This window comes from Artemia sp. Qi Xiang Cuo, chromosome 19, assembly GCF_049724085.1.
Source record: "Artemia sp. Qi Xiang Cuo chromosome 19, ASM4972408v1, whole genome shotgun sequence".
NCBI lineage: Eukaryota > Metazoa > Arthropoda > Branchiopoda > Anostraca > Artemiidae > Artemia > Artemia sp. Qi Xiang Cuo.
The window spans coordinates 26746553-26818641 of NC_142812.1; the positions used below are offsets into that span (position 1 = coordinate 26746553).

The following is a 72089-nucleotide window of genomic DNA, read 5'->3' on the forward strand; positions in this document are numbered from 1 at the left end:
AGTTTTTATTGAAAGCGTTGTCGTAGGGCTCAAAAGGGCTCATTCAATAGGAAATTGAAAGGGCTAGTGCCTATTTTAATAGTTGAAAGTGATTGGATAGCGACTAACGCCCCTCTCACGCCCACCATTTTCCAAAACACATCCAAGCAAAATTTTGAGATATCCATTTTGTTCAACGTAGTTGAACGTTCTGGAAATTAGGTATAATAGGATAATAACCCCCTCAGAGCCCTCGGTGCAAGGTTGTAGGTAATGAACTGGGGGCATATAAGGTTTATATAGAAAGTTGTTGCATACATCATAGGCAGCACGATCGCGCTGCCTAAGTAAAGAGGAGGACACTCCCCCACAACCCTCAGGGCAAGGGTTTTAAGTTATGCCCTGGGGGCACATAAGAACGATGTTGGAACAATGTATTATTTATAAATTTTTTCCTTTAGAGCAGGGCACTTCGTATCGAAGAAGTTGTCGTAGAAACTTTAAAAAGCGCTCATTCAATTGGAAATTGGAGTGGCTTGCGCCCTATTTAATAGTCGAAAGTGATTGGAAGGCGACTAACACCCCTCTCACGCCTACCATTTCCCAAACACATCCAATCAAAATGTTGAGATAGCCATGTTGTTTAACGTAGTTGAAAGTTCTGGAAATTCAGTCATAAAGGATGACAACCACCCTAACAGACCTTAGGGAAAGGGTTGTAATTTATGCCCTGGGGGCATATAAGGTGTTTATAGAAAGCGTTGTCGTTTCCAAAAGGGCTCATTCAATTGGAAATCGAAAGGCCTAGTGCCGTTTTTAATAGTAGAAAGTGATTGGAAGGTTTGACATTTTTATAGTAAAAATCGAAGTGGGTATAATGTATTATTTTTTGTCGTTGTTGTTGTTTAGACCAGGGCACTTGGTATCAAAGGAGTTGTCGTGGGAACTTTGAAAAGGGCTCATTCGATTGAAAATAGAAAGGGCTGATGCCCTTTTTAATAGTCGAAAGTGATTTGAGTGCAACTAATCCCCCTTCCACTCCCACTCTCCCACGACCACCCTTCCACGCCAAACCTCACATTTCAGCTCTTAAAATTTAACCAAATCAAAATAGCGTAAGTGTATCCAAGCTATCAAAGAAACAGATTATTTTGCGAATGGTATCAAGTTTTCCATTTCAGGTCTCAACTACAGGAGGAGGTAAGAAACTAAATTAAACACTACTATTTGTGTCCAGATTTTTAGAAGGGTGTATGTCGTTAAAATTGCTAAAAAGTTTTCTCCAGCATACAAATAGCAGGCCAAACTATAAAGTCTCAAAAACGAAAAGATTTAAAATATTATTTTCTTTTTCCCTGAAAAGACTATCTCAATATAAAACGAACAGAAATTAATTAAAAAAAACTTTTTCCACAAAATAAGTTTTTCAAAGAAAAGTAAAGAACGCCATTAAACAAAAAATGAGCAAAAATAAAATCACATAATCTACCAAGCGTGAAACTACCCAAATCAGCATCGATAAATTAATTAAACCCAAAACGAACAGAAATTACAATAATTAATCGAGTCAACTCAAAACGAGCAGAAATTAACATAAGTTGGGCGCAAAACCCCTATGCCTTCCCAAGGCCAGAACAAAATTTGCACTGTACTGAAAAAATACAAATGAATGTGCATTGTCAGTTTAATATACATATCCTGATATTTAGTAATCAAAATGTTAATATTATTTGATTTATTAAAGTTATAAAAGTAAAAACATTTATGTTTTTTCAGTAAAGTGCAAATTTTGTTCTGACCTTGGGAAGGCATAGGGGTTTTGGCTAACTCAAAATTTTGATTGGGTGTGTTTGGGGAAATAGTGGGCGTGAGAGGGGCGGTAGTCGCTCTCCAATCGCTTTCAACTATTAAAAATAGCTTTAGCCCTTTCAATTTCCAATCAATGAGCCCTTTTGAAGTTTCTACGACAAAACTTTCAATAAAAATCTTATATGCCCCAGGGAATAACTTAAAACCATTGCCCTGAGTGCTGGGGGGGGGGTTCATTCTCAAAGACCTAATTTCCAGAACTTTCTACTACGTTGAACAAAATGGCTATCTGAAAAATTATTGGATGTGTTTGGAGGAATCGTGGGCGTGAGAGGGGGAGAGGGGGGTTAGTTACCCTCCAATCACTTTCGACCATTACAAAGGGCACTAGCCCTCTCAATATTCAATTGAATGAGCCCCTTTTGAAGTTTTACAACAACTCTATCTATAAAAACCTTATATGCCCCCAGGGCAGAACTTACAACCTTTGCCCGTGGGGCTCTGGGGGGTTTGTCATCCTTAAATACATAATATCCAGAACTTTCAACTACGTTGAACAAAATGGATATCTCTAAACTTTGATTGACTGTTTTTGGAGAAATGGTGGGTGTAAGATGGGGGTTAATTCTCTCCACTCATTTTCGACTATTAAAAAGGGCAATTTCAATTTCCAATCAAATGAGCCCTTTTTGAAATTTCTATAACAACTTTCGATACAAACTTTATATGCCCCCAGGGCATTACTTAGAACCCTTGCACTAAGAGTTCTGAGGGGGTTATCATCCTAAAAGACCTAATTTCAACAACTTTCAACTACGTTGAACAGAATGGATATCTCAAAATTTTCATTGGATGAGAGGGGCGTCAGTCGCTTTCCGATCACTTTCAACTATTAAAAAAGACACTAAACCTTTCAATTTCCAATTGAATGAGCCCTTTTGAGGTTTCTACGCTTTCAATAAAAACCTTACATGCCCCCAGGGCATAAGTTACAACCCTTAACCTGAGGGTTGTGGGGGGGGAGGGGGTGTCATCCTTAAATACCTAATTTCCAAAACGTTCAACTACGGTTGAATAAAATGGCTATCTAAAATATTGATTGGATGTGTTTGGGGAAAAGATGGGCGTGAGAGGGGGGTTAGTTGCCCTCAAATCACTTTCGACTATTAAAAAGGAACTAGCCCTTTGAATTTCCAATCGAAAGAGCCCTTTTTCAAGTTGCTACGACAAAAATTTCAATAAAATCTTATATGCCCCTAGGGCATAACTAATAACCCTTTCCCTGAAGACTGTGGGGGGAGTGTCCTGCTCAAAGGTATAATTTCCTGAACTTTGAACTGCGTGGAACAAAATGGCTATCTCAAAATTTTTACTGGATGTGTTTGGGGAAATGGTTGACGTGGAAGGGGTGTTAGCTGCTTTCCAATCACTTTCGAATATTAAATAGGGCACTAGCCATTTCAATTTACAATCGAATGAGCCCTTTTTGAAGTTTCTACGACAACGCGTTATATAGAAACCTAATATGCCCCTGGGCATAATTTACACTCCTTGCCCTGAGGGCTGTGGGGGGGGGGGGTTGTCATCCTCAAAGACCTAATTTCCAGAACTTAAAACTACGTTGAATAAAATGGCTATCTCAAAGTTTTGATTATATGTGTTTGGGGAAAAATGGGCGTGAGAGGCGGGTTAGTTGCCCTCTAATCACTTTCGACTATTAAAAACGGAACCAGTCCTTTGAATTTCCAATCGAATGAGCCTTTTTTGAAGTTTCTACGACAACGCCTTCTATAAAAAACCTTATATGTCCCTAGGGCATAACTTACAACCCTTGCGCTAAGGGCTATGGGGGATTGTCCTCCTCAAAAACATAATCTGGAAATCAACTACGCTGAACAAAATGGCTATCTCAAAATTTTGATTGTATGTGTTTCGGAAAATGGTGGGCGTGGAAAGGGTGTTAGTCGCCTTCCAATCACTTTCGACTGTTAAAAATGGCACAAGTCACTCCGATTTCCAATTGAATGAGCCCTTTTCGAAGTGTCTACGACAACTTCTTCGATACGAAGTGCCCTGCTCTAAAGGAAAAAATTAATAAATAATACATTGTGCCAACATTGTTCTTATATACCCCCAGGTCATAACTTAAAACCCTTGCCCTGAGGGTTGTGGGGGAGTGTCCTCCTCTTTACTTTGTCCCCGTTTTTTGTCTCGTTCCCGAATGTCCCCGGTCTTTACTTAAGCAACGCGATCGCGCTGCCTATGATTTATACAACAACTTCCTATATAAACCTTATATGCCCCAGGGCATAACTTACAACCTTTATACCTAGGGCTCTGAGGGGGTTATCATCCTAGAAGACCTAACTTCCAGAACGTTCAACTACGTTGAACAAAATGAATATCTCAAAATTTTGATTGGATGTTTTTTGGAAAATGGTGGGCGTGAGAGGGGCGTTAGTCGCTATCCAATCACTTTCAACTATTAAAAAAAGCACTAGCCCTTTCAACTTCCGATTGAATGAGCCCTTTTGAAGTTTCTACGACAACACTCTCAATAAAAACATTATATGCCCCCAGGGCATAACTTACAACCCTTGCACTGAGGGCTCTGAGGGGGTTATCATCCTATAAGATCTAATTTCCAGAATTTTTAACTACGTTGAACAAATGGATATGTCAAAATTTTGATTGGATGTGTTTTGGAAAATGGTGGGCATGAGAGGGGCATTATTTGCTATCCAATCCCTTTTAACTGTTAAAAAAAGTACTAACCCTTTCAAATTCCAATTGAATGATCCCTTTTGAAGTTTCTATGAAAACTCTTTCAATACAAACTTAATACGCCCCCAGGGAATAACTAAAAGCCCCTGTCCCGAGGGCTGTGGGGGGATGAGCTGTCATCCTTAAAGACCTAATTTCCAAAACTTTCAACTACGTTGAATAAAATGGTTATCTAAACATTTTGATTGGATTTGTTAGGGGAGAAGGTGGGCGTGAGAGGGGGGTTAGTTGCCCTCAAATCACTTTTGACTATTAAAAAGGGTACTAGCCCTTTGAATTTCAAATTGAATGAGCTCTTTTTCAGGTTTCTACGACAAAGATTTCAATAAAACCTCATATGATTCCAAGGCATAACTTATAACCCTTGCCCTGAAGACTGTGGTTGGAGTTTCCTGCTCAAAGGTATACTTTCCTGAATTTTGAACGTCGTGGGACCAATTTGCTATCTCCAAATTTTTATTGGATGTCTTTGGGGAAATGGTGGGCGTGGAAGGGGTGTTTGTTGCCTTCCAATCACTGTTGACTATTAAACAGGGCACTAGCCATTTCAATTTCCAATTGAATGAGCCCTTTTGAGGTCTCTACGACAACGCGTTCTATAAAAACCTTACATACCCTGAGGGCCAAACTTACAATTCTTGTCCTGAGGGCATTAGGGCAGTGTCCTTCTCACAAACCTATTTTCTGTGTGGGAATTACCTATGCAGACCAAAATGGCAATATAGAAATGTTAAGGGGCGGGGCGTGGGGGAATGATGGGCGTGGGGGGGGCTAGTTGCCCTCCGATCACTTTCGACTATTAAAAAGGGCACTAGCCCATTGAATTTCCAATCGAAAGAGCCTTTTTTGAAGTTTCTACGACAACACCTTCTATAAAAACATTATTTGCCCCCAGGGCATAACTTACAACCTTGCCCTGAGGGTTGTGGGGGAGTGTCCTCCTCAAAACATATTTTCTATCTGGAAATCAACTACGCTAATGGCTCTCTCAAAATATTGATTGCATGTGTTTGGGGGAATGATGGTGGCGTGGGAAGGGGGGCTAGCTGCCCTCCAATCACTTTCGACTATTAAAAGGGCACTAGCCCTTTGAATTTTCCAATCGAATGAGCTATTTTTGAAGTTTCAACGACAACGCATTATATAAAAACTTTATATGCCCCCTGGGTATAATTTACAACCCTTGCCCTGAGGGCTGTGGGGGGGTTGTCATCCTCAAAGACATAATTTCCAGAACTTAAAACTAAGTTTAATAGAATGTCTATCTCAAAGTTTTGATTAGATGTGTTTGGGGAAAAGGTGGGCGTGAGTGGCGGGTTAGTCGCCTTCCAATCACTTTCGACTATTGAAAAGGGCACAAGCCACTCCAATTTCCAATTGAATGAGCCCTTTTCGAAGTTTCTACGACAACTTCTTTGATACGAAGTGCCCTGCTCTAGAGGAAAAAATTAATAAGTAATACATAGTGCCAACATTGTTCTTACATGCCCCCAGGGCATAACTTGAAACCCTTGCCCTGAGGGTTGTGGGGGAGTGTCCTCCTCTTTACTTTGTCACCGTTTTTTGTCTCGTTCCCGAATGTCCCCGGTCTTTACTTAAGCAGCTTGATCGCGCTGCCTATGATTTATACAACAACTTCCTATATAAACCTTATATGCCCCCAGGGCATAACTTACAACCTTTATACCTAGAGCTCTGAGGGGGTTATCATCCTAAAAGTCCTAACTTCCAGAACGTTCAACTACGTTGAACAAAATGAATATCTCAAAATTTTGATTGGATGTTTTTTGGAAAATTGTGGGCGTGAGAGGGGCGTTAGTCGCTATCCAATCACTTTCAACTATTAAAAAAGGCACTAGCCCTTTCAATTTCCGATGGAATGAGCCCTTTTGAAGTTTCTACAACAACACTTTCAATAAAAACATTATATGGCCCCAGGGCATAACTTACAACCCTTGCACTGAGGGCTCTGAGGGGGTTATCATCCTATAAGATCTAATTTCCAGAATTTTTAACTACGTTGAACAAATGGATATGTCAAAATTTTGATTGGATGTGTTTAGGAAAATAGTGGGCGTGAGAGGGGCGTTAGTCGCTATCCAATCACTTTCAACTATTAAAAAAGGCACTAGCCCTTTCAATTTCTAATTAAATGAGCCCTTTGAAGTTTCTATGAAAACACTTTCAATAAAAACTTTATATACCCCCAGGGCATAACTTACAACCCTTGCTCTAAGGGCTGTGGGGGGAGGGTTTGTCATCTTTAAAGACCTAATTTCCAAAATTTTCAAATACGTTGAATAAAATGGCTATATAAAAATTTTGATTGGATGAGTTAGGGGAGAAGGTGGGCGTGAGAGGGGGGTTAGTTGCCCTCAAATCACTTTTGACTATTAAAAAGGGTACTAGCCCTTTGAATTTCAAATTGAATGAGCTCTTTTTCAGGTTTCTACGACAAAGATTTCAATAAAACCTCATATGATTCCAAGGCATAACTTATAACCCTTGCCCTGAAGACTGTGGTTGGAGTTTCCTGCTCAAAGGTATACTTTCCTGAACTTTGAACGTCGTGGGACAAATTCGCTATCTCAAAATTTTTTATTGGATGTGTTTGGGGAAATGGTGGGTGTGGTAGGGGTGTTAGTTGCCTTCCAATCATTTTTGACTATTAAAAAGGGCAATAGCCATTCTAATTTACAATCGAATGAGCCCTTTTTGAAATTTCTACGACAACGCGTTCTATAAAAACCTTATATGCCCTCAGTGCATACCTTAAAACCCTTGCCCCGAGGGTCGTGGGGGAGTATCCTCCTCAAAAACATTTTTTCTATCTGTAAATCAACTACGCTGAACAAAATTGCCATTTCAAGATTTTGATTTGATGTGTTTGGGGGAATGATGGGCGGGGGGGGGCTAGTTGCCCTCCAATCACTTTCGACTATTAAAAAGGACACTAGCCCATTGAATTTCCAATCGAAAGAGCCTTTTTTGAAGTTTCTATGACAACACCTTCTATAAAAACCTTATTTGCCCCCAGGGCATAACTTACAACCTTGCCCTGAGGGTTGTGGGGGAGTGTCCTCCTCAAAACATATTTTCTATCTGGAAATCAACTACGCAAATGGCTCTCTCAAAATATTGATTGCATGTGTTTGGGGGAATGATGGTGGCGTGGGAAGGGGGGCTAGCTGCCCTCCAATCACTTTCGACTATTAAAAGGGCACTAGCCCTTTGAATTTTCCAATCGAATGAGCTATTTTTGAAGTTTCAACGACAACGCATTATATAAAAACTTTATATGCCCCCTGGGCATAATTTACAACCCTTGCCCTGAGGGCTGTGGGGGGGTTGTCATCCTCAAAGACCTAATTTCCAGAACTTAAAACTAAGTTGAATAGAATGTCTATCTCAAAGTTTTGATTAGATGTGTTTGGGGAAAAGGTGGGCGTGAGAGGCGGGTTAGTTGCCCTCCAATCACTTTCGACTATTGAAAAGGGCACAAGCCACTCCAATTTCCAATTGAATGAGCCCTTTTCGAAGTTTCTACGACAACTTCTTTGATACGAAGTGCCCTGCTCTAGAGGAAAAAATTAATAAGTAATACATAGTGCCAACATTGTTCTTACATGCCCCCAGGGCATAACTTGAAACCCTTGCCCTGAGGGTTGTGGGGGAGTGTCCTCCTCTTTACTTTGTCACCGTTTCTTGTCTCGTTCTCGAGTGTCCCCGGTCTTTACTTAAGCAGCTTGATAGCGCTGCCTATGATTTATACAACAACTTCCTATATAAACCTTATATGCCCCCAGGGCATAACTTACAACCTTTATACCTAGGGCTCTGAGGGGGTTATCATCCTAAAAGTCCTAACTTCCAGAACGTTCAACTACGTTGAACAAAATGAATATCTCAAAATTTTGATTGGATGTGTTTTGGAAAATGGTGGGCGTGAGAGGGGCGTTAGTGGCTATCCAATCACTTTCAACTATTAAAAAAGGCACTAGCCCTTTCAATTTCCAATTGAATGAGCCCTTTTGAAGTTTCTACGACAACACTATCAATAAAAACATTATATGGCCCCAGGGCATAACTTACAACCCTTGCACTGAGGGCTCTGAGGGGGTTATCATCCTAAAAGATCTAATTTCCAGAAATTTTTAACTATGTTGAACAAAATGGATATCTCAAAATTTTGATTGGATGTATTTGGGAAAATAGTGGGCATGAGGGGCGTTAGTTGCTATCCAATCACTTTCAACTATTAAAAAAGGCACTAGCCCTTTCAATTTCCAATTGAATGAGCCCTTTTGAAGTTTCTATGACAACACTTTCGATAAAAACTTTATATACCCCCAGGGCATAACTTACAACCCTTGCCCTGATGGCTGTGGGGGGAGGGGTTGTCATCCTTAAAGACCTAATTTCCAAAACTTTCAACTACGTTGAATAAAATGGTTATCTAAACATTTTTATTGGATGTGTTTGGGGATAGGGTGGGCGTGAGAGGGGGGTTAGTTGCCTTCAAATCACTTTTGACTATTAAAAAGGGTACTAGCCCTTTGAATTTCAAATTGAATGAGCCCTTTTTCAAGTTTCTACGACAAAGATTTCAATTAAAACCTTATATGACCCCAAGGCATAACTTATAACCCTTGCCCTGAAGACTTTGGGTGGAGTTTCCTGCTCAAAGGTATACTTTCCTGAACTTTGAACGTCGTGGGACAAATTCGCTATCTCAAAATTTTTATTGGATGTGTTTGGGGAAATGGTGGGTGTGGAAGGGGTGTTTGTTGCCTTCCAATCACTTTCGACTATTAAAAACGGCAATAGCCATTTCAATTTCCGATCTAATGATCCGTTTTTAAAGTTTCTACGACAACACCTTCTATAAAAACCTTATATGCCCCCATGGCATAACTTACAAGCCTTGCCCCGAGGGTTGTGGGGGAGTATCCTCCTCAAAAACATATTTTCTATCTGGAAATCAACTACGCTGATCAAAATGGCTATCTCAAAATTTTGATTGGATGTGTTTGGGAGAATGATGGGCTTGTGGGGGCTAATTGCCTTCCAATCACTTTCAACTATTGAAAAGGGCACTAGCCCATTGAATTTCCAATCGAAAGAGCCTTTTTTGAAGTTTCTACGACAACACCTTCTATAAAAATCTTATTTGCCCCCAGGGCATAACTTACAACCTTGCCCTGAGGGTTGTGGGGGAGTGTCCTCCTCAAAACATATTTTCTATCTGGAAATCAACTACGCAAATGGCTCTCTCAAAATATTGATTGCATGTGTTTGGGGGAATGATGGTGGCGTGGGAAGGGGGGCGAGCTGCCCTCCAATCACTTTCGACTATTAAAAGGGCACTAGCCCTTTGAATTTTCCAATCGAATGAGCCATTTTTGAAGTTTCTACGACAACGCGTTATATAAAAACTTTATATGCCCCCTGGGTATAATTTACAACCCTTGCCCTGAGGGCTGTGGGGGGGTTGTCATCCTCAAAGACCTAATTTCCAGAACTTAAAACTATGTTGAATAAAATGGCTATCTCAAAGTTTTGATTAGATGTGTTTGGGGAAAAGGTGGGCGTGAGATTCGGGTTAGTCGCCTTCCAATCACTTTCGACTATTGAAAAGGACACAAGCCACTCCAATTTCCAATTGAATGAGCCCTTTTCGAAGTTTCTACGACAACTTCTTTGATACGAAGTGCCCTGCTCTAGAGGAAAAAATTAATAAGTAATACATTGTGCCAACATTGTTCTTACATGCCCCCAGGGCATAACTTGAAACCCTTGCCCTGAGGGTTGTGGGGGAGTGTCCTCCTCTTTACTTTGTCCCCGTTTCTTGTCTCGTTCTCGAGTGTCCAAGGTCTTTACTTAAGCAGCTTGATCGCGCTGCCTATGATTTATACAACAACTTCCTATATAAACCTTATATGCCCCCAGGGCATAACTTACAACCTTTATACCTAGGGCTCTGAGGGGGTTATCATCCTAAAAGTCCTAACTTCCAGAACGTTCAACTACGTTGAACAAAATGAATATCTCAAAATTTTGATTGGATGTTTTTTGGAAAATTGTGGGCGTGAGAGGGGCCTTAGTCGCTATCCAATCACTTTCAACTATTAAAAAAGGCACTAGCCCTTTCAATTTCCGATTGAATGAGCCCTTTTGAAGTGTCTACGACAACACTCTCAATAAAAACATTATATGCCCCCAGGGCATAACTTACAACCCTTGCAATGAGGCCTCTGAGGGGGTTATCATCCTAAAAGATCTAATTTCCAGAACTTTTAACTACGTTGAACAAAATGGATATCTCAAAATTTTGATTGGATGTGTTTGGGGAAATAGTGGGCGTGAGAGGGGCGTTAGTTGCTATCCAATCACTTTCAACTATTAAAAAAGGCACTAGCCCTTTCAATATCTAATTGAATGAGCCCTTTTGAAGTTTCTATGAAAACACTTTCAATAAAACTTTATATGCCCCTAGGACTTAACTTACAACCCTTGCCCTGATGGCTGTGGGGGGAGGGGTTGTCATCCTTAAAGACCTAATGTCCAAAACTTTCAACTACGTTGAATAAAATGGTTATCTCAACATTTTTGATTGGATGTGTTAGGGGATAAGGTGGGCGTGAGAGGGGGGTTAGTTGACCTCAAATCACTTTTGACTATTAAAAAGGGTACTAGCCATTTGAATTTCAAATTGAATGAGCCCTTTTTCAAGTTTCTACGACAAAGATTTCAATAAAAACCTTATATGCCCCCATGGCATAACTTATAACCCTTGCCCTGAAGACTTTGGGGTGGAGTTTCCTGCTCAAAGGTATAATTTCCTGAACCTTGAAGGTCGTGGGACAAAGTGGCTATCACAAAATTTGTATTGGATGTGTTTGGGGAAATTGTGGGCGTGAAAAGGGTGTTGCCCTCCAATCCCTGTTGAGTATTATACAGAGCGCTAGCTAATTCAATTTCTAGTTGAAAGAGCCCCTTTTGGAGTCCCTACAACACCTCCTTCTATAAGAAAATTATTTGCCCCCAGGGCGTAACTTGTAACCCTTGGCCTGAGGTCAGTGGGAGAGTGTCCTCCTCAAAAACATATTTCCTATCCGGAAATTAACTACGCTGAACAAAATCGCTACCTCAAACTTTTGATTGGACGAGTTTGGGGGGATGATGGGCGTGGGGGGGCTAGTTGCCCTCCAATCACTTTCGACTATTAAATAGGGCACTAGCCCATTGAATTTCCAATCGAATGAGCCTTTTTTGAAGTTTCTACGACAACACCTTCTATAAAAATATTATATGCCCCCAGGGCTAACTTACAACCCTTGCCCCGAGGGTTTATGGGGAGTGTCCTCCTCAAAAACATATTTTCTATATGGAAATCAACTACGCTGAACAAAATGGCTCTCTCAAAATATTGATTGGATGTGTTTGGTAGAATGATGGGCGTGGGAGGGGGGGGGGGCGAGCTGCCCTCCAATCACTTTCGACTATTAAAAGGGCACTAGCCATTTGAATTTTCCAATCGAATGAGCCATTTTTGAAGTTTCTACTACAATGCGTGATATAAAAACTTTATATGCCCCCTGGGCATAATTTACAACCCTTGCCCTGAGGGCTGTGGGGGAAGGGGGTTGTCATCCTCAAAGACCTAATTTCCAGAACTTAAAACTACGTTGAATAAAATGGCTATCTCAAAGTTTTGATTATATGTGTTTGGGGAAAAGGTGGGCGTGAGAGGCGGGTTAGTTGCCCTCTAATCACTTTCGACTATTAAAAAGAGCACTAGCCCTTTGAATTTCCAATTGAATGAGCCTGTTTTGAAGTTTTTACGACAACACCTTCTATAGAAAACCCTATATACCCCCAGGGCATAACTTAAAACCCTTGCCCTAAGGGGTGGGGGGACTGTCCTCCTCAAAAACATTATTTCTATCTGGAAATCAACTACGCTGAACAAAATGGCTATCTCAAAATTTTGATTAGATGTGTTTCTGGAAATGGTGGGCGTGGAAGGGGTGTTAGTCGCCTTCCAATCACTTTCGACTATTAAAAAGGGCACAAGCCACTCCAATTTCCAATTGAATCAGCCCTTTTTGAAGTTTCTACGACAACGTCTTTGATACGAAGTGCCCTGCTCTAAAGGAAAAAATTAATAAGTAATACATTGTGCCAACATTGTTCTTACATGCCCCCAGGGCATAACTTGAAACCCTTGCCCTGAGGGTTGTGGGGGAGTGTCCTCCTCTTTACTTAGTCCCCATTTCTTGTCTCGTTCTCGAGTGTCCCTGCTCTTTACTTAGGCAGCGCGACCGCGCTGCCTATGATTTATGCAACAACATTCTATATAAACTTTATATGCCCCCCTGGGCATAACTTACAACCCTCGCACTGAGGGCTCTGAGGGGGTTATCATCCTAAAATATCTAATTTCCAGAACGTTCAACTACGTTGAACAAAATGGATATCTAAAAATTTTGATTGGATGTGTTTTGGAAAATGGTGGGTGTGAGAGGGGCGTTAGTCGCTATCCAATCACTTTCAACTATTAAAAAAGGCACTAGCTCTTTCAATTTCCAATTAAATGAGCCCTTTCGCAGTTTCTAAGACAACGCTTTCAATAAAACTTTATTTGTCCCCAGGGCATAACTTACAACCCTAGCACTGAGTGCTCTGAGGAGTTAGGTTCTGGAAACCTAATTTCCAGAACTTCAATTCCCCCTCAGAGCCCTTGCACTGAGGGCTCTGAGGGGGTTATCATCCTAAAAGATATAATTTTCAGAACGTTCAACTACGTTGAACAAAATGGATATCTCAAAATTTTGATTGGATGTGTTTGGGAAAATGGTGGGCGTGAGAGGGGCGTTAGTCGCTATCCAATCACTTTCAACTATAAAAAAGGCACTAGCCATTTCAATTTCCAATTGAATGAGCCCTTTTGAAGTGTCTACGACAATGCTTTCAATAAAAACTGTATATGTCCCCAGGGCATAACTTACAACCCTTGCCCTGAGGGCTGTGGGGGGAGGGGTTGTCATCCTTAAAGACCTAATTTCCAAAAATTTCAACTACGTTGAATAAAATGGCTATCTAAAATTTTTGATTGGATATGTTTGGGGGAAAGGTGGGCGTGAGAGGTGGGTTAGTTGCCCTCCAAACACTTTCGACTATTAAAAAGGGTACTAGCCCTTTGAATTTCAAATCGAATGAGCCCTATTTCAAGTTTCTACGACAAAGATTTCAATAAAAACCTTATATGCCCCCAGGGCATAACTTATAACCCTTGCCCTGAAGACTGTGGAGGGAGTGTAATGCTCAAAGGTATAATTTCCTGAACTTTGAACGTCGTGGGACAATTTAGCTATCTCAATATTTTTATTGGATGTGTTTTGGGAAATGGTGGGCATGGAAGGGGTGTTAGTTGCCTTTCAGTCACTTTCGACTATTAAAAAGGGCACTAGCCATTTCAATTTTCAATCGAATGAGCCCTTTTTGAAGTTTCTACGACAACACATTCTATAAGAACCTTATATGCCCCCAGGACATAATTTACAACCCTTGCCCCGAGGGTTCTGGGGGATTGTCCTCCTCAAAAACATATTTTCTGTCTGGAAATCAACTATGCTGAACAAAATGGCTATCTCAAAATTTGATTGGATCTGTTTGGGGGAATGATGGGGGTGGGGGGGCTTGTTGCCCTCCAATCACTTTCGACTATTAAAAACGGCACTAGCCCTTTGCATTTCCAATCGAATGAGCCTTTTTTGAAGTTTCTACAACAAAACCTTCTATAAAAAAACTTATATGCCCCCAGGGCACAACTTACAACCCTTGCCCTAAGGACTGTGGGAGACTGTCCTCCTCAAAACATAATTTCTATCTGTGAAATCAACTACGCTGAACAAAATGGTTATCTCAAAATTTTGATTGGATGTGTTTTTGAATGGTGGGGGTAGGGGGGGGGGCTAGTTGCCCACCAATCACTTTTGACTATTAAAAAGGGCATTAGCCCTTTGAATTTCCAATCAAATGATTCTATTTTGAAGTTTCTACAACAACGCCTTCTATAGAAACCTTATATTCCCCCAGGGCATAACTTACAACCCTTGCCCTGAAGGCTGTGGGGGAATGTCCTCCTCAAAAACATAATTTCTATCTGGAAGTCAATTATGCTAAACAAAATGGCTATCTCAAAATTTTTATTGGATGACTTTCGGGAAATGGTGGGCATGGAAGGGGTGTTAGTTGCCTTCCAATAACTTTCGACTATTAAAAAGGTCAAAAGCCACTCCAATTTCCAATTGAATGACCTCTTTTCGACGGTTCTAGGACAACTTCTTTGATACGAAGTGCCCTGCTCTAAAGGAAAAAAATAATAAATGATACATTGTGTCAACATTGTTCCTATATGCCCTCAGGGCATAACTTAAAAGCCTTGCCCCGAGGGTTGTGGGGGAGTGTCCTCCTCAAAAACATATTTTCTATCTGGAAATCAACTACGCTGAACAAAATGGCTATCTTAAAATTTTATTAGATGTGTTTGGGGGAATGATGGGCATGGGGTGGTGCTAGTTGCCCTCCAATCACTTTCGACTATTAAAAAGGGCACTAGCCACTCAAATTTCTAATTGAATGAGCCCTTTTCGAAGTTTCTATGACAACTCCTTTGATACAAAGTGCCCGGGTATGGAGAAAGAAAAAAAAATAAATAATACATTGTGCCCACATTGTTCTTTACTTAGGCAGCGCTATCGCGCTGCCTATGACTAACTCTAAATAAGGGAACTGCAGGGTTATAACTCCTTTCTTATTCAAAAAATTGCTTCTAATGTTGGGTTTAGCTTCATTTTACTAAACTAATTTGTTTCTAATGTCATAAGATTACAAGCAATGATTTTTGAAAATTACAGGTTCTAGTGTCCATTTCACAGGCTGAAAGCTACTAGAAGACAATTAGCCTTCCTCTCGGTTTGGTTTTTGTTATCTGGTCCTCCTCTAACCAATCTTATACTGAATAAAACTTGTAAGATATTTGTTTTGTTGGAAAACTTGAAAATATCTTGTTTAAAAACTTAGAATGGTTGGTATAAACCATAGTATAAAGATAATAGCAGTAAGTTTGTCGCAGATCATTTCTGGTCTTCATTCTCGGTGCGTACAAATAGCTCCTCCCACTTCCTCTTGCATTAGCAGTTAAGTATGTATTTGTCAATCAATGAAAAATGGTTCGAAATTGTATTGTTTGTAATTGCGAAAGCAGAAAGAAACTTGGTGAGCCGGCGAAGTGGTTTACAACTGTCCCATCTCACAGGTATGAATTAATTTATATACAAATTATGACTTAATCTATTATTTATACACAGTGGACTTAACTGAATAGCCTACGTAGGATTTCTAAAAAGGGGGGCGAGGGGTTGATGAAATTTGTGAAAATAAGGACATTTCTAGTGTTAACTTCTAATTAATACTGCAACAGGGAAATAGCCAAAATTTCATAGCGGAGAGGGACCCCGAAGTGGCGGGAGTATTTGAAATTTGCCACAAAATGTTTAACCACAAAGGGGCAACCTAACAGTTTTAGCACAGATGATCTATTAGGTTTCACAATAGTCTGTGGTTTTAGATAGTAATTTTGGGCCATGGAGTGCCAAAACTTCTTCTTATTGTTTTTTTTCATTGGTAAGGAAAAATATTCCCTTTAACTTCCATTTTATTTTTTTTCCTTTTAATTTCAGTTAGTTGTCATTTAATTTTTCCTCTTTTATGCTCTTTTTTGGGCCATAGAAATGTCATTCAAAATTTGATAGAGGATCTTTGTTTTTCTTCTAATAAATGGTGGAGTAGCTGTCAGTGGCGGATCCAGGGGAGGGGCGAGGGGGGCGTGCGCCCCCCCTAACGTAGTCTAAAGAACTGTAATTTACTTAATTTATGGAAGTTTGCGTTAATTGAACTTGCTCCCAAGTTTATTGGATCAACCTATTTCCCCCCCCTTAAAACAATCCTGGATCCGCCACAGATAGCTGTGATGGTTTATCATTTTTTTTATTTTCAAGTCGTGATATTTGTTTTCTCAGATTGTAGTTTAAGTGTGACTTGAAAAAGGCTAATTACCTGTTTTGGTGGAGAGCCAAGATAAGAGCTATTTTTGGTGTGTACAAAATTTTTTGTATAAAATTCTTAGACCTTTCCTGAACTTTAAGGAATAAACACCTCTGTTTGAAAATCTTGGCACTTTGTGAATTTAGATAGCGATAAGGGTTCCTGATTGAGACCCATTTTAGGACTTGGGTTCTAATTATTGGTTGCTGTGGTAAAATTACCCTGGAACACGTATTTTGGCAGAAACTATCTTAAAATGCCTATAAAACCGACTTGAGACTTCGAACCCTACTTGTAATTCCTAAAAACATCTAATAATAACATTGCACTACTAATTACCAATTTTCATATATGTATTGGAATAAATTAATTTAAAATTAGTTTCTTTAAAATTTAGTGTTCCAACATTTCTTTTCTCCGAAAATGCTGAAGAGAATGCCACAAACATAGATCGTAGCTTTTGATTACCCTATGATAAACACAACTAATAGTGGTTCAGACACTAACTCTTTCAAATAATTTATTTGGCAAAACTAGTGGAAAACCAATAAGACAGCTATATCATTTAATCTGTTTATCACAACCTGAATAGAATAAGTTTCACGAGAACTCTCGCCACTGCCAGTAAACTTTTCTTTACGATGTCTCCAGGGACTAGGGCATAGGAAACGTCAACTAGAATTTTAAGTATCAATATGAAAGCACCTTTATAATAAAAAACGAGTATTTAGAGTATCAGCGTGAAAGAACATTTGAAATCAAAAATTAGTGGGAATAAAATAACTAAAATGAGGAAGTGCGTCCAAATTCAATTTATGTAATGATGTAACATAAATTTAAGTAAGAAAAAAAGTGAAAATAGATTGTGATTTTGCTAATGATTGCATAGGATTTAAGATAATGGAAGTTTTGGTATCAATTTTGTTTTTAGTATGATGGTTATGTATGAATATTTATTTGTCCATTGCCAAAAGTTCAAAGAAAAAATATGAAAAATATGAACGGAAATGTTAGAGCGCATTTTTGCGTCACTGGCCCAGTCACTGAAGACGTCACCAAATATTCTTGTGGGACACCAGTGAGCTCAGTGGATGTTTTTGCGTTGCTGAGTCGTTGTGTGATGTCACCAGTGAGCTTCTCAGTCACTGGGCTTCAAGAGCTCCAGTCAGAGAAATCGATGAAAAGACACGTAAAGTTAAGCAGTCACTGGCCCAGTGACTGGTTAACATAGTTACAGCTATTAACATAGTGGCGCAAAAATACACTCTTAGCTTTTCTTGCTCTTTTCTTCTTTGAATTGTAGTCAACCCTCAACTAATAAAACATAAAAATTGAATTCAGACCCACTCAAGAATTGCAAACTGCTTGGCTGATTTATCGTCTATGAGCCTACAAATTATTGCAACAACACAAAATAGTTGAACTAAACAATTGAAGGCTTCTCCACCACATTGCAGTTGAATGTCTGTCTCTTTCCTCTTCATTGCCAAGTATTTCGCACCAAAAATCACTGGGTGATCTTCGCTTATCAGTGATAAGAATAAGAATATTAAAATTTCTCACACACAGATAGAGACAAACACGTTTACGTTTTTCACCACACAGAATGATTCTTGCATCCAATAATTGCCGCTTGCGAAGTTAAGATGAAAATCTTAACTGACAGAAAAAGGATATCTATGCATATCTACATTTACAGTTTTCCTTTCGGTTTTTTGTCTGAAAAAATTGTTTTTTGTAAAATAGTACTACTTAGCAAAAAAGGGCCATTTTTGTAAAAAAAATGTCCTAATAGGGTCAGGTGTCCCAAAAAGTGCAATTTAATAAAACGGTGTCGAAAATGACACTAAAGTATCACCGGTGGCAACCCTGCCTTCTATTGGTTCAATGAAGTTTTTCTATTCAGTTAAATCACGGAGATCTACCGGGACAGGCGCATTCGGGTTGGATAGATGCCTATGCTTATTCCAGCTAAAACTGGTTCCCTCTACTCTACTTCCACGCTAATCAGGGGCGAATCTAGGGTATGGGATGTATAATATTTTTTTCTCCACATTATTGGGGGGCAACTGCCCCCCTTCCCACCTCCAAACGACGCCCCTGACGCTAATAGGGGCGTTTTTTCACTCACGAATGTGCTTAGATCTTACATCTTTTGTCAGAAAACGCTTAAAAGTGAAATCTTTGAACAAAGATCTTACACCTTTGTCTTTTTTGTGCAAATGTCTAAATGATGAGTAGATCATCAAAGTTCTCTCACCATTGTTCTATATGGCAAAACACTGGCGGTCTTCACACTTTTTGCGAACATCAGTGAGCTGTAAGATTTTAGAACAAAGATGAGTTAAAAAACGATTATCTTTGCAGAAAGATATAAGATCTTAGATGTAAGTGTTAGTGCTAAAAAACGGGCCTAATAGTTCAGAAACTAAAAGGGTTAGAAAATTTCTAGATCACTCATTCTGTAGAACCATAAATTTCCTACAAAGTTCATAAAAAAAATACACCTTGTGCAGGCAAATATTCAAGGATCTAAAGTATACCAAAAAACGAATACACTTACTTCGTCAACAACGCTGGTTTAGCTATGTCAAAAACTTAAAACTTTCGCCTCATTTTAGGTTCTCATTCTATTCTAGATTTTATTTTATATCGCTAATAAGATTCTAAAGTAGGTGCCCAAAGTAGCACTAGCATTATGGTTTCTGACAGATAAATTTGGCTCCTTATTTCACGGAAAGCTAAAAATAGCAATTAGCCTAAGGAGCTTTGCTACCTTTAAAAGGTATTGTGCTTGACTCATACTAGTTAATGAAACTAGGCTAGTTAATGCACGTGCATCCCAAATTTAGCTTTCTAAGCAAAAATCCAGGCAAATTTTCAGTTTTTTTTCCTAAAATTCTACTTTAGCTACTTTTGGCTATCTTGGAAAGGGGTTAGGTTAGGAAAATGAAACTTTCAGGGAGGGGTCTACAGGCTAAAGTATGTCCTGGGAAGGAATTTTGGAGTACCTACCTTGCCTCCTCTCTCTAGAGGGTCCTGAAATTGGCCTACATGACAGGTCTCTACCTAGCCTATTGAATTTTTACAAAACAGTATTTTACCTTAATTTTCAGTTTTCAGTTTCTTTTTCTCTGGCTTTATTTCTGAAAATGCAATTCCTATTATTTGAGTAGAATTTTAAGCCATACCAATATTTTTTTTCAAAATTTGGGAAATATCTATTTAGCCTACATAGGACTATCCTTAAAACCTTATAAATTGGGATTGAGTAAAGTTAAAAAGCCAAAAACAATTTTATTGTACTTCATTTAAGCAGAAGATCTATTTTGCAAGGTTTCACTTATATAAGACAGATTTCTAAAGGTCAACTAAGGTCAGGACCCTCTAGAGAGAGGAGTAGAGGTAGGTACTTCAAAATACCTTCCCATGACACATTTTAGCCTGTAGGCCCACCCCTGAAAGTTTCATTTTCCTAACCTAATCCCTATCCAAGATAGCCAAAAGTAACTAAAGTAGAATTTTACTGTTTTTTTTATTTTCTTGTTTTGTTAGGTAGGGGATAAACACACCACTTGGTGCACATTTTTACATTATTTTACAATAGGCCTGTTTTTTTGCACTAAGATTCTTTCCAAGTATAGGCTACTAACCACAGTAAATATTTACACATTCACAGAACTAAATCTAGGAAGAAAATGAATACATGATTTAATGCCTTTATTAATAAGGTAAGTCCCTCAGTACTTGGCCAGTGCTTAATCTTGACCGGATATTCTGATTCTGATGGTTAGGACTAAACTAGTTGGGATTGACTTAGTATGATCTTGGAAAATATCAGGTTTTCAAACATTTGAATTCAGATAATAGTTGCCTCTACACCCTAGCCTATTCAAATACAATTATTTTGTTTCACAATAGGCCTACTTTTCTCAGATTAAATTTACCCAAGGTTGACTGTGTCTTTTGATTAGAATATGTATTATAACTTGAAGATCCTGTGTCAAAGATTAGACAGTGTCATATATAGTTAAAATATTCAAGCTAATCACATACTTGTTAAGAAGATTGACACATTAAATAAATAAAACAATCCACTTTCTAGGTAGGCCTAGTATGATAGAAATTTTACAATGATTTAGCTGTTAAAGCATAGAATATCTGGCTGAGTACTGGGTATCTTACCATACTCTTTCCAAATTCAATAATTGCTTTGCAGCAAATTCAATTTTGAGCCATTAAAGGGGCTCAAAACAGCACATAGTAACCAAAATGTTAAAAATATGTCTCTTAAGCTCTCTAGTGATAAAAATGCCATTTGTAGCTGAATCAGGAATGGAAATTACTATTTTCATAGTCTTAGTAGTAAAATGTTTTTAAGAAAAAACTTGCAGGAATTCTTAAAATGTGCCCAAAACCCATAGAAAAAGATATCACAGCAAAACTAAAAATACACCATTAGAATATCTATTGGTAAAGATTCTAAATATGAAACATACAGCTGTTACAGCCCCTACCTTGAACAACAAGGAAAATTATATTTTTGCATGGGTAACACTAATACATCCTTTTTTTCTTTTTTTGTTCTTTTTTTTTCTTTTTTATAACAGGTCACCAAAACATCATAGAGAATTTTTTAAGACTGTGTTTAAAAGCTAATTTTAATATCTAATTAGTTTTTAGTTTTTTTACATTTATGTTGTACTCCTATAAACTATAGATAAGGTAGGCCTAATATAGATAATAGGGTCCCATTAAAAGCTCAAAATGGAATTTGCCCTGGAAGGAATTATTGAATTTGGAAAGACCATAAAAGAGTTATCAAATAATATATTCACTTTCTTCCTAGCTAAATTGTGTTAATATATGCAAATTTACCCTAATCACTACCATTGCAAATCCCAGTATGATCTCCAGAAGGAAATGTTATGAAACTAAAAGAATGGAATTTTTAATACTATTTTAATGCTCTTTTTTATGTTTTAAGTCAGCTTTGTAACCAATAAAACAAGCATGAAGTTACAAATTCAAAAATGCTATTCTTTTTGTTTTATAGTCTTTCCTTCCAGAAACTCTACATTTTACCAAGAGTAGTAGCCTACCATTTGATTCTCAAATTTCATGCTTTTTCTAAATATTGATTAAAAAAAACTTTTGCCACAAAATAAGTTTTTCAAAGAAAAGTAAAGAACACAATTAAACCAAAAATAAGCAAATATAGAATAAAAAAATTTACCAAGCATAAAACTACTACCCCAAATCAGCATTGATAAATAACTTAAAGTACTTGTCACAGGGATCTGGGGGGTTATGTCAACCCTGGATGCAATGTTATATGTTCTTTGGACTATTTTAAACAAAATGGCCATCACACAAATTCAGTCAGATGTGTTTGGTGAAAGGATGGCTTGTTGGGGGTGGGGGACTTGTTGACCTCCATCACTTTTACTCTTAAAAGGGAACTAAAGATTCCAATTTCAACCAAATGAGACACCTCTAAAGTTTATACAACCATCCCTTCCATAAATCTTAAATGTCCCAGAGGCATAACTTACAACCTGTGCCTTTAGGCTCTGGTGGTTTGTATCAATTATAGGGGGAGGGGGCTGTTATGCAAAAGCAATGACAATGGAAAGAGTATCAAATATGATAGGAAAGAGTAACAAATATCATTTCTTGTTCAGCTCCCGTGCTTTGAACATCTAACCAAATATATAGCATTTGCAATTGGATTATATTTGAAGTGACAAAAAGGATAATTTATTGCACAACCCAAGTATATTTCATAAGGAATGTAATTGATTGTAATTCCTGACCTAGATGCAGTGTGAGATTATCTTTTTAGATTTTGAAATCTGATTAATTCAGTGACCTTGAAATTCGACTATTAAAAAGTGGGCACTATCCCTTTGAATTTCCAATCAAATGAGCCTTTTTTGAAGTTTCTACGACAACGCCTTCTATAAAAACCTTATCTGCCCCCAGGTCATATCTTAAAACCCTTGCCCTGAAGGTTGTGGGGGAGTGTCCTCCTCAAAAACATATTTTCTATCTGGAAATCAATTACGCTGAACAAAATGGCTATCTCAAAATTTTGATTGGATGTGTTTGGGGGAATGATGGGCGTCGGGGGGGGGGGAAAGTTGCACTCCAATCACTTTGGACTATTAAAAACGGCACTAGCCCTTTAACTTCCAATCGAATGATCCGGTTTTGAAGTTTCTACGACAACTCCTTCTATAAAAACCTTATAGGCCCCCAGGGCATATCTTAAAACCCTTGCCCTGAGGGTTATGGGGGAGTGTCCTCCTCAAAAATATATTTTCTATCTGGAAATCAACTACGCTGAACAAAATGGCTATCTCAAAATTTTGATTGGATGTGTTTGGGGAAATGATCGGCGTGGGGGGGGGGGGCTAGTTGTACTCCAATCACTTTCGACTATTAAAAGAGCACTAGCCCTTTAATTTCCAATCGAATGAGCCTGTTTTGAAGTTTCTACGACAACGACTTCTATAAAAACCTTATATGCCCCCGGGGCATAACTTAAAACCCTTGCTCTGAGGGTTATGGGGGAGATTCCTCCTCAAAAATATATTTTCTATCTGGAAATCAACTATGCTGAACAAAATGGCTATCTCAAAATTTTGATTGAATGTGTTTGGGGGATTAGTGGAGGTGGGAGGGGGGGGGCTAGTTGCCCTCCAATCACTTTCGACTATCAAAAGGGCACTAGCCCTTTTAATTTCCAATCGAATGAGCCTGTTTTGAAGTTTCTATGACAACATCTTTTATGAAAAATATTCTTTTCCCCAAGGGTATGAATTAAAACCCTTGCCATGAAGATTGTGTGGGAGTTTCCCCCTCAATGTTCTATTTTCTATCTGGAAATCAACCATGCTGAACAAAATGGCTATTTCAAAATTTTGATTGGATGTGTTTGGGGAAATGATGGGCGGGGGGGGGGGGGGCTAGTTACACTCCAATCACTTCCGACTATTAAAAAGGGCAGTAGCCCTTTAATTTCCAATCGATTGAGTCTGTTTTGAAGTTTCTACGACAACGCCTTCTATAAAAACCTCACATGCCCCCAGGGCATAACTTAAAATCCATGCCCTGAGGGTTGTAGGGCAGTGTCCACCTCAAAAATATATTTTCTATCTGGAAATCAACTACGCTGAACAAAATGGCTATCTCAAAATTTTGATTGGATGTGTTTCGGGAAATGATGGGCGTGGGGGGGGAGGAGTGGGGCTAGTTACACTCCAATCACTTTCGACTATTAAAAAGGGCACTAGCCCTTTAATTTCTAATCGATTGAGCCTGTTTTGAAGTTTCTACGACAAGGCCTTCTATAGAAACTTTATATGCCCCTAGGGCATAACTTGAAACCCTTGCCCTGAGGGTTGTGGGGGAGTGTCCTCCTCAAAAATATATTTTCTATCTGGAAATTAACTACGCTGAACAAAATGACTATCTCAAAATTTTGATTGGATGTGTTTGGGGGAATGATGGGCGGGGGGGGGGCTGGATGCCCTCCAATAATTTTTGACCATTAAAAAGGGCACTAGAACTCTCGATTTCCAATCGAATGACTCCCCTTTGGAGCTTCTACGACGACCCCTTCCATATGAAGTGCCTCTGGGAAAAAAAGTAAATAAATAATAATAATAATAAAACATTGGAGTCGTATGGCCTTTACTATAGGCAACGCTACAGCGTTGCCTCTGAAATGGCTCAAAGATCATATAACAACAAATTTAGTGTGTACACCCCCCCCCCCCACGGCCTGGGGGCAGGTGTTGTAAGTTGTGCCCTGGGGGTATATATGATTCTTATGGAAGGAATGCTCGTATAAACTTCAGAGAGGGCTCTTTTTATTGGAAATTGAAAGTTCTAGGTCACCATTTAAGAGTCAAAAGAGATTGGAGAGTAACCAGCCCCCCTCACCCAATACCTTTTTCCCAAAGGCATCCAATAAAAATTTTGAGATAGCCATTTCGTTAACAATAGTTCAAAGATCACATAAAAAGAAAAAATCCGGGGTCAACACACCCCAGGGCCTGGGGGCAGGTGTTGTAAGTTATGTCCTGGGGGCATATATGGATCTTATGGAAGGGATGCTTGTATAAACTTCAAAGAGGGCTCATTTCATTGGAAATTGAAAGTTCTAGTTCAGTTTTTAAGAGTCAAAAGAGATAGGAGAGCAACTAGTGCCCCCCCCCTCGACGTTCTTTTTTACTCAAACCCATCTGATAAGAACTTTGAGATAGATTTTTTTAAATAGTTCAAAGATCATATAACGAAAACTCCGGGGTTGACACAACCCCACAGGGCCCTAGGGCAGGTGTTATAAGTTATGCACTGGGGAATATGGTGTTATTATGGAAGGGATGCTCATAAAAACTTCAGAGAAGGCTCACTTGATTGGAAATTGAAAGTTCTAGTTCAGTTTTTGAGAGTCAAAAGAGATTGGAGGGCAACTAGCCCCCCACCCCAGGCATTTTAAGCTTTGCCCTGAGGGCATGTATGGTTCTTATGAAAGTGATGCTTGTATAAACTTCATAGAGGGCTCATTTGATACTAAATTGAAAGTATTAGTTCATTTTTAAGAGTCAACAGATTAGAGGACAACTAGCCCCCCTCCCCACGCCCTCGTTTCCCCAAACCCATCCACCACAAATTTTGAGATAGCCATTTATTTCTAAAATAGTTCAAAACTAGATAACAACAATTTTGGTGTCAACACAAACCCCAGGGCCCGGGGGTAGGTGTTGTAAGTGTTGTTCTGGGGGCGTATATGGTTTTTATGAAAGGGATGCTTGTATAAACTCCAGAGAGGGCTCATTTTATTTGAAATTGAAAGTTCTAGTACTCTTTTTAAGAGTCAAAAGATATCCGAGGGCACTTATCCCCCCCCCGCACATACACACCTTGTTCTCCCCAAACCCATCCAATAAAATTTTGAGATAGCCATTTGTTGAAAATAGTTCAAAGGCCAGATAAGAAAAACTCTTGTGTCAACGCAACGTCCATGGCCTAGGGGCAGGCACTGTAAGTAATGCTCTGGGGGCATATATGGTTCTTATGGAAGGGATGCTCGTATAAACTTCAGAGAGGGCTCATTTGATTGTAAATTGAGAGTTCGCGTTCACTTTTTAAGAGTCAAAAGAGATCGGAGGGTAACCAGTCCCCCCTTTTCCCAAATGCATCCGATAAAAATTTTGAGATAGCCATTTTGTTAAAAATAGTTCATAGATCATATAACAAAAACTCTGGTGTTGACACAACCCCTCAGGGCCCGGGAGCAGGTGTTGTAGGCTATGAAATGGGGGCATGTATGGTTCATATGAAAGTGATGGTCGTATAAACTTCAAAGAGGGATCATTTGATTGGAAATTGAAAGTTCTAGATCACTTTTTAAGAGTCAAAAGAGATCGGAAGGCAACTAGCCCCCCATCCACTCCCTTTTTTCTTCAAACCCATCAGATATGAACTTTGAGATAACCATTTATTTTGAAAATAGTTCAAAGATCATATAATGAAAACTCCGGGGCCGTCACAACCCCCCAGGGCCTGAGGGCAGGCGTTGTAAGTTAAGCCCTGGGGGAATATATGGTTCTTATGAAAAGGATGCTCGTATGAACTTCAGAGAGGGCTCATTTGATTGGAAATTGAAAGTTCGAGTTAACTTTTTAAGATTCAAAAGAGATCCGAGGATAACTAGCCCCCCCCACCTTTACGCCTTTTTTACAAATCCATCCAATGAAAATTTTGAGATAGCCGTTTTGTCAAAAATAGTTCAAAGATTGGATAAGAAAAAGTCCCGGTACCGATATCTTTTTCCCCAAACCCATCCAATACAAATTTTAAGATAGCCATTTTTTAAAAAAATAGTTAAAAAATTAGATAACAAAAACTCCGGTGTCAGCACAATCCCTCAGGGCGCGAGGGTAGGCGTTGTAAGTGTTGTCCTGGGGGCGTATATGGTTCTTATGAAAGGGATGCTCATATAAACTCCAGAGAGGGCTCATTTCATTGGAAGCTGCAAATTCTAGTTCTCTTTTTAAGAGTCAAAAGATATTCAAGCGCAACTCCCCCCCCCACACCCTATTTTCCCCAAACCCATCGATAGAAATTTTGAGATAGCCATTTTTTAAAAAATAGTTCAAAGGTCAGGTAAGAAAAACTCCTGTGTCGACGCAACCCACCAGGGCCCGGGGGCAGACACTGTAAGCAAAAATAAAAAAACAAGTTTTTTTTAACTGAAAGTAAGGAACGACGTTAAAACTTAAAACGAACAGAAATTATTCCGTATATGAAAGGGGCTGTCCCCTCCTCAACGCCTCGCTCTTTACGCTAAAGTTTTTCATTGTTTAAAAAAATAGAGTTGTGAGAAATTCAAAGTTTAGCGTAAAGAGCGAGGTGTTGAGCAGGGGACAACCCCTTCCATATACGGAATAATTTCTGTTCGTTTTAAGTTTTAACGTCGTTCCTTACTTTCAGTTAAAAAAAACAGTTTTTTTTTATTTAATTTTTGAACGTTTTTGAATTAATGCAGGTTTTGATTTTGGCTCACCGTACATGAATAATTAAAACAAAATTTGAGTATTAATTTACTTTTATTTGGTTAAATGGCTTTCTCGAAACCTGTTGAATTTTATTTACTAACGTTTTTATTAGTAATAAATATACGTAACTTACGAATTAACTTACGTAACGAACCTCTATATTCATATATTTTTAATACGTATATTAGAGGGTTCGCCCCCTAGTCAATACCTTGCTCTCTAAGCTAAAGTTCGAATTTTGTTCCAGTTCTTTAAAAATGACCCCTTAATTACAAATGCCGTTAATTAGAATAAATAGCTCTTATGAAAGTACTAAATAATCTCTGGCTTAAAGAGCGAGGTATTGACTAGAAGGTGAACCTAATCATATACATAATGTTTTCTGTCGTTGTAAGTTTTGATGTTGCTCCTTACTTTCAGTTGAAAAACTTGTTTTTTTTATATATATATTTTCTGATCTTTTTTTTAAATAATGCTGGGAAATCCGGTGCCCCCTTCATAGCAATGTCCCTTCCCCCATGAAAACTTTCTTCATGGAAAGATCCTCCCACATAACCCCCGACCCATTCCCCACCCCCCCCCTTACCAGAAAAAATCCCCCCTGAAAACGTCTGTATACTTCCCAATAACCAATACTATATGTTAACATTGGGTAAAGTACATAATTTTCAGCCCTCCCCCCGGGGACTTCGGGGGATTAAGTCATCCTTAAAGACATAGTTATCATATTTTCGACCATGGTGAACAAAATGGCTATCTCAAAATTTTGATCGGGTGACTTTGAGATAAAAAAATGAGCGTGGGAGGGGGCCTAGTTGCCCTCCATTTTTTTGGTCACTTGAAAAGGACACTAGAACTTTTAATTTTCGTTCGAATGAGCCCTCCCACGATATTCTAGGACCACTGGGTCGATACGATGATCCCTGGAAAAAAAAACCAAATAAATACGCATCCGTGATCTTTCTTCTGGCAAAAAATGCAAAATTCCACATTTTTGTAGATATGAGCTATCAAAATTCCGTTTTCTACAGTTTCGGTTACCATTGAGCCGGGTCGCTCCTTACTTACAGTTCGTTACCACGAACTGTTTGATGCTCTGGGGGCATATATGGTTCTTATGGAAGGGATGCTGATATAAGCCTCGGAGAGGTCTCATTTGATTGTAAATTGAAAGTTCGCGTTCACTTTTTAAGAGTCAAAAGAGATCGGAAGGTAACCAGCCCCCCCTCCATGCCTTTTTTCGCCAAATGCATCCGATAAAAATGTTGAGATAGTCATTTGGTTAAAATTAGTTCAAAGATCATATAACAAACACTCTGGTGTCGACACAATCCCACAGGGCCAGGGGGCAGGCATTGTAATTTATGCCATAGGGGCATATATGGTTCTTATGGAAGGAATGCTCGTATAAACTTCATAAAGGGCTAATTTGATTGGAAATTGAAAGTTCTAGTTACTTTTTTAAGATTCAAAAGAGATTGGAGGGCAACTAGCCTCCTCCCCCCTCCACGCCCTTTTTTCCTCAAACCCATCCGATAAGAACTTTGAGATAACCTTTAAAAAAATAGTTCAAAGATCATATAACGAAAACTGTGGGGTAGTCACAACCCCTCACCCCACCAGGGCCCGAGGGCAGGCGTTGTAAGTTATGCCCTGGGGGAATATATGGTTCATATGGAAGGGATGCTTGTATAAACTCAAGAGAAGGCTTATTTTATTGGAAATTGAAAGTTCTAGTACTCTTTTTAAGAGTCAAAAGATATCTGAGGGCAACTAGCCCCCCCCCCCACCACACACACCCTGTTTTCCCCAAACCCATCCGATAAAATTTTGAGATAGCCATTTCGTCGAAAATAGTTCAAAGGCGAGATCAGAAAGACTCCTGTGTCAACGCAACCCCCAGGGATTGGGGGCAGGAACTTTAAGTAATGCTCTGGGGGCATATATGGTTCTTATGGAAGGGAGGCTCGTATAAACCTTGGAGAGGGCTCATTTGATTGTAATTTGAAAGTTCGCGTGCACTTTTTAAGAGTCAAAAGAGATTGGAGGGTAACCAGTTAGAACTTTGAGATAACCATTAAAAAAAATAGTTCAAAGATCATATAAAGAAAACTGTGGGGGGTTCACAACCCCCCCCCCCCCCCTCCCCCCAGGGCCCGAGGGCAGGCGTTGTAAGTTATGCCCTGGGGGAATATATGGTTCTTGTGGAAGGGGTGCTCGTAAAAACTTCAGAGAGGGCTTGTTTGATTGGAAATTGAAAGTTTTTGTTCAGTTTTTGAGAGTCAAAAGAGATTTGAGGGGAACTACTCCCCCCCCTTCCACGCCCTATTTTCTCAAACCCATCCAGTAAGACTTTTGAGAGAGCCATTTTGTTCAAAATGGTTCAAAGATCCTATAACGAAAACTCCAGGGTCAACACAATTCGTTCAGGGCCAGGGTTAGGCGTTATAAGTTATGCCTGGGGGGTATATATAGCTGTTATGGAAGGGATGCTCGTATAAACTTCAGAGAGGGCTCATTAAGAAAAACTCCTGTGGCCAAAAAAAAACCAGAGTCGGGGGGCAGGCATTGTAACTTATGCCCTGGGGTCATATAGCCTATGGTTCTTATGGAAGGGATTCTCGTATAAACTTCAGAGAGGGCTCATTTGATTGGAAATGAAAGGCCTAGTTATCTTTTAAAGAGTCAAAAGAGATCGGAGGGCAACTAGCCCTCCCCCCCCCCCCTTTCACGCCCTTTTTTCCTCGAACCCATCCGATAAGAACTTTGAGATAACCATTTTTTTTAAAATAGTTCTAAAATCATATAACGAAAACTCCGGGGTTGACACCCTCCCAAGGGCCCGGGGCAGGCGTTGTAAGTTATGCCCGGGGGTATATATGGTTCTTATGAAAGGGATTCTTGTATAAACTTCAGAGAGGGCTCATTCGATTGGAAATTAAAAGTTCGAGTTCACTTTTTAAGAGTCAAAAGGGATCCTAGGGCAACTAGCCCCCCCCCAACGCCTTTTTTTAGAAACCCATCCAATGAAAACTTTGAGATAGTCATTTTGTCAAAAATAATTCAAAGGTCGGATAAAAAAAACTCGATACAACTCCCCAGGACCCGGGGGCAGGCCTTCTAAGTTATGCCCTGAGGGCATGTATTGTTCTTATGAAAGGGATGCTCGTATAAACTTCATAGAGGGCTCATTTGATTGGAAATTGAAATTTCTAGTTCACTTTTAAGAGTCAAGAGATTGGAGGGCAACTACAATGCGCGTGCGCGTATAAACTTCGGAGAGGGCTCATTTGATTTGAAATCGAAAGTTCTTGTTCACTTTTTAAGAGTCACAAGAGATCAGAGGGTAAATGCCCCCCCCCTCCACGCCCTATTTTCCTCAAACCCATCTGATAAGAACTTTGAGAGAGTCATTTTTTTTCAAAATGGTTCAAAGATCATAGAACGGAAACTCCAGAGTCGACACAATTCTTCAGGTCCTGGGGTAGGCGTTGTAAGTAATGCCTGGGAGGGTATATATAGCTGTTATGGAAGGAATGCTCGTATAAACTTCAGAGAGGGCTCATTTGATTGGAAATTGAAAGTTCCAGTTCAGTTTAAGAGTCAAAAGAGATCTTGTACTACTACTAACAACTCATCGCAGCACCAAACCGCCTGAGGCCAACACAGCTACGCACGCTCCTTCTCCACCCCACTCTACTCAAAGCCTCCCTTTTTACACCCTCCCACAAAGTTCTTTTTTCCTTTAAATCTTTCTTTATGGCGTCCTCCCAACCCAGACGAGGACAACCTGCTTTCCGTTTAGCCCTAGACGGTTGGCCGAAAAGAACAATCTTCGGCAATCTGTCATCCTTCATCTGCACAACGTGCCCTAGCCACCTTAACCTTTCTTTCATTATCGCCCTAGAGAGCCGTATTGAGCCACATTTTTCGTACAGCTTATTGTTTGAAATACAGTCAGTCAACCGGGTAAAGAGTAAAAGTAAGTATGACGGCACTTGACCCTTAAGGACCAAACCGGCGGTGCTGATCTCCGTTTCTTGGCCCTTCAGCCAGGAAGTCCAATGGGGGGAGGGGGCTGGGGAACCGGGTCAACCGGGTACCTTGAACAATCCTTAAGCAATTTCTCTGGAAAACATCTAGCAAATCTTCATCTGCTTTTCCGAGCGCCCATGCTTCAGAGCCATATTTGACCGCTGTCATCACTGTAGCTTCGAATATTCTAATCTTGGTTTGCAGACTTATATTTTCCTATTCTTCCAAACTTTTTTTAACTGTGAAAAAAAACACCCTGAGCCTTGGCTACTCTACTATCAATATGTACACTGCTCCCACCGCCTTTATTAGTAATCCTATTTAGGTAAGTGAAGCTGTCCACCTGATCAATCTTTTCACCCCCCAACGTCACCTTTTCATCTTTACTTATTCTGTAGTCTTAATGACTTAGTCTTCTTAACATTAATTTTCAAACCTATTATAGCACCCTGAATTCGCAAAACCTCTAAAATTTCATTTATTTTGCTCACACTTTCATCTAGGATGCTTAAATCATCAACATCATCTAAGTCCAGGAGACCTTTTCCTCCGCATTTGATTCCGTGGTCTCCCATTGCCTTTCCTGTGCTCCTTAAGACAAAGTCCATCAAAATAATCCATATAAAGGGGGATAGAACACAACCCTGCTTAACTCCTGATTTTTTACAAAACCAGCTGCTAACCTCATTTCCTACATTAACCGCAGCAGTGTTATTCTCGTACATAGCACTTATCCCTTTAATGAATTTGTCTGGTATACCATATAAGGATAAAACCTTAACTAAAGTTCTTCTGTCAATAGAATCGAACTCTTGCTCATAATCTATAAAACTGAGGACCAAAGGTGTTTGACAACTCAGGTATTTCTCAATTATTAACCTAAGAGTGAAAATTTGGTCGACACACCCTCTACCTTTTCTAAAACCACACTCTTCTTCTCTTAAAACTTTGTCTACGGCATCTCTCAGTCTAAAAAGTATCATCAAACTAAGTAATTTGCCACCTACAGAGACCAGACTAATGCCTTGATAATCACGACACTCATTTTTATCACCTTTCTTATAAAGTGGCTTAATTAAGGTTTTCCTAAAATCGTTAGGTACTTCCCCTTTTTCAAAAATCATATTTATAATCTTCAGTAACTTGTTTCTAACCTCAGAGCCACCATTTTTGAAAAACTCATTCACCAACCTATCGGTACCTGGGGCCGTATTATTTTTTAACCCTTTTAGTAAGGCCACTAATTAATCCTAACAAAAAAATCTTTCTTCACCTCCTAGGCATCAAAAACTTTTTAATTTACCTCTAGGTCTTTTCCTGCAACTCTATCTCAGTTTAGCAAATTCTCAAAATGTTCTGCCCATCTCTCTTTAATTCTTTCCTTATCGCTAATTATGGCACCATTCCTATCTTTAACTGGGCCAACCCGGATTGACTGTTCCCTCTCAATTTATTAACATGCCAGTACAATATTTTACTATTATGCTGTCTAGCTGCATCTTCCAGATCCTCGGCAATTTTATCCATCGCCTCCACTTCACACCTCCTTAGTTCATATTTTAATGTTTTCTCCACTTTCTTAACATTCCTTTTGTTTTCACATGATCTATCACTCAGATAATTCTTGTACAAGTCCTTTCTCCTTTGTATAAAACCTAAAGCTGTTTCACTAGTATTCTTAGCTGCAGTCCTAGCTTTCTTTCCTAAGACACCTTCAGCACCTTATTTTTCTAAAATTATTCCAACCATCTTCCACATTATCAAATTTTAAACTCTCAAGTTTAGTATTCAGCTGTCCCTGGAAAGATTATCTCAAATTCTCATCCTGGAGTCTACCAACATGATAACTTCCCAGGAGGTAGTTGCCCTTCAGAAATTTCAGCTTTAAATTAACTCTTGACACTACTAGATGGCGGTCTTTACTCTTAACATCAACAACAGCACTCCTATATCTCCATTATCTTGTATTGATCCTGCCAGTCTTTGGTTTACTATAACATAATCAATAAGGTTTGCTGTCTTACCATCACGTGAATACCATGTTAACTTATGAGCCATTTTATGACCAAACACCGTATTGTTTATAACTAGATTGTTATACCTACAAAATTACAAAATCCATTACTGTTTTCTTTTCCTACGCCAAATTTACCTAGGCTAGTATACCATCTATCCCTATTTCTACCGACATGGGCGTTAAAATCTCCTAGTAAAAACATCATATTTCTACCTGGGACTCTGTCTTATTTGCTGTTGTAACTGTAAGTAAAATTCATCTGAGTCACTAGTACCTCCGTCAGCCGGTTCTACAGGGGCATATACTACTATAACTGATATCCTGAACTTTTTAGTCATAAAATGAACAATTAGTATTCTATTATTAATACCTTCCCAGCCTAAACAAGACTTAGCAGCTTCCCTATTCATCATGAGCCCTACTCCCTGTCTATGTACCCCATCCTTCCTGCCTGAGTAAACAAATTCTATATCACCTAATTTCATGCTTCCTACCCCTGGGATATGAGTTTCTGAAACTCCTAATAAATCCAGTTCAAATCGTCTGAATTCGTCAGTCAGAATGTCGATACAGTGGTCATTTTTTAATCTCGTAACATTCCAAGTTACAATTTTCATGTTCTTTAAATCATTGAAATTATGTTGGCCTCAGGAAAAGCAATGATCCGGGATACCAGTGCAGGAGGGGGATCACATATCTTCTCAAGTCTACACCGAAGTGCTTAAGCCGACTTAGAACCGGACAGCAAGAAGTCCCTGGGACCTCCATGAATGGAGGCTTTGTGCAATCCTGGGCCCTCTTGGTCCCAACATTGTAATATATTTGTAATATAATTCGTTTTCAGTGAAGCGCCAATAACGCAGCAGACTTTAGGTTATTACAGTTAAGGAAGGGGGCAGTATCCAAACTCTTGTTTGTAGTGAAACTATATTCGTCTTGAACAATTTTAGAAACAACTAATAAATTTAATTGATGTTTGATGTATAATGATATTAATTACTGAAAGCTCATCAGTTCAAAATTTTACTGTAATTTTAATGTTTATTTTCAATATTAAGTACAAAAGAAAATATTCGTTATAAAATTCATTTTCAGTGAAGCGCCAATGACGCAGTATGTTTTAGACTTTCAAAATGAGAGAAGGAGGCGATACCCAAACTCTTGTTTTTAGTGATTTTGGTTCGTTTCAAGCTTGATTTGCATATTCAATTTAAGTTTCACTCTTTTTCAGATTTATATATTCATTTACATTAGTATCTATCGTATGTTTGTTTGCATTGATTGTTTATTTAATTTCTGTTCGTTTTGGGTTTAATTCATACTTCAATAGCAAAATATGTTTTTTTCGTTTCAAGATTGAATGCAAATTAAATTTAAGCATTAATCGCTTTAAGATTTATTTATTCATTTATATTATTACTTATTGTATGTTTTTTGCTATGATTGTTTATTTAATTTCTTTTCATTTTGGGTTTCATTTATTCTTTAATAGTAATTTTTAGTGGTTTTGAGTTTGAATTTTAACAGGTATTTTTATCTGCTTATTTCAAGTTTAAAATAGCCTTTACTTTTCTTTGAAAAACTTCTTTTTCAAAAAGTTTATTGTAATTAATTTAAGTAAAAACCTATAAAAGCATATACTCTATTATATAGCATAAGCTTATATCAAGGCCTATTTTTAGGGGGGGGTCTTGGGAGCCAGGATGCAATTGCATTGGTAGCAAATATTATGTTCAAAAAGAGCGTTGAAGAGGGTATCAATTGGTGTTACTCTTTGTTGTTTTATTTAAATTGAGTAATTTCACTTTATTACTCTTTGTTGTTTTATTTAATTAAATTAGTAACTTCAGAGAAGAAATCTTTTACCAACATTGCCCTTATTTTTCATAAAATTATGAAATGTATCTTCATAAACGTGCTCAGCAGGGTGTATTGTTGTTTAATGGCTAATACTTACCTGAATAACCTAATTTCACTTCAAAGTGAACTAAGGTCAATGGTGAACCTGTTCAAACTCAAGTAGCTACCCAAAGAAACGAAAAGGTTAGCCAAAATCATACTTGGAAGACTAAGAGCTTTCAGATGATATGCAGCCAGGACTGGTTTGAATCCCAAAGGTGAGGGGGAGGTTTAACAGCATCAACTCACAAAATTTAGGGATTTGGGGGGATGGTGGTGATTTTCAAAATCTAGAGGAGGCAATTTTATAGGTTTTTTTTTCAACAAAAATAATATAAAAGGTATTTTTCAGTGAAAATACTCCAAAAAGGTATTCTCAAAATCCGGGGGGGGGGAGAAATATAGGAATGTCGATACCCCCCCCCCGCCAATTGACACGACCAGGATAATCTCCCATTTAAACAACTTTCAGGTCATATTATATGATCCATCATCATCAACTAAAAGCTTAAAGACAAATATCTTTTATTGTTTAAACTGAACTACAGAAACAGGCAAAACATAAAAATGAAATACAGGGGTAAATGCAAAGACTGACTTTGTTTTACTACATTTTTAAGAAGAATAAGGTCTTTCTTACTTATCTCGATGGACGAGAACTTAAGATACCTTTTTTATGCATCCGCGAATGATATTGTTGTTCTGGCTTTGCGAGTTTGCTTGTATCAAAATGTAGAGTTGTTTTATGAAGACGAAAGGCTTTCTATTAAATGGGAGGAAAACAATTGTTTAAGCTTTCTAAACTACGTTAGAATGACAATAAAAATGTCGCTCAGGTACTATTGTACCTACAACGTTCTAAACATTCAGATATGTGGTCTAAGGGATGGAATTTTCAGAAATGGGTACATTAGCGATTTATGCAATCTTGACCACTCCAGCTTGGATGATTTTGTGAAGGAAACTAAAGCACCCTAAAGAAAACATTAATTGCTGCTTAAATTATTATTGTCAATTGTATATGACTTAGATATAAAAAAAAAACTGCTTAATGTAGGATGATTTATTATAAAGAATAAAAAAATAGAAATGAGTTTTTTTTACAGTGTATAATGTACCATTTTTATATATGTATATATTTTTCATTTTAGCTGAAAAATGCCCACATGGAATCAGGTGCAAAGCCAATTAAGGTCATCAACTAATCCTGTTGTTTTTATGGATGTTGCAATAGGGTCAATGGTGAGATCTTCAGTTTATAATATTCTCATGATTCTATCCCTGCAATAATAACAAGAAACTCTACTGCATTAAGTCAGCGTTCTAAGAATTAAACTTAACATTATTGTTACACTAGCGAAAGAGCCTATTGGACCACAAACATAAAAAAAGAAAAAAAAGACAATAGCGTATCTCTTGAAATGTGCTCATAATATGACGTCACACATATGAATTTTTATCCAAAATTAAAGCTCTAAACGAAAAAAAAATGTTTTGCCCCATTATCTCCAACATGAAATTCGAAGAAAAGGAATCAGAAGAAGCATCCTAGTGCAGTCTAAGTAAAGAACCATTTGCCTTCAGTGTGTTATTTATTTATTTCTTCCTTCTTTTCCCCCTTTTTCACTTTGTATTGAAGGGTGGTTGTAGGAACTTGGAAGGGAGTTCATTAGAGGGAAAATCTTAGGGTCCTTTTCAAAAGTTGAAAGTGATTTAGGTTAGCCTTTCCCCTCCCGTGCATTTTTGCTGCTCAGCCTCTATAACCCTCTTTTAGTTTAGATCAGATTTCTAGATAGCAGTTTTGTTCAAAATCGTTAAAAAGTTCAAAGAATAATCCCTTGGGGGTAACATGGCCTCCATAGCCCCTAAGGAAAGGAGCTATGATGCAAACTGCCAATTGCCTACACATAGGTTTTATAAATGAAAAAGGCATGCTTGATTGATCTTGGGTGTGCGATTGGCTTGAAGCTTTCTGGGATCGTTCTCTGGGTCAAAAGCATCACACATTTTGTTGTAGAGGTAGGGGGCTGGGGTGCCCCGAAACGGGGCAATTTTTTCCCCTTATCAGTTTCAAACTTATAGCCGTAACTTCTTAGACCAAGAGGAACCCAATGTGCAAATAAAACTTTTTTTACCTATCCCCCCCCCCCAAAAAAAAGTAGGCACATAAAAAGGGCGAAAAAATGTTATCCGATCGGCTCAAAACTGACATCCGTAAGTCCATGGGCTAAGGAGGCTCTAATGCAGAAGAAATACTAGATGCTGTATTTCTTCTAGTATCTTTAATATCTAGAAGAAATACTAGATACTAAATACTGTCATTTTGTATGGAAGGGATGATTGTATAAACAAGGAAGGGGGCTCATTTGATAGGAATGGTAAAGTTCTGGTACCCTTTTTAAAGACCAAAAGTGACTTGAGGGAAACCAGCCTTCTTTCTGTGCCTATTTATGCTACACGGCCCTCCTGTAACTCCCGTAATATCGGATCAAAGTTCTGCCATTTCAGAGGCATTGCTTTGTATAGCAATTTGTAGCGTTGCCTAAAGTAAACAGCTATTAGCTGCTCATGTGTTTTTTTTTCGTGGCTACTTCGGAAGCCGTGGCTGTAGAAACTTGGGAGGGTCTCATTTGATTGGAAATACAAGCTCTAGTGTCCTTTTTAAGGATAAAATATTGGACGGTAACCAGCCGCTCTTCTGCGCTCTTTTTTTGCTACTTGGCTCCCCTGTAACCCCCATAATGTAAGATCAAAGTTTCGAGAGAGCCGTATTGTTTGAAATAGTCCAAAATTCCTTTACCTATGCCCCCAGGATAGATTTTGTCTAACTAAAGAGCCCTCCATCTTCAGTGCATTATTATCTATTTCTTTCCTCTTTTTTCTCCTGGCCGCTTCGTACGGAAGGGGTGGTTGTAGAAACTTAGAAGAGTTCATTTGATTGGAGATTTAGTGCCCAGTTGAAAGCACTCCCGTTCCCTTGTTTTGCTACTTGGCCCATCTATAAAAAATTCTATTAAATTTGATCAAAATTCTCACATAGAAATTTTGTTCAATATAGATGAAATGCCTAATAAATACGCCTCCAAGAATGACATACTCCCCACAGCCACATGAGGAAAGAGTTGTAATTTAATTTAATTTTCAGTTTTTTACAGTATAGCTTTTATAGTGGAAATAGAGGGGAGGATGATTGATCTTGGGTGTCCGATTGGTTTGAAACTTTTTGGGATTGTTCCCTAGACCAAGAGAAACACATGTTTTCCAGGGAGGTGGAGGGTGTTTAGGGGCCTGGGAATTGACTAGAAAACTTTTTATTACAGATTAGTGGGAAATTTCCTGCCATAAGTCCGTGGGCCAGGAGAAACCTAATGGACCCAAAAAAATCTTCAGAGTACAGGGCCCAAAAAAGGTAAAAAAAAACGTTTCTCTCGATCAAATCGAAACTTATATCCTTTTCCTCGGGCCATGGGGACTCCAATGCAGAAGGAAGAATAGGAAAAAAAAAGCTAAAGGTTTCGCTGAAAACAGGGCCCAAATACAGGCTAAAAAATTGGTTTTTCTGAATGGTTTGAGACTGAAAATTGTAACTCCCTGTGCGAAGGGGACCCTAATATACAAATAGTTCAACAATGATTAATCGAAAGGGACCAACATTTTAGTCAGTTTGGCTTGAAATTATTCATTTTAATTTTTGTTCGTTTTGAGTCTCATTTATTTGTTGGTAATATTTATTTGTGGGTCTCATTATCAGATGGAATTATTATATGACTTTTTTGCTTGTTTTAGGTTTTAATATGGAACTTTAGTTTTTGCTAAAAAACCTCATTTTTTTAAAACGTTTTTTTTTTAATTTCCTAGAAGCAAGAACGTAGATTCCATTCAAATTCAAAACAGTATTAGAAAATAAAGATGATTTTTATAATATGAATGATCTTGCTTTTCGTAAGAACGAAATACTGTAAAATATATCAAGAAAAGTTGAAAGGTTAATAATTGAACAAAATATACGTATACATACCAATGAAGGACTATGAAATTTCTACCTACTTAAGCACCCAGATTCCTTAAAGACTTTAAATTGTTGATGCAGCATGACTAGGAAGTGTTTGTCAGTTCAACCAGTAATTCCGGACGACACTTGAGTCTTTCCCAGAGATTTTATTGAACTTACTAATTTTGCTTTCGAAAGTGTAATGGTAAGGTAAAATTATTATTATAAGGTAAAATTTATTATTCCAGCAAAAAAAAAATTAATATAAGTAAATGTACGAACAATACTTTCTAGTAAACCAGAAATTTACTTCTAGAAGTGTACCACCCTACATTTCAAACGAAATTTTGTTCTTTAAGAGAAAGTATTTTTATTGGGTCTGCTTTCACAATTCTAGAAAAGAAAAATCGGAACTTAAATTTGAAAAACACGTTCCTTTCAAATGTATAGAAAATCTAACTTTTTAATTCTTTGTTGATCCGTCAGTTCTAGATATTGCTTCAACCAACCAAATAGGTTTCAATTTTTGAAAAACATCAGTAATGTTTGTAATGGGTTGGAGATGCAGCCAACCTCATACTTGCTGTTGTTCTTATCTATAAACCTTTATTAGCCTTGTGATATTGTTGTTGTGGATAATATGAAAAAATAAAAATAAACTCTGAAATACAAATTGTTTTCAGTAAAGTACAAATGACATATAGAATACCAATCCTGCGCTCGGTTTTCGGCTTTATACAATTCATAAGAACATGATCATCAGCAAAAGTACCAGACGAACGTATTGAAAGATATTTTTGGATGAAGGGAAGAAGAATCGACAGCATTTGTAAGGACTGGAATTTTGACGAATAGAAAAGAGGATTTAAATAAACGTAAAAAAGAACTGATCTAACAACATGCCTTTATGGAACTCTTTTGTTTTCTGTAACTTAAATATTATAACAGAGAGTTAAAGAAGTGGAAATACCAGATAAATAGCATTTAAAACACTACAATATATTAGATCTAATCTCTATGATTGAAAAATTCATAAGCTTTACACACTGCGACGGACATGCAACCACAATCAATTAATCTGGTTCATCTGTGTTCATTAGAATGGTTCTCAGATCAGTGTTTAAGTTTTAAGTGTTTAAGATCAGTGTTAAGTAAGTGTTTAATCAGTGTTCAGAACAGCCAGATCATAATTGTATTCTCGCATCAGGTTAATAAATACGCGAGAAATTTTGAAGCTTAAAAAGTCCCATGCACGGTTCTTTCTATGATTTGCCTGAACTCAGGCAGCAGGGATTTAACCGATATTTAACTTCCATTTCTTCAAGAGCCAATATTATGTGAGTCTACAATCTTGACTCTTTTATGACACTTGGAGGAAACAAGAGCCAAAGCTATATTTATCAACCGAGTAGAAGGGCCTGCCATAATTGGTAACATAAATTATAAAAGCCTATGTAAAATTAAAACCATTTCTCGTCACATTATAGATCATTATCATTATTATTAACATTATGACAGGCGGACCCACCAAACTGAGCCAAAGTTCTGGCCACAAGCGCTCAGTGCTTCAATATCCAGAAAGAAAAATAACATGTAAATAAAAAAGAAGAATGAAAAAAAAACCTAACCAGCTATTTGGGGACTAGAGGCAAATTATTTTCCCATCCTTATCATATATCCTGCCAGCTGACGGACCATCCCTCCACAAGTATTTCCTCCAGTTTAATATTTTAATTATTAAATGTCTCCAGCCGGCATCTACTCCCTGGTGGGTATTCTTTTGTTAGATGCCTTCTTGGCTCCATGGCTATATGATATTTTTGGCAAGTTGATTAATCAGCTCTTCTAATTCAAATGAGATGATTCCAAAATTTCCCAATGCCTGTATCAGCTTCAATACCCATGACATTATAGATATTCAGAATTTAAAGAATGATCATCCAGTTAAATAGTCCAGCTAACAAGAATGCACCGATGACTTTTTCCGACTTCGCCGTGTACTAGTCCGATGCAGTTCGCAAAATGTTGCAAGTCGTTTAACATTATAAACCATGTATTGTACCGGTGAACACGGTTGCCACCAGATATTGGCGTGGCAATGGTGCTGCACCACTTATTTGGTGGGAAAAGCCTCGCTAGCGCCAAATAATGTCCTAAAATTGCTCGCCGTCCCCACTACTGTACAGTAAATATGTTAATACACTATTACGGTATACCCTCCTCCAGGGTATGATAATATGATGGAACGGTCAAACAGCCAAACTCTAGGTCAAGTGTGCACCCAACCTGGGTCACCCCTAATATCTCTAGATATTTCCTTGGAGGGTAAATGGACCCCCCCCCTGTTGATATAATAAATGACGGAATGTCTCGCAAACTCTTTTTCTACCCTGTCTAGGCTCCTGGAAAATATTCTACACGGCTGTAGAAAATAGCTTACTTGTATTCTTCCAAAAAGGCACAAAACACATATATCAACTGTGAGAAAAATTCCCTAAGCGGGGTCTCAAATGCAGACTCTTAATACAGATTAAAAACAAAACCACTAGTTCTATACAACGAATTTTGAGTAGGGGTGGACCTTAAATTTGCCCCAACCAATCAGCTAAATAAAATTTCAAATTCCTGGCTTCTTTTCAATAATATTATCTTTCAATGGCCCAGAACAGGAAGACCAAAATAGAATTTAGCTTACAAGCTTACTTATTGCAAAAGAATCTAGCTTAGCAACGAGAGTTTAACTCATGATTCAAAATTATCCTATAGGCAAATGTAATTGCGGAACAGAAAACAGGTTATTTAACTGAAAAGAAAAGAAACAGGGGTGAAACTTTAACACCTCCCCCCGGAAGATAAATGCGTCACGCTGGTCTACCCATACAAACATAACCACTGAACTTAAATTTTACAGAATATATTTGTCTTCTTTCTTCCCCAGCGTCGGTGCTACTGCTTCCACCGCTTGGCCCTGGATCTGTCGGCATCCACGCGTCTCTACTGCAGAACCACCATGGTCTAGGTCGTGTGGGCGTCCGAATAAAATTTTGAAAATGGAAGTCCACCAGATTAGCAGAACATGATCGTGCTTAGCATGATTAACAAAAATTTCTCACCCTCACGAATTAAAATTTAAAAGAGCGTAGAATCGGTTTCTGGCACATTCGATGATGCTAGTCATTATGAAAAATTGGCTGAACTAGCCTATTAATTTCCATCGGTGGAAACAACACCACATTTCAATTAAGATGTAAATTGCCCCTTAGCATAATTTCAAAGAATTTAAGGCCGAAAAAACCACAGGGAAATCAGCTAAAAGTTTGAGCGAGTCATTAGTCAGTTCATTCTGGGTTCTCTCCCCTGTTATAATCAAATGAAGAATAGGCATTGATATTAACTGAAGATTAAATTTGGATACGTGTCCCACTGACTAAGGTTTGCCGGAAATAATTGTCGATTCCCATGAAGAGTAAAAACTATGAATAGGGTTACTGGACAAAGGTTTGGGTGAAATATGAAGTGACTGGGAGAGAGTATCCCCCACAGACTCCAGATCAGAGTGGTAAAATGTCGGTAATATGGTCACAACTGGCCAACAAGTTGTCCATTGAGTGAATCGTCCATCATTCATTGTTCCCCAAAGGGGCTCCCCCTCCCCCCCCCCCAAAAAAAAGAGACCATATCTCTCTTAGAGTTGATAGAACTAATCTCAGATTCCTTCCCAATCTGTTCCAATCCAACCCGACATTCAACATTTCCCAACTTTTCTCCAACCCGTTGTAGGTCGTTCAAGTCTATTTTGTGATCATCTTGTTTTACTCCCCATGGGTCTTGGACCTCTTTGTCCCCCCTATTATTTATTTTATTTATGTTACCTAGGCATGGCCCATCTAATTTTTATTTTTCGCCACTGCAGGCTGAATCCACAAATTTTGTCTCTTGTTAGCATTTATCTTTTCATTTTTACTTTTCTTAACGTTTTCAATCGTGCAAACTAAATCTTGATTAAATTTGAATTGTTCTCCAGTGTCCACCATCTTTGACTGCGTCTCTTTATTGTATTTGAATTTAATATTCCATTTCTCCCTTTTTGTTTTCTTTTCTTTTGCCATTGTTGTAAATAAATTTCTATCAAATGGGAATTGAATTCCGACACTTGTTTTTTCATATTGTACTAAAATTTCTTTAACTTTTCGAGGAAAAGCGCATACAATAGATTTCGTCTCATTTTTTTGGTACAATCAGTGCTTCATTTTGGCATATACTTGTCGGCATCTCATATTCGGTAAAATTATTCTGAAGTTTTGTATTTGTGAAAATTTTCTCGAAAAATTATTTTTGCGCGTCTTATTTTCAATATTATGTGGCTTAGCCACTTCCGCATCTCATTTTTTCGCATTATCAACATTTCGAACTGGAGTATCAAGCATTTCGTTTTTTTTTCGACAGGGTTGTTTAGCCTCCCATTTTGTTTTATGGGCCGATCCACCTCCCCGCATAGTCAACGAAGTAGCATGTTTTTCCGTCTTAGTGTAGTTTTGTAATTTTCCCACTGTTAAAGAAGTCGCTTTTAAGGATAGTAGATTTTCGATGTCCCCAAAGTCGCCTCGTACTAAAACATCAACTGCAAGAGTAGTTACTAAGCCTACTTTTATCGTTTTTCTCTAGACTGTACCGTCCTTCTTTGCAATTTCTATTCTAACGCAAGTAGACGGGCATGGGTGCTCATCTCCATAATGACATAATGTTGTAATCTTATTTTTATTGTCTCTCTCCGTTCTATTGATTAGCTCAGTTTGCACATAAGTTTGGTCACTGCAAGAATCAATTGCCATTTCAACTAATTCCCCGTCAAATTTTCCGGATATTTTATGCGACTCTGCAAACGCATATTTTTTTTTCATTATTATGGGCCATGGCCCAGGCTGTCGTTTTATGTGGTTTTGATAATATTTACTGGGCAAGTTTCTTGCAAAATGCCCTGTAGTACCACAGTTATAGCAAGTTACTTCTCTTTGCTTGTGCTGAAATGCATTTTTTTATTCTTTGTTATAGTGCCTATTTTTATTATACTTTTCATATTGAAATATCTGTGTCCTCGACTTCCTCTCTTATATCGGTCCACCTATTCGCGAGTTATGCCATTTCTTCGCTTGTTTTCGGGTTCTTTTCTTCTAAATATATTCTCAATTCCCTGTGGGTATTTTCTAAAAATAGTACAGGAATAATAACGTTTGACCAGGAACGAATTGATAAAGTAATGCTTTCTTCCCTATCCAGACCAGAAAAAATCGCTGAACAACATATCCAAAATCTCCATCTCTAACTCGTTGCGAAATTTCTTTTTTTCGCCGTTTTTGTTATTAATTTTTTTTTTTTTGAAAAAAAAGAAATATCACGAAACTGGTGTTTGATATGTCTTTCTGTATCAGATTTAAAAGATGAAACGATATCTGATGTTAGTTTCTCCGAAACGTCAAAAAATAAATCAGAAATACTCTGTTTTTGAACAAAAATGAAAATTTTATAACGTTTTAGGTAAAAAAGAAACAAGCGTTCGATAGAAGTTTCTAGATCAGTTTTGAGTTGACAAACTAGGTTTTCTGAGACACTTCCAGATCTTTTTAATACCCATCCGCCCCGCCCTTCCCAAAAACCCTTGCTCTGCGATGGCTTTTTAGAACAAAATCCATACACCTACAACACCAAAAAACACGACGGGGTAAAAATTATTTGTAATAAAACGTATGAAAATTGCACATCTCATTGATCAAAGGAATAAAAATCACAGGAAAATTAAATCACAGGCTTAAGTAAGTAACAATGGATTTATTTAAAAAAAAATATATATATATATATATCATCGATTCCCTGAAGCAATGCTTGTGCGGGAGAAAACCCACCTAATAAATCAAAAAACCAAGAAACCAAAAAAGAAAAAAAAAGAAAAAGAAAAGAAAAGATAGAAAAAAAAAAAAAAAAAAATAATAATTAGAGCTCAACTTACCGGACCCGAAAACCAACGAACCTCCAAACAACACCCAACAAAATTATAATAATTATAATCATATTCAGCTGCAACTAAACCCTCCTCAAAAACAAAACTTAAGTGGCGTGGAATAATCCATTCAAAATATACACATCAAAACAATGGTTCTTTAGCGACTTACGAAAAAAAAAAAAAGCTCATCCTCAGAAAATTCATCTTCTTGAAACTTCGCGTTGTTGCACGAAACTCCTCTACATACTCGACAAGCTATGGTGCATTCTAGGCCGTTTTTCTTGCAGGAGCATCTCTTATTGTCGCAACCATCAGCTCGGCAATAACACTTCTCTGTCTTTAGAAGATGAGGAGGAGTAGCAGGGAGATACGTCATTTTTGGCTCTAAAACTTCGTTGCCTCGAAGATTCCATCCCCAGCTTAGGGGGTCAACCGTGTTCCCTAGCCAAATCTGAACATGGCTGTAGACTCGGAACGAATGATACTTCGCTGCCATCATAGTCGGAGGCAGCTCTTGTGGATGTACGAATGAAGTGGCAGTATCGACTTTCCTCTGGAAAACTTGGCTCCTGGCAGTGTCAAGACTTGGCAGGTCCTGGCAGTTATAGAGTATCAGCAAAGCTTTCTCTCCAGCCACAGCTATCTCATCATGAGATGCAGAGTTTTTGGTAAACAGGGTACCGGCGTCTCTGAAACTTGAGCTGGATAACAATAGCTGAAGAGCTTTTCCTTTTCCGATGCCATAAAGGTGCAATGTTGTGTCGCAATCCAGTATGGCGTGACACAACGGCATCAGCTGGCAAACTTCCGATTCTAACTTGTCTTTTATCTGACAAACATCCCAAGCTGATCATTCACTTTCGAATTTCGCTTCCGGCGAGAAGTAAACTCGATTTGAACTCGTGTCTACGTGACAGAAGAGGAGGACTAGAACATCCGTGTCATCAGCAACCACAATGGTGTCGCTATGGAGTGCAATTCCTGCTTCTTCACTTTGTCCAGATCAGCATCTCCTTCAGAGTGGTATACTTCGCAACCGCTGGCTACCAGAGCGTTTCCAAGAATCTTAAGAAAACGCGATTTGTTCTCCTTGCATGAAAGAAAACTCATCTTTCTTCATGCAAAGATTCATGTCTTTGGTAAATAATACTTCGCCGCCGACAGATCCAGCTCGACGCAAATGGGTTGCATCCTTGATTGACGGACCGCTGTCGTATCCGTCGAAGACGCAGACTGCACTGGGATACTTTTTTTCTGTGTAATGAATGTACGAAGACATGATAGCCTTGTATGCGAAAGTGACCTTCTACAGGATCCGATGGAGAAGGGTGTTCCCGTCTAAGACGAAGCTGATACTTCCCACCGGGCTTAGGGACTGAGCATCAAACCCAAATGACCGATAGACTGTATTTACTAGCTCGGGCTTGTTGGCCTTTCGCTTGAATCTGTTTCTTTCGAAAAGAGCAGGAGGAATGGTACAGAGCTCAAACTTGAAATAATCTTCCTTGAGGCTAGACCTCTGGGTAACGATAATGAACCTCTGAAAAAGTAGCGCCGGGTCGATCTGCGCCACCTCAGAAGAGCCCGACTTTTTTGTGGTTGTCAGAGTCACTTGGTATTTCTTTTTAAAGACGTGTTCCATCAAGGTCTTTTCTTGCATCTTGTCTAAGATTTTCTTCCCAGCAGATTCGGCTTCGTCAATAATTACGCCTGGAGATGAAGTTCCTCCATTTGCAACGTTTCTCAGTTGTACATTGCCTTTGAATGGGGATGACACTTCGAAGAAATCTACCAACTTCGCGGTATCTTCACAGTCACGGGTTTGTCTGTTCAGACTCGAGTCACGATACTGCTCGCTTGTAGAGTAGCCGATATTCATCAGGTTCTGCATTAACAGATTTACCTCAAGACACGCCGGCCTCGATAGGACCCAAATCACTCTCCACCAGTGAGTCCTCCCGATGTCTTTAGGCTTCGCATGTACTCTTGTTCAATAACTAAGTCTGCTGAGAGGCTGGCCCACCGCCTATCTGACCTTCTAATCTGTGTCCTTGCTCACTGAACACCTGAAACATTTTTTGGTGACGACTGGGAAGTTTAGTCATCTCTTGGATGTACAACCAGACAGATTTCACATAAAGGTTGTGCCCGGATGCGGCTAGGTAGGGAAGCATTTCTGCTGCAAGCTGCAAATGCAGGTCCCAGAGACCCAGTTTTTCGGCTCGTATAAACTTGAGAAGATTTTCAACCATGTCAAGGTACTGCAGCCAGAGCTTTGCTGTTCGGTGATCTGCGCTTTAAAAGCAGGGAAATGTATCTTTCAACTGCTTATAACTGCACCAGTAGATGACACTGATAAGCAAAATGGTCTATGAAGCGGAGATAACTTTCTATTTACATACGACTGCAGCTCGGTTGCCACAAGATGGCGTTGAGAACGTGTGTAAAAGTAATCACGCTAGCTTGGAAAGATCTGGATGTATACTGAAAAAAGACAAACGAACGGACAAAAAAAACACACAAAAAAAAGATATCATGGTTATCACTTAGTTTTTTTTGCCAAAAATACCGAAATTTTGCATTTTTTTTTTACTAAAAATGGATTTTTTTTTCATTTTATTTGACGTTTATAAGAAAAACTATTGTCAGAAACGGTTTCAGCTCTCAATTCTGATGCAGCAAGACGTATCAACCACTCATTTCGTGACACTTCATTTTTTCATGAAAAATAAAAATTAATGTAACAAAAATAGCGAAAAAAACAAATTTGTCAACGGGTTAGAGATGAAGATTTTGGATATGTTGCTCAGCGCTTTTTTCTGGTCCGGATGGTCAAGAAAGCATTACTTTATCAATTTGTTCTATCTGGTATTCTATCAGCCTCCTCCTTTTTCTCTCTCGCTATTCTTTCGCCCTCAATGAAATTTAACATACGCTGCGTCATATCTACATGACTACTTGTTCTTGACCCCCTGCTAAACATTGAGCTTCTACTACTCCTGCTACTCGGTCTACTTTGATGCCTTCTGTCATTATGTCCTCTTAATTCGTTTTCTGAGTGTTCGTTCTCTGTCTGTATTTGTTCTTATCCGGAACTCTTCTTCATTTTCCTTAGCATTTGAGAGGTGAGTTGGTTTTGTTTTCCTCGTGTTTTCATATAATGATTTATGTTCGTGTATTACCGCCACTTTATCTATTTCATGTTCTCTCATATTACCGGGTGTGCTCCTTCCCGATTGTATTTTTTGTACTCCCGCATCTGTTTCTTTATCTAGGCCTCCATTATCTGGGAAAAATACCTTTTGAGTCTGTAGTATATTCTTTTCTCCTTCTATGGTTCGTACCAGAGATCGTCCTATTCTTGATTTTGTTTTGAAGTTCCTTCTTTCGCACGTGTCAGAAATGTCTATTTCACCTCCTGAAAGATATAGGGTTCCATCTGATGGTGAATTCCCTAGGGTACTTCTAGTGGGAGTCGCATATAAATGTGAATCTGAATATGATGTTTTCTGGTTCACCGCGGTAGCTTTTTTGGAATGCATATCTAATTCTATGAACTCCTGTCACTTTTCTGACCTTGTGTGAATCTTCCGTCTATCCGCCATCATTTCAAAATTCAGGTAACATCAAAATACTTCTTCAATCTAAAGGAAAATCCTTTTTCCAATGTCACTTCCGGTCTCTTGTGAAAAATTGCTGCGTCTCAATTAGCCTGTTATTTTTGCACATTTATTAGTTGCGTGATATATTGATTCGTATTTTTTAATATATATTCCAACTAGGCATGTAATCACAATAGGCTACTATGTAGGCTAAATTGAGTCGTTTTTTGGAAAACGTGGATTCTTTTACTAGCAGTGTTACTGATAGGTCCTTTAGTGCTGCCACCAAATATTATAATGGTACCAACCAACGCTGGCACCACATATTGTACTGGTGACCACGGTTGCCACCAGGTATTGGCGCGGAAATGGTGCTGCACCACTTATTCGGAGGGGAAAGCCTCGCTAGCGCCAAATGTTGTAATGGAATGGTTCGCGGTCCCCACTACTGTACTGTAAATATAGAGTACGATAATACACTATTACGGTATACCCTGCTCCAGGGTATGGTAACGTGATCGAACGGTCAAACGGCCAAACTTTAGGCCAAGGCTTTGCCCAACCTGGATCACCACTAAGATTTCTAGCCATTTCCTTGGAGGGTAAACGGACCCTCCCCCCCTGTCGATAGATTTGCCCCAACCAATCGTCTAAATAAAATTTCAAATCCCTGGTTTTTTCTGAATAATATTATCTTTCAATGGCCCAGAACAGGAAGACCAAAATATAATTTAGCTTGCAAGCTTACTTATTGTAAAATAATCTAGCTTAGCAACGAGAGTTTAATTTATGACTGAAAATCCTGTAGGCAAATGTAATTACGGAACGGAAAACAGGTCATTTATCTGAAAAGAAAAGAAGCAGGGGTGAAACCCCAATACCATTTTATTATTGTCATTCTTGTTTTTTTTTTTTTTTTTTTTTTTTTTTAGGAAATAGGAAGGATTGTTTTTGAGTTATTTGCAGATGTTGTTCCTAAAACAGCTGAGAATTTTAGGCAGTTTTGCACTGGTGAATATAAAAGGAATGGCGTGCCAACTGGTTACAAAAGATCTTCATTCCATAGAATTATCAAGGATTTTATGATCCAAGGTGGAGATTTTGTTAATGTAAGTTTTTTGTTACAATTGTTATGTTATTAACTTGGACAAAATATGACTCACTTTATGAAATTACTGCTAAATGTTTCTTATTCATGTCTTTGTATTTTGTCTCTCATGGTATTCGTTCCATCATATGCAAGTTTTGGATGGAGAAGCAGCATGCGCAGCTGTGTTGGCCTCAGGCAGCTTGGTGCTGCATTGAGTTGTAATACTATTAGTATGCAGGTTGTCCTGTAGGATGTTGGTTGTTTTTTTTTTTGTTTTTGGGAGGTGGGAGGGGTGGTGAATAATCAGGTTTTATAGTGGTTCTATTTGTGTTCAACAATAATAAAGGACAAATTATTTTCCTAATTTGTAAATTCAAGAGTTGGATTCCAAGATTTATTGTCTAACCTGTAAATGACTACTTTAAAAATATATTTGAATAGTTAGTTCTATGGGTTTTCTACATGGATCTACCAGTATGTATGCATCTACTTTCCACCTCGTCGGTGTCCTTCTGTTTATCTTGGTTAATCATGTCAGAGATTTACAGCCGATATGGTATGATTCCTTGCTCCTTGCGCTTTGGGCCCCGCTCTCCAAGAAAACACATACTATTTATGAATTCCCCCCAAATTTAAAATATTTTTCAAATATTTCTCTTTTTTCCAGCCCCTCCCCCTGCAGAAACAATGCCATGAATAGCTTGAAAGTTGTGCATCAGTATTACATGTTTTTGAAAAGTTGGTATTTTATTGTAACTATCACACCATCAACTTAGAAACATTTTTTATTTATGATAGGTTATACGTATATTTCGTAATGCCATACTTAGTTCATTTCAGATAAAATGTGAGAAACAGAATGTGAGATAAAATGTTTCGTTTTTTTCTATAAATTAAACCATGAGTAATAAAATGGAAACGAAATAAGGAAACACGCAATATTTAGGACATATCTTTCATTCAAAGGATGGCTGAATATCCTCAGGAAATTGGACTTCCATATTGCAAATTATCTATTAACTTGAAGTTTGAATGGTCTACTTGAGGCATAAGTCAATGATACTCTACTGTTTTTGTGATAATGTTCATTGTTTTGTTTTAGGGAGATGGAACTGGAGCTATCAGCATATATGATGGAGAAATGTTTCCAGATGAAAACTTTTTAATGAAACATGAAGGACCTGGCCTGTTATCTATGGTACTTTTAAATTTACTCCAGTGTGCTTTTAGGAAGAAAAACCAATTGAATATCCATTAAAAGATATTTTAATTTAAGTAATTATGATCGTAAGACTTACCTGAAGTCTGTATGTTTTGAAGATTTTTTTATATATAATTTTTTTTATGATAAGCTGTAAGCTAGATTCAATAGCTCTTTCCCTAGGTTTACCAGCCAGCTAAAATTACACAGCACAATCATTACCCACAGTTAACGTTGATGAAAATGAACCTAAAAAGGAATAATGATCATCTTTTTATAACAAAGGTGGAACTAGCATGCACTGGAGGGGAAGGGGTAGACGATTGTGCATAACTATACTTAAATAACGTCTAAAGGGGAAAATATTGACTTACAAAAAGTCAAATAGCGGATAACAGTCTAAAATGCATGATATGTATAATCATACCCATACATACCCATATCTTAGATTAACAAATCCAAAGCAATTCTGTTGATTAATATTGGGCTTTTAATTTAAAGAGAAATCCGATAGAATTGGGTTTGCTTATATTCAGGAAAAGGGTAAAGTAGTATGAAACGTCAAGATTGTATAGCAAATTGAAGACAGTCCTAAAATACTTTTAAGTTTTATTTACCCGCTATTTGTCTCTTCTATTGAATGTAGCTACGGACCAGTCTCTCATAGCCAGCAAGAACGTTATGTAGGAGAGGCGAAAACATGCCTTGAATGGTAGGCTTCTTTTTCCACTTCACATTATAGATGGAGACAGTTTGGATCACTGTCTTATGTTGTGTCCATGTCTGTTAGGGGTTAGCAATCGTTTACTTGGGAATATCGAATTTCTTTTTCTATATGTTATGAAAAGAACATCGGCTTTAGATTTGTGCATGATTTAGTACCTTTAGTTTTCCTTTATGTGAGTGCTTTGATGTCCTTAGTGGCATGAGTGTCCTTTAGAGTAGACATAAAAATATTCACCTCCAAGATGACGGTAGGTCGCTTGCACAACTAGTGCAAAAAGAACGGAAAACTGGTTACCATGGTAACTGGTACTAGTAAAAAAAAAAAGATCACCAACATCATCTAGTGTTCGGTGTTTTTCCTGATGTTTTGAAAACTGAAATCCGGCCGTTGAACACTAATACTTATCAAACTTATACTCAATAGCCACTTACTTGTAATTTTAGCCAAAAGTGGTTTTGACGCATATTCTTAATCAAAGTTTCAACACATATTAGGTATTTAAAATAGTTAATTAGCCTAGTGTAGAAGACTTTTATTTTGGGGCAATTTAAAACGTAGTGAATGGTGAAGAATCCCAATTTCTGTCACCAATCTACCAAGGATTTCCTAAGCTAACCTAGGCCCATTTTGTGCGGACTAGATTTTGAGTTAGAACAATTCTTTAAAACAAAGTATTCTGGTTAATTATTTCTCAAAGAGAAATTTCAAGTTTAATCCTTTGAAATAATCTGATTTTCTTTGATATTTTCTTTTTTTTTCTGAAGAAAAAACATAGAAACTCATAGACTATTTGAGTTACCCTTATTCAATGACTATCTACCTTAGTTCTGCCCTAGGACGGATGGATAGATAATAGACTATCTAACAACAAGTAAAATGACATCATGTTTTATTTATAATTCTGAGAAAGGCTTATGCCAGCTTTGCCTCTCACTCAGACTGTCTGTCTTGGCTTTTTTCTCCTATTAGCCATGGCTCTTAACTTTTTCATCTCAACTCAATCCACCAACTTGATTTTAATTAAAAAGTCAACGGATCTGCAGTAAAAACAGCGCTGCTTTTTTTCTATTATACCATGTAAAATCCTCACCAAATCAATCCTTATACATTTTTCACTCAAATGAAAGGAAGTCTAATCCTTAAAAAAGTCCTAGCTGATTTTGCCACTTCTATCTAATTGATTTGGTTGGATCTTTTTCTTTTGGCACTTACTGGAAACTCCACTGAATGTGAAAATTATATTTTAGGCAAATAGTGGAAAGGATACAAATGGCTGTCAATTCTTTATCACGTGTGCAAAATGTGACTTTCTAGATGGTAAGCATGTCGTTTTCGGAAGAATATTAGATGGACTATTAGTAATGAGGAAAATTGAAAATGTACCAACCGGACCAAACAACAAGCCAAAAATACCGGTAACAATATCTCAGTGTGGTCAGATGTAATGGTTTATGCTCATGTTTTATAAATTCACTATTAAATTTTAAATAAATGCTTGGGCCGCTGTATACCCTTCGGAGTCACAAAATATCGTTTTAAACCTGTTTAAGCTCTGTAGTTGAAGATAATGTTTAGTACGGTTCGTAAATACCAATCTTTCAGTGCATAATAACACAGAAGACAAATAGCGCAATTTGATAACGTAATATCTGTTCACTGACTAATTTGAGAAACATAACTTTAGATGGTACTAGTTATGTTCTTCCTTTCTTTTAGAACTGATTTCACTTTTCTGTCTTTTATACCTTCGTGGTTTTATCCTTTTGACAAGACAGATATTCACAGCTCAGAAATGTTAGCTGACAGAGAAATGAGATTGTATAGCCACTTTGTAAAGGTCAAATTTTCCAAGTCCATGTCACCTTATCAATTGTGTCACTTTTAAGATCACAAATTCCAATAGAAATGAATACTTACACTTTCCTTCTATTGTAGTGTATTGACACTTGGAAGGGGAGAGGGTCTTAGATATTAAAAGTGAGTCAATTAAAGGGGGAAAAAAATCAAGATATAGCATTCCAAAGTAAAATGACGCAGTAATTATGTATGATCATTCAGTTATTGCATATTCTATATAATCCACTCTAGGGAAATAATAAGCTGAGAACAACAGTATTGAAAAGTCGAATGGATTTGTTCAGTGTTTAAAGAGAGTTTAATATAGTCGGTACTCTAGAACAACCTCTTTTTGGCTAATATTTATGGTAACCTTTTGCCCAATAAGCAATGTTTGGCATCGGCTTTACGATTAACGTAGTTTTACGTACCTTAGCGATAAGCTTTACGACTAAGGATCTCAAAACCATACATTGGGGTAAAAAATGTTTTTAATGAATTTAAAATGACAAGATAGGCGAATAGACACTTGTATTAAAAAGTAATAATATTTTTTATCAAAATTAGTGCAAAAGCCGTACAATATCTGCTTGAAATATTACTTCTCAGAAGTTTGGGAATTTTTCAAAACAGCCAAACTCTTAAATGTGACAGAATTTATAGAACTATTGCTGCTTAAAGTATAACATACTGCTTCCAGCAAGTTTCTCTCGAATATAAAGCAAGACTGCTAATTATACTCAGAACCCATGCTATCGACAAAATCCTTAGAACAACCTTTAGCAAAAAAGAACTGCACGATCCCTTACGGATATATCGACTGGGCAAGTTATGCGCCGAAGAGGAAACAAAAAGAAAAAACTGACAATGACGCTATTCAAATATTTATAGATAAAAAGCGCCACATTTATATATTTTATGACCCCCTCTCCATTTCCACCACCTTCGTTTTTGGAAGAGGGATAGACTGATAATTGCAGGTATTTAGAAACCAGTATATTGGTATTACGGGCTGAATATGAAACGTTGTAAATTATCATGGGAAAACATAATTCAAATTTGAGAGAGAGAGGGAGACGGGATTGAATGTCTTATTAGCTTGTTGGATCAATCTAAGAGGAACCCCAACACCCCTCCCCTTCTCTATCTCAGGCAATATACTGCTTTGAAATATTTTTATACCATTATTTTACAAGATTTTATGTATGGCCAAGTGTTCTAATGGGCAATTGGCTTAGGGCCCGCACGTAACTAAGGTCTACATAAGCTAATTTCTTAAGCAGCGTAACAACATAAGCTCTTGTTTTCAGTACACACCAAAAGCGTTCCAAATAAACAAAGGTAAGTTATTATATGTTTCCATATGTTATTATACTCCTCTAATTTAGACTACACTTACTCTTCATGGCAAAGTTATACCTTTTTAGATTCAGAATAACCCTACGGTTGAAAATCTGCCTGACCATTACAGAGCATTGAAATCAAGACTGTAGAAAGACAAGGCAACTTAGAAAAAGTGTTTGAACAAAGTTGCCCCAAAAAAACTAAACACTGGCGGGAAACATTGAACACAAGTGCCATCTTGAATCTATGGAATTAGGAAGAGATTTCACCTAATAACCTAACTATTCGGCTTATCATATATAGATGAATACTAAACTAAAGGTCCTAGTTTAGTTTGTCTAAGTAAAAATGGGTAAATTACTTTTGGCACTTTTTCACAATTTTGGACAGTTCAACTTCTCTTACAAATAATAAGCTAATATTTCGTTTGATCCTGATTACAAGAGTTATCAACTAAATCAGATGTCATATATCAATAAGCTAGTATCAAGTCCAGTTTAGTATTTCCACGGTTGCTGGAAAGAGAGCGATGATTTTTCGTTGCTGATTTTGTTCAAAGTTACCTCTTTCTACCGTAGTTTCAAGTCTTGTACATTGCTACATAGAACATCCGTCAAATCCAACATTTTGTTAATGACATTGTTTTACACAGTAAAAGTTACAAACTCTGCCAAATTTATTACCTCAAAGGAAGTCCCATCCCTTCAGTGAAGTTGAAACGGAACAGAACCCCCATACTACCGTACTTGGATTTTACAAGAAAGAAGTAACTTTAGAAAGAAAAAATATTGCTATCATACTGCTATATACTTGAGTTTAGCATATGATAAATCGAAAATGTTAGATATTTCATCAAAATAGCCTTCATGTCCGAGATGCTGGGTTGCAACTCCTTGCCATTTCTCGCATGAAATTTATGACAAAATATCAAAATTGCTTTATTTTTGGAATGGTTTAAGCTAACTTGTTGTTTTTCTTAATTTGTTTTTGTCTCTTCATGTTTTTTCCTTTTTTAGAATCTCTTTTTGGTTTACGGATAATATATAAACTCATGATAAGTAGTGTTTGGGCTTGAGGTACTACATAATTTTTTTTATCTAATCACGGATGACCTCCTATGCTTGCCTCCTTTTCTTACTCTCCCTTACCTCTTATGCATCAAATAACCCTTTGCATATCAAAACCATTGATTAAAGATCTGCCAACAGACCCTGCGGGACACTGGGCAAAGTCTCGGTGTACCCCTGCTCTTCTAAAGCAATAGCGCCATTCGTGTCAAAAACCACGATCTTAGAAATATATATTTAAAAATTTCAATTTTCCTTGCCGAGAAATTAATTTTACGATAGCTCGCCTACGATTGAGTGTCATATACATACGATTTAAGTATTCGTTCTTTATTTCCCTTGCGTTAACCGGAAAACAAAGGGAATTAACTATTATTTTAATGCCAGTCAGGCAGGCTTTGCCGTCAAATTGTTGGTTTGCGTCAACTAGTTTGGGTTTGCCACTCTCGAGTAATCTGTGTGGATAAACAACACGGCGATCGCCCGCTATAAATGGGTTTGGGCACCGTCGTTGGCCACATAGTTCTCTATAATTTTAGTGAGGCGGTCGTCCACTGGCAGGCTGGGGCTGCAGGGGCGTTAGCGAGGCAGATTTTAAATGAATTAAAATCTGCATATGGACTGTCTCGTGATACCGGAGTCAACTGTCGTTCGGTGTCCACGTGAAACAATCAGTTCCAACGAGGTTTTTGTGTCAACATATCCACTTTGCAAGTTAACATAGTTAAATAGTAGAGTGTAGAGTTGTGAATACTCAAAAGGAGTGGACTCGTTATGTTCAAGTGTTTCAGCTGTAACCTTTTTCAGTCACCGTCCAAGATGAGTGTTTGATGGTGACGTTGAGTGTCGTCCTTTGATAGGATTAACCTCTCTCGATTGTTCTTTACACTCGCTTCCTCCACTCCTCTTCGTTGCTATTTCTTGTGTTATATTATTTGCAATTAGTTGAGGGGTTTTGTTAATGAGTGTAAATCGAGCAGTTGTGCGAAATGCCTTGGAAGCCAGCCCTCGACGAACGGAAGTTCCTGTCTAATACAAAATAGACGTGTTGCTAAATTCATTGCGGATCCAACGCATGCACAGCGGTGGAATATCCAATATTGGGGGGGGGGGGGGGGTTAAGTTGGCGTAAGGTGAGCCACCTTGCAACCTCACATTTTCTGTTTTATTACAAATCAGCAGTCGAACACTTTCTGGTCTATAGCACAGTGAATTCAAATTTTTGTACCGGATTTGAAGACTGGAGACTTGTGCACCAAAGAATTGAAGAACATGAAGATCCCAAAGCAAATTTAGAGTTTGTTACTTTATTCATAGCCACTAAACAAAAAAAAGTCAACTTACGATTTACTTCTAAATAACCAGTTACAAAAGAGCAAGCCAAAGATTATGGAAAGAAGACAGATAGTAAAAGTTTTGTCGATATTGTAAAACCAATTGGCAAACAAGGTGTTGCTTTTGAGCCCCTACAGAATAACCCCATACTTTCAACGACGAATCCATAAATCATGAATGTCTTTTAGAGCTAATTATTTTTAATCGTTAAATATGTTCTTGCTCTAAAAATTCATTTAAATTCAATTACTCGGACAAGTGAACAATCCTATGCGAGAAGAAAGCTTAAGGAAAAAGAAACCAGAAAGAAGAGTGAAGTAGTGGGAAGACGAGAGTTTGTCACACTTCTCAGTAGTAGCACTGCCACTAAAATCTTCACAATTATTCGAAATTTGATGAAAGAAACAATATCATTAAAGATAAAGGAAGAAATTGACTTTTCTATAATGATGAACAAAGCGATTGGTATTTCGGGAAACGATCATGTGCCTTTGTGGTTTGGTTTGTGCATGGGCGTAAAGTAGTTGAAAAATTGCTGTCTTTAAAGTGTATCAAATCAGCTGAAGCACTGCTAGTTTCGTTAAGAGATGCACTGGAAGAGGCGGGAATTGCCAATGAAAATTGTGTAGCAACTGATTTTGACGGGGCATCAAATATGAGTGGAGCTTACAAAGGTCTGACAGTCAAAATAACGAACATCGTACCAAACTGCGTCTGCACTCGGTGGTTTGCACATGTATTAGACCTAGTACTCAGTGATACAGCTTAGACCTTGGCGTCGACTGTTCGATTCAGGTTTGCTTAAGAAGCTGAAGTCTTTTAGAAGGAACAGTTCAAAAGGCGATAGACGTATGTTGAAGAAGCCCCAGTTTACAAGCTTGGATCAATTAGAGATACACGTTAACACAGCCGTAGCAATGCCTGTGTTAAAATTCTTAGGAGAATTGGTAACCGAACCTTTCGGTCCCTGATTGTTCAGTCTTGGTCAGCAAAATACGTTTTTTATGAGATGATGGCAGCATTTTATAAGTTTTCCATGTCAAATGAATTCAACGTCAAAGTAAGGAATGACGCTTCGAGAATTCTGTTCAAATTCGTAAGTTTTGAAACAATTGTTACCGCTATGATTTTTCTTCAAATCCTTAAGATTTGACTACCTCCATTCAAAAAATTTAGACTACGTTCAAGCATGGAGGCTGGTAAATTCATTTGTTTCAGTATTGAAATCTCTACGAAACTAAATCGAATTAACATTGGATGCAGCTAAAACATTTGTTTTGACATTTAAAGGAAAAATTGAAGCTCCGTCCGAAAACTACGCAATTAAACCCATTGAAACGGATTTTAGTGAAAAAACGATTAAGGAAAGTCAAAAAGATGACAGGAGAAGAATGTGAAGATGAAAAAGTTTGATTATTCCCTGGAGGTGCGTTTAGTTAGAGTCAGTGCATTTAACTGCATTACAGATACAATTACACAAACGATGGAAAACCGATTTGTAAACAAAAATACATGTGCTTAGACATGACAATTTTTAACCCTAGAAATTTTACCAAATTCAAAGCTAGATTTCTAGGACATTCACTTGACATAATTTTTGTATTGACCACTACTGTTGATAAAGGCAAACTTTGAGAAGAAAGGTCATTCTTTGTGTCTGTTTGTCCCAGCGTAAGCGGGAAATACCGCTAACGCGTTTGAAGGTTTTGTATCTTATGAGTAGATGGAGGACAACGAAATGGAGTTGAAGAGTTGGATTGTAAAATGGAAACAGATGTCTCAGAGTGCAATAGCAAAAATAAATGCCATTCATACATAAAAAACGCGTTTCAACTGACTCCTGGCTATAACATGTACAGTCTCCAGTACACATAATTTAATATAAAATTTACAAATATTTACTGATAATACCTCTAACGCAAGTCACTTGCCAATAAATTTATTGAAAAGTAAAGTTAACAAAAACAAGGCTGAGAGCAACCATGACTGATGAAAATTTAGAAACTGATTCTGATGCACGCTGAGAGAGGTATACTAAACGAAACTGTGAAGCAGACACTGCTACTAAATAATCTGTGTGCCTCAAGTTCAGAAATGACCCGTCTATTGTCTTTATAATATTTATTAAATAAAAAAAACAAGTTTTTTTAAATGAGAGTAAGGAGTGACATTAAAACTTAAAGCGAACAGAAATTATTCCGTATTTGAAAGGGGCTGTCCCTCGTCAACGCATCGCTCTTTACGCTAAAGTTGTTTATTGTTTTAAAAAGTAAAGCTGAGAGACAAAGTCAGACTTTAGTGTAAAGAGTGAGGTTAGAGTCACTGGTGTAAAGAGGCAACGCTTTAACAACGCTACATGTTATACGCTATAACAAACTTTAGCGTAAAGAGGCAGCGTATTATATATAAATCATATGTAATGGTATGAATTGCTGTGTAATTACCCCACCTGCTGTGTATCATCTGGTCACGATTGTCGGTCCCAAGTCCGGCTAAAGTGAAGAGGGTTGGGCGACAGGCTTGCATCCTGTTGCCTGGACTTGCTTCAGCAAGGGAAACTATCTTGCAAAGAAAAGCGTTAATTAGGTCTCGGATATTTTTTACTATTTATGATGCCGACCCTAGCATGTCCCCAGCTATCTTGACGACGGTGGTCAAACCACCTGAAGATTGAACCTCCTTGAAAAGAGTAGTATGAAAATTGCTACTTAGAATGTTCTGACTCTGAATTTTCCTGGCACTAAACTACTTCTCGTTTATGAGTCCAAACAGTTCTCTGTTGCTATTTCTGGTGTTACAGAAAAGCATTTGCCACGAAAAGGGGAGAAATTCATCCCCGATGCTAAGGACCAGTTTCACAAAGACCTAACGCAATTTATTTCTTTTGACTCTCTCCATGATATATTGCTATTCCTGGGGACTTCAACGCTACCGTTAGTGATCCCTCAGGTATATGGAAAGACGTCATGAGGTGTGTTACCCCAGACGTAACTAATGACAATTGAAATCGTCTGCTTCATCTCTGCAGCGCCCATTAGCTTGTCATCTCCAACATAGCTTTCTAAAGACCTCGAATTCATCAGTATACTTAGTATAGTAACGACGGTGCCACAAAGAAAATGATTGATTATGTCATCATCTCTCGAGGATGGAGGTCGTCGGTTTCTACTTGCCACTCGTTTGGTGGTGCTGACCCGGGTATAAGTGATCACTGACTAGTAGTTGCAAAAATTTATCTTAAATTGAAATTTCAGAAGTTCGACTAACGCATTGCAACGCTGAATCTACGAAGTCTTGATACATCTACTATCAAAGAGCGGTATGCAGTTGAGATGAAAAACCGTTTTGAAAGCGTGTCCCAGCTTTCAGATATTGAAGCCATGCGGGACTCGTTTAAAACTGGAGTCACCGACGCAGCTAGAACAGCTCTTGGCTTGCAAGTTAATGTCAAAAATCCTTGGCTGTCACAGGAGGCTGCGGACCTCATTACATATCTCAAGTCATTCGTTGACGCCAAAGCTGATGAGCTACAAGAAACTGCCACGAGGAAGGACGTTGGAGAAGTGTATGAACACTTACGTGACGTCTCGGGTCAGTGTGCTCAACCAATAGAAAACGTACTAAATGTGTACGAGGTGCTCCTTGACGACATAGTGTCCAACCTTTCAGGGTGGATGAACACTTTTTATCTCTGCTTAATGAATTCCCTCTCTCTCTAAATCTGTAGCAACTCCTGCCATTTCCCAACGTGTGATCTATAATACCCTCGTTAATATTGGCATTAAGCCGTTCTCAGAGGTGGAAATTCAAAATACTGTGAAGAAACTAAAAAACCATAAAGCTCATAGCTTCTGTGGAACCCCCGTGGAGCTGTTTAAAAACGACGGTGGTACTATCCTGTTATGGCTCCAAATGCTATACAATGGAATACGGGACTTGGAGATCATCCTGAAATACTGGCGTACAGGAAGTAATCCTACCACGGTGGAAGAGGAAAGGTTCCAGGAGGGAGTGCAAGAACTATAGAGAGAATAACGATCCTCTCAGTACCAGGCAAGTTCTTTTCTATAATTTTGTTGCAACGATGTTTTGCGCACCTCCGATGAAAGCGCAGAGACGAACAGCCTGGTTTTATGCCGGGCTGATCAACGACAGAGCCGATATTCTCCATAAGACAAATCATCGAGAAGGCGAACGGGTTCCGCCAGCAGACTTTCATTGCTTATGTCGATTTCAGGGCAGCTTTTGACCCAGTTGATCGAGATTCTCTATGGAATATCCTTTCTAATACTGGCCTCCCGTCAAAATATGTCCTCCTACTGAGGGCGATGCATCAAGAGACTCAGAGCTATGTGCAAGTAAATTGTAGACGTAGCACGTTCTTTCTAGTCGGAAGAGGAGTCAGACAAGGTTGTTCAGTTGCTCCTGAGCTATTTAACTGTATTATTGATCATGTTATGACTTGCACAACTTCGAAGTTGAGCTTCGGACTGAAGTACGGGGATAGAGTTGTCACTGATTGTGACTTTATTGATGACTTAGCACTAGTCACCAACTCCAAGTCACAGCTGCTCAAAGCTGTAAACACGCTTCTGGGTGAAGCTGCCAGGACAGGACTTTTCATTTCCTGGAAGAAGACGTAAGTCACAGTAGCGCAGCCAGAGTCTGATTCCGACAATTCTAAGTACTTGGTTGCTGGAAATATAATCTAAGTGGTTAACCACTTCATTTATCTTGGTTCAGTTATATCATCGGATGGCTGCATCGAACATGAAACTGCTGCCCGCGTGGCCAAGGCCTCTGCCGTCTTTGGTAAATTGAGCCATGTTGGGAAGAAGCCAACGATCAAACGAGCCACCAAAATGAAGATCCTTGGTGGGTCGGGCTGTTCGATCCTACTATGCGGAGCTAAAATTTGGCCTGCAGCCGCAGCTGTCCAGCTCCGTCTCAACACTTCAATTTAAGTAGCTTCGGACAATCGTGGAAATCCGATGGACAGACTTTGTCAGCAACGACCGCCTACGAAGTATAACTTCCCAGTCACCTTTGTCACACCTGGTTGTCGAGCGGACAGTTGGTTGGTTTGGACATCTTTTGCGATTGCCCGCCGACACTCCGGCTCGGATTCTTTACGACTTTTAACCAACCAATAGTGGCTGGAAGTGTCAAGAGGAAGACCCAAGTTCCGGTGGAGTGATAGTCTCAAGAATTTCCTGGATCAAGTTTGAAGTTTGCTATTTGATACAGAGGTCCTTGCTACAGACCACCCCACTTGGAGAAGGCCGATGACGCTCTCAACGCCACCCCGGTAAGAGGATTAAGTATGTAAGTAAGTATATAATGATGAAAATGTACGACAAATAAATGGGGTAAATATCAAGAAGTGCTCATATTCGAATACATAGAATGCGCTGCAGTCTGCTGCTGAAGTAATGCAATAGCGGTCGCAGCTACTCCCAGCCGAGGATGTGTTGGAATCATTTTGGAAGTGCTTACTGTATTTAAAAAGAATGGTTTAATTATATGACTTTAGAATCTCGAGGCGCCTTAAGATATTTCTGTCCCGTGTCATTTAAGAGTAACTAGCACGGGCCTGTCTGTCTGCCAATTTTGAATAAAGTGGGCTTTAAGCTTTTCCAGTTTCGTTTAAAATCACCCTTAACAAGACAAAAATCTGGACAATTTTGCCATCTTACATATTTAGTTGTAAACTGAATTACCATAGCTTCAAATGAGCATGAATACCTATTATAGATTTTATTATTTTTGTTAATTATGAATGTATTTAAGTTAAATGGTTGTTTTCCTTTTTAGAGTGGAGTGCTAATTGGAGGGGGCGTCAGCTCTCCCCCTTTATATTCGTCCCCTGATTTCGAAAAATACTGATTTTGATGTCTTCATTGAAAAATATATCTTGTTTAATATTTTCATTGAAAAAACGTCGAAAAAAAGAAAAAAAACTCCGCTTTATTTTAAAAATACAATATGCCCTCCCACCGACGTTTTCGTGAGTTGGCGCCACTGCCTTTCCAAAGCGACAAAATTTACCCCGGACGTTTCCAATGACATAATGTTTCCATATCTTATGTGCTAGAACTCACGAATTAGTCTTTATCAATAAAAATTTGTTTGCTTCTTATCGAATCTGTGCAGGATGACTAATCAACAAGATAAAGCCATAATTTCGGTTATAGATATGTCTATAACACAGTACAACTCAAGTGTAGTATAATCCACAAAGAATATAAGAGAGAAATGGGTACGTTGTTAGGCCATGTATTACCCGGAACATTTTTTATTGGATTCTCGTTTTGGTGGAGTTGGGCAATTTTTCAAAGGTATGTTTTGTTCTTACTTTGGAAAGGAGGCTTTCGATTTTCAGCTTTCTACTGCTTTAATAGTTACTGCTTAAAAGCAACTACCTTCTCATTTTAGGAGCAAATAATTGTACTTACACTGAGACATTGAGAATGAAAGACAGAAAAGCCGGTAATTTGGAAATCAAAGATATGCTTTAATATATATTAAGGGGGGATTAGAAAAATGTCATTAGCCATGTACTATGATGTCAGTTTCTCAAGGAGTAACTTGAGCTTTTTTTAAAAAAAAAAGACTTAAAAGTTAGCAATAGGTAGGCTTGTAATTTTGAATTAATTGTACGCTACTTTGATTTTTTAATAATTGCTCCTCATTTTATTTAGAGTAAAAATTTGTTCGCTTCAATATAGTTTTGTTTTCTCCCAATTTTTTTTTATTGTTTTGGGCTGGCTTTTGAAACTCTTTAATATGCTATCGCTTTTCTGCTTATTCTAAAAATTCGAGTTATGATGGTTTTACTTCGGAATTGATGAACTTATCGTAAGTGGGTTGAGTATGTAACCTCATTCAATATAGGTCAACTAAAAAACTCCAAAATTCAAACCAATTTAGATGCTTAATCTTGTACTCTAAGTTCTTCCTTTGCACTATAGAAAACCTATTAGAGTCAGCTTTGCTGGAGACAGAATTCGGGAGAGAATCCTGCCTATTTACGCATATAAACAACAGGATGAACTGACCATTTTTTTTATCCATCTTATGACATGTTTTACATTTGTCCGGGCTTTGTCTTAAATCAAATCATTTAAAATCGACAAAATGGGTGAACTGAGGCCCCAAACGGAGAGGGTTAAGAAAAGTTGTAGTTTCATAATCAAGCTAACTCTGAATGCGACGTTAAAAATGAAAAAAAAATGCGCTGAATTTTGCATTTTGGGCGGGCATTAAAATCTCCCATATGTGAGGCGGTGCCGAGGGTTGAGCTCCCATCCCTTCAGCCCTAGTGATCTCAATTGGGGAAGAGGTGGGTTGGCTGTGCCCCCTAGACTTTTGTCCTCCCTAGATTTCTAAAAATTCTTTGTTTCGGGTATTTTAATTAAAATATGCTTTTTTTTTATTTTCATTAAAAAAAAATTATTAAAACGACAAGTTCCCCCCCCCCCCCCATAAAAAAATATTCGGAAAATAAGTTTTTCCCTCTTCCCTTAATTTTCATGAATTAACGCCATTGCTCAGCCACCTACTCTGTAGGTTACACTATACTCTTTTTAGAAATCTAGACACTTCCAGAATGAATGTTCTAACAAAAGAGTAATAATATAAAAAAGATGTACTTTTCATCACAATGCTTCGAAAATAATAGCGCTCGCTCAAAGAAAGGAATTTTATAGACATCTGTATTCATATAGAAGTTTATTAATTTGGGCATATAATAAAGAAAAAAAGGGTACAAGTATAATTAAAACATCTACAAGAAGAGAGGTTACCCCTCCCAGCGTTAAGTAGCTGAGAATCCGCAACCAAGATTTTTAATATATGCTAAGTCTGATTATTCAATGTTTGGTTCTTTTAAAACTGTCAATTCCAAAATTGTTGATTTTGACCTCAATATCATCCGCTTCATGTCAAATTTATGTCCCTAAGGCTGGCTAAACCTAAGACCCATTAGAATGAGGGTTCTCTGAAATTTCTAAGTTAGGCAGTCCAACATGATGTCCCTCAGGGAGGAAGAACGAAATGAGGACCATGTAATTGATGCGAAACCTCTTATAAAGGTGTCCAATGTGATGTCCCGCAGGGAAAAAAACGAAAAAAGGACAATATCTTTGATGTCCAACCTCATGTAAAGCTGTCCAATATGATGTCCCGCAGGGAAAAGGGACGAAAAAAAAGGACAATGTCATTGGTGTGAAACCTCTGATAAAGCATGGTATCGTGCATGTTTGCTTTTGAGGTCAGAAATATTGCATTTGTGGTTTTAAATTACAATCACATGAATAATAGAAATACTATTCAAGTTCGTCCACTTTTGAAGATTTACGCCCCCTTCTTAGAACTGTGTAATTTCTTTGTCTTCTTTAACTATTTGATTGCCCACTTTCCTGCATTGACCACCATTTCCATCGATATTACATTAACAATATATCCCTCTACACACAGAATTTTAAATTGCATGTAGATTTCTTGACATGCCAGTAATCCGACATTGGAGTTGAGGAGTCACAGTATCACTTATATACAGAAAAACCCATTTTGTTAAACTTCAATTTCAATTTTTACTTTTCTTCGAATGAACTGTTTGTGTTGTTGAGCCTAACAGTTGCCTGCCATCCCGCCTTACCCCAGCTGTTTACCTTCAAGTCTAATTTATGTATTACATGACAATCGTGCTTGAAAAATGTTACTCCTCAAATTTATTTTTCTGGAGGGGAGGGAGGGGTCTGCAGTGCGGGAAATAATTATTTGGGTCATAATTTTGGCTTTTTTAAGGGGGAGTTCTACCGCCCTCTCTCCTTCTTCTATGCAGGTGCTACAGTTTGCGTATTTCCGCAGTATGGGAAGATATGTTACCCTGTAGCACTTATTTTGCTGGTTTGATCCAGCAATATGTTCCATAAAATGGTGGGAAATTATGGCTTGAATTGGCCCCACCCACTCCCTTCAACCGTATTTATCTGAAGGATCTCTCATTGTTGGTGAGGAAACTATGGCTTTAAAATTTTATGTTTTTGAGGTTTCAGCCTCCCCCCCTCTCCGTACCCAATGAAAAACATCCTGAACTCATCGTTAATAATCGGTCATGCATTTACACTGATGCACAACAATAATGAAGCTATCAAACTTTATAATAAAGGCTTATGATAACCATTTATTTGCATACACTGAATGAAATATGCAATCGCTCGGTCTCTGAAGCCGAGATGATACGCCAATATCTTAAGGATGATTTGAAATTGTTTGACTATGATAGAGTTTTTGCTCGAGAGCTTCTTGTCACTCGATAGCATTTTGTAGCTCTTCAAACTAAAATAATCTGCCACAATATGGCAGAAATCCCCACTTTTACCGTGTGGCGTGATACCTAGTGGTATCTGAAAAGGCTCAAGAACGTCTAATGTCCATTTAAATGAACTCTTACTGGCATTCTATGACAGGGGTTCAGTAAGCTCATCCCTAGAAATATAAAAAAATCAGACAAGCACGGCTCTGTTACTGTTCTACTCGGACAAAATACAAAATTTCGTATTTTTCTAGATCGAGACTTAAAATCTAAACTCTAGGGTTCTCATATATGCTGATTTGATCACCCAGTTCTCATCAGCATTGGTACTGTTCTTAATGCCGTGTTTTGCCATTCTCCAAAATTCTACAAATTCAGTCTTGGTAATAAATGTACAACTTTAAACTTAATCGTCTCTACATATTTGGGATCATAATAAAAGATAATTTTGAGACACATATTTTCGCAACAGTTCCCTTTTTAGAACCTTTTTTATTATTGGCACTGGTCGCTTCTTACTTGTAGTTCGTCGTAACGAACTATTTAATACCTATACTCTTCAAAATTAGAAACTATCATTTTTAGGTATACTTTATGGCACAAGAAGAAGAAAACTAAGCATTCGATGTGTTACCGGAACTCAGCGTCTTACCATTGCTTCTTTTTCCAAAATCTACCTATTGAAGGAATAGTTAAGCTAATGGCAGTAACTATTGGAATCTTAGGTAATCTCTAAAAATTATTCTCACGATTTCTGGTGTCAGAAATTTCACCAAAATTTTGGTAAAATTTTAAAATCCAAAAACTGTGGCTCTTCATCTTTCTTCATATTTGCTTTGTCTCTTCATTATTTTGTCATTTATAAATTTGATCGGATACCCACTGCAAAATAAAACGTCCCTTGAGCAAAATAGTTCGCAATCAAGATATTCTGGTGAACAACTTCAGAAAATCCTCTCAAGCAATAATATACGTAACTGCTCCCTTTTTCAGTGAAACTGGGTGGAAGTTTAAATATCTTATATCATGAGTTCGTTTTTTATACATTGAGGAAAGCGATCTTTTATATTTTTATCAACAAAACATCCAGAAAAAAACAGCTATTCTTTCTCTTTCGGCTGCAGCGTAAATCTCAATTTGACATGATATATCTTTAAATGATCGAGAAATAGATGTAAGGACTCCATGTCTCCAAATGCATAAAATGTCGTCCACAAATATGTATCGAAGAAGTAAGAAACCGGACGGAAACATTGAATAGCAGAGATTTAGTACATTCCGAGAATAGATTAAGAAAAAAGACTTATAAAAGTGCCCTAAGAAAAACCAAAAATATGCTGATAAATGTTCACCTCTAAAAGCTGAAATAAAAGGAGAATTTGTTTCCCAGAGTTAGTGATTTCAATATAATGTCACTTTCCTTACTTGTTAAAGTTTTATCCTATAATTGATCGAGAGGCTTTTGTGTTGTATTTTTCAATGTTTATACATTTCAACAATAGATTAGCAAAAAAAAAAAAAAAAAAAACTTGTAAAAGTGCCCTATGATAAACCAAAAATATGTTGGTAAATTTGAATTTAGAAATGAGAGCTGTAAGAAACAGAGTCTTGATAATAATAGATACATTGAAAGAATCGAGCTTCAAACATGCTTATTCACAATATGTGAAATTCATGAAGTTTAATATTACTCATCAAAAGTTACGAGCCTGAAAAAATTTGCCTAATTTCTGAAAAAAGGGGGGAAACCCTTGAGATACCACGTGATCTTAATGAAAATCACACATTGGGACTCAGAATATCAGAGAACCCTACTGCAGCGGTTTCAAGCTCCTATATACAAAAATGTGGAATTTTGAATTTTTTGCCAAAAGCAAGATCACGGATGCGTGTTTATTTGTTTGTTTTTGCCAGGGGTGATTGTATCGAACCAGTGATCCTAGAAGATCGAGAGAGGGCTCATTTGTTCGGAAATCAAAAGCTCTAGTGGTCCTTTTAAGTGACCAAAGGTATTGGAGCGTAGATAGCCCCCTCCCCCCCCCCATTTTATCAAAAATGGGCCAATCAAAATTTTGAGATAGCCATTTTCTTCAGCATGGTCGAAAAATCTAATAACTATGGCTTTGAGGATGACTTTACCCATCCCCTACAGCCCCTGGGGGAAGGGCTGCAAGTTATAAACTTTCCCCGATGGACCCAGAGACCCGGGGGCATGTGTTGTAAGTTATGCCCTGGGGGCATATATGGTTCTTATGGAGGTTATGCTCGTAGAACCTTCATAGGGAGATCGTAGGAAATTGAAAGTTGTAGTTCACTTTTTAAGAGTCAAAAGTTATCGGAGGGCAGCTAGCCTCCCCTCCTCCCTTTTTCCCAAAATCCATCAGATAAAAATTTTAAGATAGTCATTTTGTTAGAAATAGCTGAAGGGTCAGATGACAAAATTTCCTGTGACGACACCAACCCCCAGGGCCCGAGAGTAGGCGTTATAAGTAATGCCCTAAGGGTATATGTGGTTCTTATGGAAGGGATGCTCGTATAAACTTCAGAGAGGGCTTATTTGTTTGGAAAGTGAAATTTCTAGTTCACTAGCCCCCCCCCCCCCCTACACGTCCTTTTTCCCAAATGCATCAAATAAGAATTTTGAGAAAACTATTTTGTTAAAAATAGTTAAAAGGCTAGAGAACAAAAACTCTGGTGTCGACACCCCCCCCCCCCAGGGCCCGGGGGTAGGCGTTGTTAGTTATTCCCTGGGGGTATATATGGTTCTAATGGATGGGATGCACGTATATACTTCAGAGGAGGCTAAATAGTTTGGAAAGTGCAAGTTTTTGTTCACTTTTAAGAGTTAAAAGCGACTGGAGGGTAACTAGCCCCCCCCCGCCCTTGTTTCCAAATGCTTCAGGTAAAAATTTTAAGGTAGCTATTTTGTTAAAACTAGTTAAAAGGTTAGTTAAACAAATTCTGGATTCGACGCAACCCCCCAGCGCCCGGGGGCCGTCGTTGCAAGTTATGCCCTTGGGACGTTTATGACTCTTTTTGAAAGGGATGCTCGTTTAAACTTGAAAGAGGGTTCATCTGATTGGAAATTGAAAGTTCTAGTTCACTTTTTAACAGTCAAAAGTGATCGCAAGGCAGCTAGCCCCTCCTCCCCCCCTCTTTTTTTCTAAATGTATCAGATAAAAATTTTGAGATAGAAATTTTTTAAAAATAGTTCAAAGTTCAGATAACAAAAACTCCGGTGTCGACACAGTCCCCCAGGGCCTGGGGGCAGGCATTGTAAGTGATGCCCTGGGGGCACATGAGGTTCTTCTGGAAGGGATGCTTGTATAACCTTCATAGAGAGATCATTTGGTTGGAAATTGAAAGTTGTAGTTCACTTTTTAAGATTCAAAAGTTATCGGAGGGCAGCTAGCATCCCCCCCCCCTTTCTTTTCCCCCAATTGCATCAGATAAAAATTTTGAGATAGTCATTTTGTTAAAAATAGTTCAAGGGTCAGATAACAGAATTTCCTGTGACGACACAGCCCCTAGGGCCTGGGGGCAGGTGTTGTAAGCTATGCCCTGAAGGAATATAAGGTTCTTATGGAAGGGATGCTCGTTTAAACTTCAGAGACGGCTCATTTGATTGAAAAATGAAAGTTCTAGTTCATTTTTTAAGAGTCAAAATGAATCGGAGGGCAACTAGCCCCCCCCATCGCCCTTTTTTCCAAATGCATCAGGTAAAAAATTTTAGGTAGCTATTTTGTTAAAAATAGTTAAAAGGACAGATAACAAGACTCCGGTGTTGACGAAACCCCCAGCGCCCGGGGGAAGGTGTTGTAAGTTATGCTCTGGGGCGTATATGGCTCTTATGGAAGGGATGCTCGTAAAAACTTCAGAGAGGGCTTAATTGATTGGAAATTGAAAGTTCTAGTTCAATTTTTAAGAGTCAATAGTGATCGGAAGTAGAAGGGCCTTATTGAGTCGTGTCCCTCACCCCTGCTGCCACCTATAACTTTTTTTACATAATTCATGGATGGTTATGTGTGTTGGTCGATTTATTTGATGTTTTTCATGGATGTTTTATTGATTTTGTCAGTGAGAATTTGAAAAACAGGAACTTTGTCACATTTATGTCTGTTTTCTTGGATGTTTTATGGATTTTGTCAGTGAGAATGAAAAAAAAAGGAATTTTCTCACTTGAAAAAAAAGGAAATTTGTCACATTTATTTCTGTTTTCATGGATGGTTATGTGTGTTGATCGATTTATTTTATGATTTTATGAATTTTGTCAGTGAGAATGTAAAAACAGAAACATACTCACTTAGAAAACCATAAACCACGTGGTCCTGTCACGAGTAGCACCCATTTGGAACACCTATGCTGTCGACCTCAATTCACCTATCGTGAATCAATAATTCCCCTTAGAAACAACAAATTAATTCTCCTTTCTTGACAGATCAATCAATCAATGACATCATCTGTCAGACTTTAAAAATTTCCGCCTAGAAACGATTCTCCAGGAATAGATCCAAGTCATTAATGTCTTTGCCTCGGAAACAACTCTTTTGGTCGAACTCCAAAGGATATTAATAACCAAAGGCCATGGAAACAATTCTCCAAGAAACATCTTGAATGTTTGTTGTTTTGTGAATTGTTTTAGCGCGGGAATCAGGTTTCTTATTAATTTGAAATGTATTAGCGCAGAGATGCCAAAAACAAAAGGAACACGCTGAATTACGTTTAGGGATTATTTGGGCGAAACTGTTTTAGACAGGTTATGGGATTATTTGGGCGAAACAGTTAGAGACATTTTAAAAAATGATTTTTGAAGAGATTTTGGAAGAGGATTTGAGGGTGAAACTCTGTGGTCGTTATAATACACAAGTTTCATTTGAACAGTGTTGTGAGGTCCTTTACCCCAATCCCAAAGGGTTATGATCCTCCTACCCCCACCCCCAAGGAAGCCCCCCGGCCTCAAAGGTCCACTGGGCTCCCCAAGAGCCCACCGCCCCCCCAACGCCCTACTCAGCCCTTCAAAGACCCTCCTCTGGTCCTCAAAGGGCCCCCGGACCCCCAAAGGGCCCCCCGGACCCCAGAGGCCCTCCCCCCGGTCCTCAAAGGTCCCCCGGGCCCGAGAAGCGCCGCGGGCCAGGAATGCGCCGCATGGGGATGCGCCGCAGGGGGATGCGCCGCGGGTCGGGGGATGCGCCGCAGGGATGCGCCGAAGGAATGCGCCGCAGGAATGCGTCGCAGGGATGCGCCGCAGGGATGTGCCGCTTTTTGTTAGAGTTCTAGTTTAGTTTAATTTTAGTTAAGAGTTTGATGTTTTACCTTTGAGTTTCAGTTAGAGTTCTTGTATAGTTTAGTTTTAGTTAAGAGTTTAGAGTTTTTA

General features: G+C 38.2%; 1 protein-coding gene and 1 long non-coding RNA gene across 3 annotated transcripts; both read left to right on the top strand.

The window, feature by feature from the left end:
- The first annotated feature begins 19249 nt into the window (after nt 1–19249).
- LOC148940672 (peptidyl-prolyl cis-trans isomerase H) lies at nt 19250–53342 on the top strand. 2 transcript variants are annotated; one of them, XM_089105347.1, is made up of 5 exons: nt 19250–19304; nt 36357–36447; nt 49729–49905; nt 50989–51084; nt 53062–53342. In XM_089105347.1, the coding sequence occupies exons 2-5, from the start codon at nt 36364–36366 to the stop codon at nt 53257–53259; spliced, it is 555 nt and encodes a 184-aa protein (XP_088961473.1). In that variant the 5' UTR covers nt 19250–19304; nt 36357–36363; the 3' UTR covers nt 53260–53342. The 2 variants fall into 2 exon arrangements, with proteins under 2 accessions (XP_088961473.1, XP_088961472.1); XM_089105346.1 differs by lacking the exon at nt 19250–19304 and adding an exon at nt 19314–19468.
- Nucleotides 53343–63579: 10237 nt separating this feature from the next.
- Nucleotides 63580–67436, top strand: LOC148940673 (uncharacterized). Its single transcript, XR_016143391.1, has 2 exons — nt 63580–63734; nt 67301–67436. It is a non-coding gene; the product is annotated as an uncharacterized LOC148940673 (long non-coding RNA).
- Nucleotides 67437–72089: the final 4653 nt, after the last annotated feature.

Coding starts and splice junctions, on each gene's coding strand:
- LOC148940672 (XM_089105347.1), top strand. CDS start 36,364: ATGCCCACATGGAATCAGGTGCAAAGCCAATTAAGGTCATCAACTAAT. Junction 36,448..49,728: donor ATGTTGCAATAGGGTCAATG/GTGAGATCTTCA, acceptor TTTTTTTTTTAG/GAAATAGGAAGGATTGTTTT. Junction 49,906..50,988: donor AAGGTGGAGATTTTGTTAAT/GTAAGTTTTTTG, acceptor GTTTTGTTTTAG/GGAGATGGAACTGGAGCTAT.